Source organism: Triticum urartu, chromosome 4A, assembly GCF_056163025.1.
Source record: "Triticum urartu cultivar PI428250 chromosome 4A, HENAU_Tu73, whole genome shotgun sequence".
NCBI classification, from domain to species: Eukaryota; Viridiplantae; Streptophyta; class Magnoliopsida; order Poales; family Poaceae; genus Triticum; species Triticum urartu.
The window spans coordinates 555,792,532-555,864,620 of record NC_141876.1 but is presented as its reverse complement, the minus strand read 5'-3'; the positions used below and the strand labels follow the sequence as shown (position 1 = coordinate 555,864,620).

General features: G+C 44.4%; 2 protein-coding genes and 1 long non-coding RNA gene across 4 annotated transcripts; all 3 read right to left on the bottom strand.

Annotated features, from left to right (window-relative positions):
* Window positions 1-4,921: 4,921 nt before the first annotated feature.
* On the bottom strand, window positions 4,922-9,086 carry LOC125552727 (exocyst complex component SEC15A). 2 transcript variants are annotated; one of them, XM_087518880.1, is made up of 2 exons: window positions 8,006-8,212; window positions 4,922-7,641 (listed from the first exon to the last, which is right to left on the bottom strand). In XM_087518880.1, the coding sequence occupies exon 2, from the start codon at window positions 7,629-7,631 to the stop codon at window positions 5,259-5,261; it is 2,373 nt and encodes a 790-aa protein (XP_087375006.1). In that variant the 5' UTR covers window positions 7,632-7,641; window positions 8,006-8,212; the 3' UTR covers window positions 4,922-5,258. The 2 variants fall into 2 exon arrangements, with proteins under 2 accessions (XP_087375006.1, XP_048572359.2); XM_048716402.2 differs by lacking the exon at window positions 8,006-8,212 and adding an exon at window positions 8,238-9,086 and having other exon boundaries at window positions 4,923-7,641.
* A 133-nt stretch (window positions 9,087-9,219) lies between these two features.
* Window positions 9,220-13,854, bottom strand: GR (glutathione reductase). The gene is made up of 11 exons (XM_048716403.2): window positions 13,383-13,854; window positions 12,194-12,419; window positions 11,804-12,082; window positions 11,536-11,712; window positions 11,375-11,428; window positions 11,136-11,284; window positions 10,549-10,612; window positions 10,308-10,478; window positions 10,089-10,226; window positions 9,860-9,924; window positions 9,220-9,559 (listed from the first exon to the last, which is right to left on the bottom strand). The coding sequence occupies exons 1-10, from the start codon at window positions 13,739-13,741 to the stop codon at window positions 9,889-9,891; spliced, it is 1,653 nt and encodes a 550-aa protein (XP_048572360.2). The 5' UTR covers window positions 13,742-13,854; the 3' UTR covers window positions 9,220-9,559; window positions 9,860-9,888.
* Window positions 13,855-41,072: 27,218 nt separating this feature from the next.
* Window positions 41,073-44,271, bottom strand: LOC125554175 (uncharacterized). The gene is made up of 2 exons (XR_007304337.2): window positions 43,669-44,271; window positions 41,073-41,601 (listed from the first exon to the last, which is right to left on the bottom strand). It is a non-coding gene; the product is annotated as an uncharacterized LOC125554175 (long non-coding RNA).
* Between the last annotated feature and the right edge of the window lie 27,818 nt (window positions 44,272-72,089).

Here is a 72,089-nt window from a genome sequence, read left to right as displayed (position 1 = left end):
TGAAGTACCGAAAGTTCTCAGACATATCCCTCTCGTCTTCAATGATCATGTTTTGCAATATGATGCAACAAGTCATGATCCGCCATATAATCTTAGAGCTTCAATACTCGGCTGGGCCACGAACAATTGCAAAGCGCTTATGAAGAACACCGAAGTCTCTCTCAACATCTTTCCTAGCAGCCTCTTGACATTGGGAAAAGTATATGTTTTTTGTTACTTTTGGATGCCGAATTTTTTGACAAAGGTGGCCAATGGTGGATAGATGCCATCTGCAAGGTAGTAATCCATAGAGTAGTTGTGCCCATTGACCGAGTAGTTGCAAGCAGGAGCTTCACCTGTAATAAGCCTAGAAAACAATGGTGATCTCGGTAGCACATTCAAGTCATTGTGGGAGCCAGACAATCCAAAAAATGAATGCCATATCCAAAGATCCTTCGATGCAACTGCCTCAAGAATGATCGTTGGATTGTTGCAGTGGCCTTTGTACTGACCCTTCCAACCTGCAGGACAACTCTTCCATGTCCAATGCATACAGTCAAGTGATCCAAGTATCCCTGGCCATCCTCTTGATTCACTCTCTGTCATCAGCCTCTGGGTGTCTTTCTCGTTTGGTGCTCTCAAGTACTCTGGGCAAAAGACGGCGATCACCATTTTAGTGAACCTCCGAACAGCCTTCAAGATTGTGTTTTCACCAACGCGGATAGAGTCATCAATTGCATTGGCGGAGCACCCATATGCCAAGACTCGAACACTACTAAGGTGGAGACTTCCCATCCGTCATCAATCCGTGCGCATGTCCAAGGGTACACGCTGGCTCTAGGAGGGAGCAGTGGCGGCGGCGACAGCGGCGCGCCCTCATCTCGCGATGGTCTGTGTGGTGAATCGATCACCAGATACCTATTTGTAATTTCCTATCTTTCTGGGGGTGTGTTGTGCCACTGCTTAAATTCAATATAGGTCTGAGGTCCTTTCCGCAAAAAAAGCACCGGCAGAAGTACTTCTCCGGATAGGTTGGCTTTGGGTCAAAATAGTCTCTCATGATCTTGGCATGACCCTCAGATCTATCACGGTTGATGAGTATGTGGCCAAACCGTGATCCTCTCCTAGGCCGCCGAACATCATCATTGAAAATCATGCCTAAAACGGTGTCAAAGTCATCATCGTCTTCTTCCTCTTCAGATGACCAGGAGTCCTCCAAGACCATCTCCTCAACCTCTTCATCTACAACTCAAACGGCTCGGTTCAAAAAGAAACAAACACAAAATCTCACCTAGGTAATTCGTCGAACACTTGCAGTGCGGTGCTGGTGCACCGACCAGCCAGTGTATTTAGACCAGGCAAGGGGGCGGCGACACGAGCGAATGACCTGCAGCGGTGTGCAAGCAAGGCGAGATGCGGCGGATGACAGAAAGAGGAGAAGCTACGAATCAATCCGATGAATCAACCATAGCGACGACGACGGCGTTTCACCTTGATTCTGGCGAGGACGACATGGGCCGAATGAGCTAGACGTCAGACAGAAGGGCGGTGTGGGGAAAGGGAGGCAACGACGTAGCGGCGGGGCCGGCGGGCGGTCACCGGGAGGCACGCCGGCGAAGATGCACGGGCGGGGGGCGACGCGAGGGAAAGGCGAGCTTTTAGTCAGCCGTCGAGCGGTGGAGTATTTTTTTGGGAGAAGTTTTGGGCCAAAGTATAATTTTTACTCTCTTACAGCGGATCGGGGATCGGTTATGTGCGCGTTAAAGGAGTAAAACAGACTTTTTACTCCTCTAGTGCCGAATAGGGAATCGGTTAGAAATGTCCTAAGTGCTTCCTCGTTTTTAGCCAAACGTTGCTGGAATGAACTAGTACGTAAAAGTTTTTGTAGACCCGTTCGTATGAATGGCATCGCTCACCGTGGCGGAGCGCTTCACTAGGGCAATGGGGGCGGGGGGGGGGGGGGGGGGGGGGGCATAGCCCCTCTACCTAGAGAAACAATGTGAAATACCAAGCCAAAATTTTGAAGATGATCAAATTTCAAGCAGAATTTGTCCTTTGGCCCCCTCAACTTGCTTTGCCCCTCAACAATCTCTATCAAGCCCCGGCATTTCGCTCAATTTTGAATTATTCATCTTTGTTCAACCTTAAGTAGGAGATGGACTGGGTTGAGAGGCGCGTAACGTGGCGCGCGCGTCCATTCTACAGGCTGGCTCAGGCTCGACGAGAGCAGATCGTACGATCAAGTCCGTAGGATAGACCAGGTCCATCATTTCCCATTCGTTATATAGGAAAACTCTTTTTCCTCGGACGACCGTTTACTCGTTGGGCGCATGCAGCAACCTATAAAAGGCATCAACCATCGATCTCTCCTCCAACAACAACTTCAAGCAAGGTCATTCATCCATCGTACGTGCGTACGTAGCTCGGCTAGCCTTCTATCTGCGACATTTGCTCCATACCATACGTACCGCAGGTGTACTCAGGGACTCGAAAAGTTACACCAGGAAGATTTCTATGGGGTCGTCGGCGACGATGGCGAGGGTGGTGGTGGTAGCCGTGCTGCTGGTCCAGTGCTGCAACGTGGTCCTCGCGGCGAGGCTGCTCGAGGGAGACCGCGGTTGGCTGCACGGCGGCGTTGGCACCGCCGGGGCGCTTATCATGCAGGTCCTGCCCGGCGGCTCTCCGGGTGCGGGAACACCCAACGGCTGCACCAACAACCCCAACCATCCCCCCGGAGGGCCATGCAACGGCGGCCGCTAAGACGCCCGCGGAGCACGCACGTACATGCGTAGATAGAGGTCGTCTCGTGTTCGTCTGGTTTGATTGATTTTTTGTTCATTGGTTCTTTCATCCTTTTAAATGTAGTAATTTTTGGGGGGCTTCCGTGAAATGATGGAGCCCTCGAAGCTGTTCAAATTTAGTTAGTTTTAGTACATGAATTTGCAATAAGGTTGTCTCTCACGTAGGTCTCCGTGATCACTAACCAATGTATATAAAGATCTTTCTGTTTCTTTTCATAACCATGAGTGGAAGATTGTTGGATTTCATGTGATTTGTATTTTGGAAGGAGCGAAACAGACTCATTTTCGCCGGGAAATGGCTTACCTACCAGCTAGGTCAAGGGACCAAACCAGGATAATCCACATTTATTAGTAATCTTTAGTAGTCATGCAAATATGTAATTATTTCATTTCCACTTTATAAAATTAACGAGAAGACAATGTTCGGGCTGGTTTCTTCGTAAAATGTTTCTATGCATTGTTTTGTTCGTTGTTTTTGATATAGCTCATCATTCATTACCAATGGTAAAAATGTTTCTACTCAGGGCGACTTGAAATGAATGTCTAAGTATATGCGAGGAAGCGTGTTCAGTCGAATTCAAATTGTAGTGTTTGTTACATGTCCCCATAATATTCCATATTTCCATTACCCCTGTTTTGTCATAGTTGAAGTCTTGAAGTACTCCTATTCAAAATAGTTCAAAAGTGCATGCTAGAAAACATTTAATCAAGCGCGCACTAATATCAATCATTATAATCGCATCATGCATGCGGCACTAAGCAGGTGCGTATTTGGAATCCTAGTCCTAGGAATAAACAAAGGTCAAACACCTATCATCTGCCAAATAAAGAGCTTCAAACTCGGACGGGTCTAACAAGCATGCCAGCTTGACCTTTCCATAGTTGGACCAGACCAATAACAGAATGGTCAAGCTACGACAGCCGTGGGTTTTTTTCATTTAATTATCTATATTCATTCAATTTGATTATTTTTTGAATTGTTTGAATTGCTTACCACATATGTCAGGTGGTATATTCATTCGGTTCATTCACGAGCTCCCTATGACTAGGAGCTTCAAACCGCTCGAATTTGCGGTAGATTTCCAAAATCTTATGACAGGTTAACTAATCTCTGAAACCCGTTACTAGGATATCCTGCTGCGGATTAGTTAGAAATGCACCTCGTACCAACGTCATGGATAACGTGTCTGGCATAAGCGATTTTAAAAAAAAATTGTAACTCAAACTAAGTAAACAAAGGTTTCAGGTCTCTGCATGGTAAGCCTGGGTGTAGGTAGAGTGCTTATTCAGGCCGAAAGAAGTTGACTGCGTACATGTTTTGAATAAAAGGAAGAGCGTAAAAGTTGAATTGAAAAGTTCATGTCGCCCCCGTTGAACTGGAAATACTGTTGGCGCTGGCTGTCCGAGGAATTCAGACATCATGCACGCATGCTTTCTCAGCGACTGAAATTCTACTACGGTACTGATGTCATCTGAGGCGCAACAATTGATGGACCTGATCAACCGCACGCCTAACTGAGAAATGGAAGCAAAGTCCTCCACATGCCGTGGAATTCTTTCTGAACTGGTTGACCTGCTAATCAATTACTCCCTTCGTCTTAAAATAAGTGTCTCAACTTTATACTAACTTTACACTCAGAATCAGACAGTCATTTGATTACTCCAAGTAACTTTTGGTTTCCGATCTACAGTACTAGTACTCAGCTAGCATTGGACAAAAGGAATCGTGCTTACAGAATTGACTTGGTGCTGCTCGCCAGCCTATACAGACAGAGCTGTATATTACGCTACATGCATGAGATTCAGTCTTCCAGGTTGACCTCTCAAATCTTTTAGGTTGACAGCTGACCATGTCTCAGATTATACTTTTACATGTATGCAGGAACCAAACACACACGTATTCAGACTGAAAAAGCCGTACATGTTCCATGTCTTTATCTCCAGAAAGACGGGGCCCCACGAATGGTATAAGCACAGGAATTTTTACCGTTGTTGCCAATTGCCATTTTAAGATTTGAATTAAGAGTTCCATGTGCTTGTCTCTGCAAGTCGATCCAGATCGATGAATCGCGAGTCGCAGGTTGAACCACTACCGTATGCTAGTAGTATATACCATCAGTTTTAACAAACAAAACAATATTTTCTTTTGTTTGTGGAACAGGGCGCATTTAACAGGCTTCAAACTATGTCCTCTGAGAGATATACTAAAAGACAGAGAATCTCAAAACTCTGCTTCATTTATCAACATATCAATGGCCATAAGAGATCTTAACATTGTGTGCCTATATCACAGGATTTGGACCAGAGAAAATTGAAAATTATTTGAGGGGACTACTGTACTGTAACTGATAGACAGTCGCCTAGACGGACAAATAGACGCGTCTTGTAACCACCAGAACGCGAGGGGGGGAGAAACAGAAATAAAATTCAGAAGGTGGACACTGAGCAGGATTGTTGGAGAAGAATACCAGCAAATTTTCAATGGCCAAAATCCTTGAGCCTCCTCTTCAAAACATCCAAGGACCTCGTGCGAGCATTCTGCTTCGTGTTGCGGTTGGAAAGGCTTCCAAACAGCCCGTCTGCCGAGTCCTTGAACTTGTCGACAATGATGGAAACCTTCTTGTAGTCCAGCGATCCGTAGTTCTTCCCCCGTATCACCGGATTCATGAAGTTCTCAGGCTGGCTGCTCGACAGAAGGTTGACGAGCTGCCTTATCTCAACCAAGCAATCCCTGAACGTCGTTTCCTTCCCCATATCTGCCAGCCCGGTGATGTGGAATTTCTCGTCAGCAAATGCCTCCAGCATCTTCAGGTCCATGTCGAGGCCTAAAACGGCACTCATCGTTAACCTTTTCACGCCGTCGCTCAGAAGCGTTGTCATTATCGAGTCCGAGATGTGGCCCACTGCACCAGAGACAACCTTGTACAGAGCTTCAAGTGGTAAAATCTCCGAAGCCGTTGATACTAGTGTTTCAAGATAAATAAGAACCTCGTTCATGTAGTCATTGGCATTGTCCGGTGTTTCTTCCACTATCCAGTTGACGTCGTCCAAGAGCACCATAAAATCATCGATCTTGGAATTGGCCATGTTTATTAAGGCATTATATGCTGCGTTCTGCGAGGCTTTTAGCACGGCTCGAGCAGTCAAAGTAGCGCGAGACCTCTCCGCGACGCGCTTGGGGATGCCGCACTGCTGGGCACAGTGCAAGAGGTACAGATCACAAGCATGCTCCAGAACAGAGATATTTCCTGCTAGTTGCATCATCTGTGACATGGCCAATGAGCGAGCATACATCCTGTTGAGAAGGCAGTCGTTCAATACCTCAATCAATAGCCTGTCTAGGTAAGCTTTCACCACTTCATAAAGGTTCATGTCACCACCATAAGACAAATAGCTCACAGAATCCTCAACGAAGGACCGGACAACGCGACAAACTTCTGGAACAGAAGAGGAGAATGGCGCCACATATGGAAACTCCGGGATCACCTCACTTGGCTCCAGATGAAATGCTGTGACATTCATGTTGTACTCGTATTCCTTCTTTATAACCATCTGCTCGTACGAGTCATTAGCAAGGATATCATCTACCTGCCTCCGGCACTCGGAAAGAAGCAGTTGGTGGTACTTGTCCCGGCTTCTCGAAAGAATATTGATCAATGGTGTGGTTTGGTAACCATACTTCCTTAGAACTGCAGCCATAAGAGTGATATAATCTTTTATGAGGAGGAGGTGGCTGGCCGTGCCGATGCGAGAAAACTGGCTCTCCAGTAGAGATGTCATCTTGGCAACGGCTGTTTCCCATGTTGCTTCGACTTGGCTCTCGGTCAGCAATCTCTCTGCAGTTCGAAGGACGCGTTGTTCAACAATAAAAAACCCAGCTACCTGTGCAAGGAAGGGCTGATGGGACTCGAGGAACGGTTGCGAAGTGGAAATTTGCATATCCAGGCTGAGTTGCATCTGCCTGTTCTTGTAGTAATAATCTCTGAACTTCTCTCCAATACCGAGGCGCACATGGATGTGATGCGTTCGATAAACAGGTGTGAGATCAAAATCTAGTGCTGTTTCCTCATCTGTATTCTCTGCATCCAAGGTATACATGTGCTGATCTGGTCCAGCATGGCCATGCTCTTCAGCCTCTCTCTGCCGCGCACGCATTTCCTCCTCTTTTTGGCGAGCCAAAGAGGCGTGACTTATCGACACCTGCCCGATCTGCTTGGACATCCTTCTGATATGAACAAGCCAATCATTGAACTCGCCACAGGCTTTCTTCTCGATGTGCAGCTTTATCAACGGTATCTGTCTCCCAACCACCTTTTTAATGATCTTCACAGGAATGTTTTGCAGGTATCCATGCTCAATCAAATCCAGAGTCTTGAGCGCAGGATGGAACTTAGCTTCGGCAATGTAATTGTTGCACGCCATGCACAGGGTAATGACTTTGACGCAGATCTTCAATATCGTCATGGCCTCTCCCACGTTTTTCTTGACTGAATACAACTCAAGAAGTTTGTCAAGCTTCAGCAGCAGGGCACTCGACGCCTCCTGCAGGTGCGAGTTCTCACCGGACAACATGCTCTTGAGCTCCTCGGCGTCGACCATCACACCGCGCAACTCGTCGACGGCGAGGATGAAATCCTCATAGTGAAGCCTGCATAGCTCTTCGATCTCAACCTCTTTCTTCTTCACGATGCTCCTGAGGCTATGCGTGAGGGCTTCTGGCTTGCCGGAATCAAACCCGTGCCGGATCATGGGGCCCAGATCCTCGCCGTTTGCAATGAACGCGGCAAGGCCCATGCCGAGGCCTCCATCGCCGCTGTCCACGATAGCTCTCTTCTTTGGCTGGTCAGCCATGATTTAATAACTGTAAAAAGAGCAGATGTGCAATTTCAGCGCAGTTATGGGAGATGCATCTCTAGAAGTTTAGGAATTAAAATAGAAGCAACAAAGAAATAAAGCAAATTGACGCGGGGATTCACGAGCTTATTTGTAATGATCCTTTGCCTGATACAAATGCAGTAGCGAAAATAAAAAACATCAAGGATCATTCCATGATTTGCATACCCAAAAGACAACCGATAGGAAACCAAGAAAGAATCACTCGACCAAATCGCTAGACGATCACCAGAACGACGAAACCAGTCCGATCTTTGGGAATTCAAATCGTTGCGGCAGGGAAATCGCAAATGGTAATTTCCATCGGAGAAGGAAACCAGCGGTGGATTTACATGGATCGATCGCAGGTGGCCGCTCCCTTGTCTAACGTCTCTCCTCCCTTCCCCGTTCAAATAATAGCGGGCCCTTCCCCGGCGGCGAGCTCCGTCCCCTCCCTTGTCAGTGGCAGGCGGAGAAGACGATGGCGGGATCACAAGGAGAGGGGCGTGCATTATCGAGTTGGTCCACGGTGGAGGGGCGTGCGTACGTACAAGAGAAGGGAAGGAGTCGGGGCGGAATACTCACTCGCTCGGGCGGATGCGATGGCGCCGCCGTGCGGAGGAGATCGGCGGCGGCCTGCGGTTGATCCCTGAAATGGAACCTCTGGCGAGTGGCGCGGCGCGAGAAGTGCGTGCGGGGAGTGGAACGGGCCGGACAGCCTCGGGAAAGAAAGTGTGCGTGGCCGGAGAATAGGGCCATCCGTCTACAGCTCCGTTTGGTTCGGTTCGGTTGGGTTGGATCCGGTGTTGAAGGACAGAAGAGAGAAGTGAGAACCATGCTGGCTGGCTGGCTGGCTGGGGAGTACGATGTGCGTGAGTGAGTGACTGACTAGTGACTCCCATGCCGGCTAGCTACTGAAGCGGTTGGTGCCTTTGGGTGCGATCAGGGTCTGTCTGGACTCTGGAGACGCGCCGTCAGCTTCTACTTCCTCCGGTCTTTTTTACTCTGCATATTATAATTCTCTGAAGTCAAACTTCACAAAGTTTGATCGTATTTATATAAAAAAATATCAACATTTGCCATTGCTAAAGTTATACAATATGAAACTTTAAGTCATGACACATCTATTGATATTGATTTCAGATTGTGAATGTTGATACTTTTTTCTATAAAGATGGTCAAACTTTACGAGCCTTGACTTCAGTCAAATCTTATATGCAAACTAAAAAGGACCGGATGGAGTAATAATGCATGCGCTGAGCTCCATGGTGATGATTCAAACCTGGCTGCAGCGATGGAGGATCTCGAGTTCCATCTCCGCACTAATTTCTCCAAAATGGAATGGATGGAAGTTCTTGAATGCACTAGGGAGCTAAATAAACCTGCTCATCAACGTGCCAGAATGGAGAGGCTATTTCATGTTCTGCAAGTAGCCTTGCTCTGGGAGCATGATGTGCCTGCACGTACTGCTAGCTTTGTAGCAGCCAATTTGCCCTTCCTCGTTGTGTAATAATAATAAAGCTATTGCTTTTCCCTCAGAAAAAGGAACATACAAGACATAAACACGGGCACTTAACTGGTCACAGATCGATTTGCGGGTAGTTAAACTCTATACTGGTATTCGGGAGCGATGTTTCCAGGTTGAGATACCCACCCACGCAGCCACATTGTACCATTTATTACACATGAATAGCAGATGGGGGAAAGAAACTCAACGACCAGCGTGCTCAAGCCTCAAGCAGCAAGGAAAGAAGTGTGCAAATGGGATGGCAAAAAAACAGAGGTAGCAACTCATCGTTATCGTACACCTTCAGAGGGTTCGTCGTGACAGATTTCTCAGGCAACGGTGCACTGTTTCAGCTGTGTATTTCCAGTCAGGTTTCGGCCGGTGGCATCCTCAAGAATGACTGCAGCAACAAACTAAATAAGAACCAGAGGAATGATGACAGACATGCCTGGCCAAGCTATTTCCTTGCTAACAACCAGTAAGTGCTAATTAGAATACGAAAGTGTCATAGTAGTTTAGAAAAGATAAACACCTTATAAGAAAACTCGACTAGTCAAAGACAGGGTTTGCAACTATTGTTGATGATTTGGTGAATCAAGATCAATACAATGATGCCGGGCACCATTGCTCAATGATAAACGTACGTGCTAAGAAGAAAGGATGGCATAGAGTGACAGGTCAAAAGAATGCACATGCTTACCTTCTATGTACAACGGTCAACGGCATTATCTACTTCTGAGTGACGACCTCATCCTTAGACTCTGCCTGAAAGGAAATAACCAGCACAAAGTGTAAATTTTCCACATCGTATATATAGATAATGCAGCTACTTCTAGCTGAAAAGAGCTGATTGATAGAACACATATAGTCTCACTAATAAATAGGCTAAATGCAGGAATCCGTTTAAAAAAAGGTAGCATATCATGTACCTCAGCTGCAGTTTTTCTTCGAACTTTTCTAGTTGGACTCCTCATAGTGACAAATTCCTCTGCAGATGTTGGGTGAACGCCAACAGTGACATCAAAATCTTGCTTCGTTAACCCGGCTTTAACACCAATTGCAATTCCCTGTCACATAGTTGTAGAAACATGACAAACAAGCCTTGAAAGAAGCAACAATGGTGAAGAATAATACAAAATCATGCAGACCTGGATTATCTCAGGTGCATCATCACCGCACATATGCACTCCTACAACTTTGTTCGTAGTAGCACACACAATGAGCTTCATTAGTACACGATCAGGTAATCCAGAAAGAGTGGCTCTAAGAGGTCTGAAGTTTGACAAGTAGACATCAACATCTCCATACTCTTCAATAGCCTGCACAAATATGCATATGAGCAACCTCCTTTTTGTGCAACAAACTTTGATGCAAGCCATATATTATCACCTGCTCCTCGGTAAGGCCAACTTGCCCAATGGGTGGTTGGGAGAAAACAGCAGCTGGTACAGCTCTGTCAAAAAAAAATCACAATGAAAAAGCATTCAATAGAGCAATGATATCCAGTCTCAAATAACAAAAAAAAACTAAAAAGCAATGAAATTAAATTATGCATTTCAGTACAAATTCAGTTTCAGGAGATTGTCAGGCTGGGTGAAGCAGAAAAATATTTATCCAAACAAATTGACCAAATGAACTCAACTTTCAAAAGTCACATCACTTCAAATTTTAGTTCATTTGGCTGACGAGGGTTAGAGGGCACCCTAAGGGTCACAAACTTGCGTCCATAGAACTGGGGGATGGAGGACTAACTTGAAAGGCTACCATAATTTTAAAAATCCACAATACTTTCTGAAAGTGAAAAACAAGGAAATAAAAACTAAATCAAATCTGGTCCTGTAAACTATCATCAGGAGAGGTAACCACTCATGGTCAACTAACAAGGTATACATCATTTCTAGAACAACCATTGCCTCAACGGCTCAACCATATGGTTTTTAAGATTCCAGGTTGTGAGTTGATAAATGATTAAATACCTGTACTCTGGTTTGGTAGGTTCATCACCGAATAAAGTTTTCGCAAATGCTCCACCTTCCATCAGTGCAACCGGAGTCAAGTTGATCCTATCAGTAACATCTCCAACAGCCCAAATTGAATCCACCGAGGTTCGAGAATACTCATCGACCTAGCAAGGACAAATATATAACAAGAATCCAAATGTCATGGTGACAATAAAAGCCAGAAGAACTTGAAGGCCACGTATTATTTTACCTACCACTATAGCCCCCTTCTTGTCCATTTTAACCCCAACCTCCTCCAGTCCGAGGTTCTACAAGAACAACAACTATGTTAGGACTCTAGGATGAACGAATTCATAAAACTGTGATATACGATATAACTAAGCAAAAACAAAATGTCTCAGATGGTACTACTAACCTTCGTATTCGGTTTACGACCTGTTGCGAACATTACATGTGAAAACCCACCAATAGTTTCTTTGTTTGTCTTCAGAGATAGTAAACCATCATTTGATTTGGTTATAGCTTGAGGACTATGTTCAGTATGAAATGTGATACCCCTTAAAGACATCTGTTCAGCAACGAAATCTCTGACCTGAAGTTCAAAACTGAAAAAATAAGTCAGAAGCACAAGGCACCTCATCTATCGTTGACACTATTATATGTTATTCTTAATACTTTCTCACCTCCTCATCAAACCCTCTTAAAACTTTCGGCTGCCGAATAAACACATGAACATCACTTTTTAAGCCATTAAAAATGCCGGCAAACTCCAAGGCAATATATCCACCTCCCACTATTGCAATTTTCTCAGGTTTTGAAGGCAGATCTAGTGCAGCATCGGAATCTATAACATGCTCTATTCCTGGGATATCGGGCATCGATGGTCGACCACCAACAGCTATAAGTATGTTCTTAGCGGTGTAGAGCTTGCCATCCACACTAACAGTATGTGGATCAACCACCTGTATCAAGTGAACAAAAATTATATCAGTAACTGCACCTTCCAACAGAATTCATTTCAGAAAGCAGTCTATCTATCCCAACTTTAACCGGATTTACAAACATTGCCCAACCTTTCCACGGCCTTCAATTAGATCGACGTTTGCGTTCTTTAAAATATTTTTGTAAATGCCAACTAGGCGTTGCAGCTCTGTATTTTTGTTGGCTATCAGAGTGCTCCAGTCATGCTTTGGATCAGTATCATATGTCCATCCAAAGCCATGAGACTCTTCAAACTCATGAGAGAACTTGGATGCATACACTAACAGTTTCTTGGGAACGCACCCACGAAGCACACATCTGTGATGAAAACAAATAAAGTTCTTATAGATGCATTCTGGCATAAAAGTGAGTTAGGAATTCAATATGCATAACAAAACTAACAAGGATATGCAAATTATGAAGGCCAAAACTGTACTAACAGCCAAGTGCTAAAGAGTCCTCAATCGATACTGATGTGAACTGTGGAACACAGAAAGATTGGACATATAAACATGATAATTGACAAACCAAGATATTGTGAGGAAAATGCAAGAAGATAAACGCAGAACTGCTTGTCTCTCGAAACTTGCTACATACTGCAACTGCACCTCTTGATTCCAGTGGAGCCATTTTTTTTATGCAATCATATTAATAACATGACATTTACTCCATAGTAAAGTTAAGAATTATCAAGCGCATGGGTTCAATTCTACACAACGAAACAGCAAATGATGCCACAATACTGAAATAGGCTACAGTATGATGGTGCAGCATGAAACAGTGTGCAACTTGCCTACAGTCAAATTCCTCTACTAATACCAATTAACTAGAAACCGAAAAACTTCGGACAGCTGTCTGAACCACATATGAACATTATCTTTACTAGTGTAAAAAATTCCAAAGCAAGGATAACTGGATGTGCTGAAACCATATAATAAGACCACTCATGCAACAATAGCATCACCAGAAACAAACATCCCCACCATCATGTAGCCTCTAACCCTTAAATGGCATGCGAATGTGATGAGAACTGAATGGCATAATAGGAATCTTCACTCTAAGAATCCAGTTCAGCAAGCTAAGGCGTGCGGTGAGGTGGCGGTAGCAATCTAGCTAACCAGTGCAGAAGTGGCCCAATCGCGCGACACATTCAACACTAGGCGCTTGTCATTCCAGAAGAAACTTGGCGAAGCACACATACTACGCTGCAACGCACGGCCTGGCCAAACCTTCCCTGCCGACAAACGAACCACGGAAGCAGGAGAAGCGGCGTCCACTTACGTGCCCCCGAGGCCGCCGAGGTCGTCCGCGGAGATGGTGGAGAAGGGCATCTCGCAGATGGCGGCGCGGGCGCCGTAGAGGGTGGAGGCGAAGCGCGAGGCCCGCACGCCGCCGCTCCCGGCGCCGATGGTGAAGAGGTCGTAGTCGTACTCCCCCGCGGAGGAGGACCCGTTGGGCGCGGCGGAGGCCGAGACGGGGCGGCGGAGGCGGGGGCGGGCGCGGTCCGGGAGCCGCGGGGAGGCGGCGAGGGAGCGGAGGCGGTGGCGGTGGATGAGGAGGGAGCGGCGCGGGGAGAGGGTCCGGGTCAGGGTCTGGAGGGTGGTGGCGCAGGAGAAGGGGAGGGCCGCGGTGGTCGCCATGGCTCTCTCTCTCTTCCTCCGAGGTCCGAGCTCTCGCCGCGCTGCCGCCGGCTCCTTTCTGGAAGTGTGGGGAGGGGAGAGGAAGGGGAGAGGCGAGACGATTGGCGATGAGTGGAGTAGTACGAATTTGTTTAGATTCCTCTTTCTTTATTCCGAAAGCGTACTTCCGAATAACATCACTTCCTGCCGAAAGCGTACTCTATGCTTTTACGTAAAGGGGTAGCTAAATTGAACGGTCAAGCCTCCCGCGCGCAATGTTCTAAGGCGGGTTCTAGGACGCCTTCATGTGACAGCAAACAACGGCATAGAAGGCCATTTCCCCTCTCGTGTTTGCGGCGGCTATGGCACTCATCACCTCTAAGCTACCTCGGCGAGTCTATGAATTCGTCTTCTATTTGACTGACACTTGGTCGCCGATGTCGGGGAAGGGGATCTCAATGCCTCGGCTTTGGTTAGTACCCCCTCCGTTCCTAAATACTAGATCGGCAACGCGCCTTGGCGCGAGGGTGCCAGTCCAACCGATATGCCAAGCGATGAAAGATCAAACCGCATGATGCATCAGTAGGAAGCAAGTTTAGCACATCTAAAACGTCAACAACTGATTTTCTGGTTCATGGGAAAGAATAAACATTTCAGAAGAGTAACATCATTGAGTTCAACAAAATCATGAGATTGTAAAAATTAATCCACCCCAGAAGTAGCGCAACATCAAGTTCAATGCAGTCATGAGATTACAAAAACAAATTAGCTCACATTAAGTTCAGTTATACGAGTAGGAATATAAGAGAGCAAAAGCTACCACAACGGCAATGGAGGCGATAAAACTATGAAGTCATAGTTAGGCATAGATAGCTTGGTTCAACTGCCTTCATGAGTGCTATTCCATTATGATGACCACATAATGGTTTTGTATAGAAAATGCACTTGTGATTTCCCTCTAAAACGTATGTACAGTGAGCGATGATTTCCCCTTCTAATCTTGAAGGCGATCGCCTTCGCCAACGGATGGATCAAGGCGCCCCTCATCTGCTGAGCTCCGGTCGAGCTCTCCTCCTTCCCCTTCCAGCGAGAGACATGACTTGCTTCCATTCTATAGAGATTGCTGTAAAGCTGTATGTAATTCATTTCTTCAAAGATCTTTATATAGTGGAGTCACCAGCTGCTCTGCATTCATGACTGCATCTGGTTCTGTATTAAACTAAAGGCCCTGGCATTTGTTAAGCTTGTGAGCAGCTCCCACAGTTCAAGATCAATCAATCAAGAATTTGGGGGAAAGCTAAATGGCATCGGTACCAGCAACTACAAATTTCAACCAAGTAGGCAAGAATCTACACATAAGATGTCACAGATATAGCAATTTTCCTCAATTACTTCATTTATAATAGAACACAAGAGGTTTACAGTTATATAACTCTGGCCAGTTATGATGAATAGATGTACATTAGATGCTTTAAGGTCCATGTTTTTCTGGTTGGAGCATCGAATGCTCACAGAATGACAGAAAGAAGAGAAAATGCATGGTGTCTTTATTTCTTATCTTCTAGGTCTAATTGACAGTTCAGTGATTGTTGCCAAACCGTACCAGTAACTATTCTACTTACCAAGTACATAACCTTCCAGTATCTCTCTAATGTTGTACTTTGCTACTCGAAAGGTCAAAAGAACAAGGGAATCAAACTACAAGTAAACATACCTCTCCTAGCGATAGAAATATACTATCAAATCTAAGGGTGTACTACATTTGAAAGCATAGTTTCATGATAAGAGAAGTGAAAAAAATGAAAGAAATATATGTAAAGAAAATTGAGTATACCTTCCCCTAAAGGTATCCATCTCCCTGAAATTAGTCCCAAAGAGTTGGTTCAATAAGGTACTCTTTCCTGCTCAAAATAGGAATATGATTAATCTTATGTCAACTAAATTCTGAAGTACGTACTATCGATTTGTGATAAAGGGCATGAAGTCCAGAACTCACACTTATCATCCAAGAATACATGTTTAAGTTTAGTATTATACTATCAGTGAAATGACGAAAATACGCATTTTCCAGTTAAATGTCAGAGAAGACTAACAAATAACCCCCAGGAGAAAGGATATACAGTGCAATTATAATTAATTGTTCATCAGTGGACTCTGATTCTTAGATGTCACTCGTGTTAGCAAGTGAAGGGCTTCAAAATAGATATGCACGGACACACTACTTTTACAATAAACACATGCCACCAAGTTGGGGTTGCAAGGATCAATGTAAATGTAGCATTAATCACCAAAAACAAATTTAGCACCAACAATGTATGAAGCCTGTCCAAAACCATGATATACTTGTAGGCAAAAATAGTGAGGCTGCGGTCGATCCACATGCAGCTGCAAATATAACCAGTGTGCCTCACTATAGAAACGGTGAGTGTAGAATTTTGTCATTGACATTAGAAGTTAAAAGAAAAGGACCGCATCCAGAAACAAAATCACCATAATTGTTGAATAAAGAGTTGAGGAAACCTGCAAAAACATGATTCTCACTTGATTATAAACCTACTTCTAATAATGTGATTCCAGTCTGTAAATACTATGGATTTACTGAAAGTTCTAAGCCTCTAATTATTATTTACAAAGTTACCACCTGATTATCAGTTTGGACAAAGTTGCATGATGAATGCATATCAAACAAATACTCCTACTCCTAGATTGTCACATGACCTGTTATTAAAGATGAAGTGTGTATACCAGAGAAAAATCATGTAAAAAACATTTAACCCATACAAGAAGCAACATAAACTTACATTGTTTTGTGTTTTAACCTGATTGAGTGAAATTAAAAAAACACTGTATGCCTCTGTCTTTTAGCAGCCTCTGCAATTCATCAAAATTGCACCAATATAAAAAGTAAGAATAGCAATGTAACATGGTTCTATATTCCAAAGAAGTATGCATCACGATCACCATACAATTGTGTATAAACAAACACTATGCAACGACAAAAATAGTAAGCATTTGGAATAAGATACATGGCACACACATGCATAATTACTGCGTCTAAATTATCAAGAAATACTATGCAACTACACACATAGTAAACATTTGGAAATTAGAAATACAACAAACCCATGCATAAATGATGTATATGAATTCTCGACCTTACAGTAGTTGGTATGCCCTCTATACATTTGCTTTCTACTCATCAGCAATTCACATATAATTAGCCTCTAGTATCAACCTACAAAATCAGTCTACGTGGTTGACGGTGCTGATCATCTGGTTTTACTTTTAAAATAGAACTGGAGATTTTTTTTCGTCCTTGCAATTTGTAAAAACTACAGTATTGCGATCACTTTCTAAAAAATAGCGTATGCAGAAGTGAAAATGAATCATGACTAACTATTGGCATATAGCGAGACACTAGCACATGAATGAATCATCCGACTCTGTTCAGCGATTATTTGCCACACTTTCTCATTAGTCATTACTAACACAACCTAAACAGCACATGCAGAGATGATGTTGCCAGTGCAAGAAAAAAGCGAATCAAATTTGCATTTATCCTGCAACAGTGCTATAAACTACACATATTTGTCCTGCCAACAACAATAAGCAATAACAGCAAAAATGCAATTCGTTTAGGGGAACAATGCAATGCAAATTTAATGGCCTGATTAACATCTATAATATGATAAATCATGCAACAATAGTTATGGGATGACACTCAGCTCCATAAGATGATGAGACTAATGGTTTTCTTATGTTTCTCTCCATGATGGTGATGATGATGATGAAGAAGAAGAAGAAGAAGAAGACACCTCTTACTCTCTTGCATATGACCTCCTTGCAAGAATCATTGAAGAGCCCGAGAAGCTCGTCGACGGCGGGGAAAACGGGTGGCGCGGCATCGAGCAGGGGCGGCGATGACAGCCAGACCACCTCGAGCACCACGGTCCAGAAGCCAAGAGCATGAGCAGACCAAAATCAGAATGGATTAACCAGGAAACCCTAGACAGATCCCTAAAAAACAACAAAGCCCTTGATGAGCACATACACATCACAAAGAGAAAGACAAACAAGGGAGCAAATAATCACCTCAGCCATCTCAGAAGCCCACTCGGTGTGCTCCCTCTCCGGTCGACCCGCAAGACAGCCCCAACGCCACACCACCGTCCCAACCATGAAACAGACAGAGAAGGAAGATGGTAAAAAACAAGCGAAATAAAATATAGGAACGATGAGCGAAATGAAAGCCACCTGAAGAACGGTTCCTGCTCGGAGTTTCCTTTTGTTAACATGGTTCTTGACAATGGTGGGAGGCACAAATGACATAATGATTTGGATAGATTGGTCAACGGTAGTGAGGGGCAATGAAAGAGTGTTATTACAATACTTAGTTTACAATTCAATTGCAAGTTGCAACTGGAAATGTGCAATCCTATGTCTTACACTATAAAACATTCCACTTTGCTTCTCATTTAGTTTTGTATTTACAGTGATACTAATTGTGCTCCCTGCTCGCACCAGATGAATATATGCAAAATAGTTGTCTGTGGCGGTTTTTGTTTTGGTTTACACAAGCAATAAAGAGCAATTAGACATGGCACTTCTTTCCCAGCCTTGATTATTTGCTTCCTGTGCATGCCTTATAGTATTAAATATTAAATACATGGTTCATCAGGGGCATATAGATAAATGTGTTCATCAGGCATGTCCTAAATGAAACGGAGCAATATTGGATATAAACAGCAAATATAAAAAAAAATACTCAACTCCAATACAAACATTAACCAGCCTAAAGACGATGTTATTAGAAACAGGACACTGTGGTTTCTGCTGGTTTATCAACAAATTAAAACAAGCCATTCAACAGACAACTTGCTGGGAGCGAGTCTTTCTAGCATAACAATGTGCAACTTACTCTTAACCAGATGAAATCAAGGTCCAACAACAAACAATAAAAGATCAAGAACAACTTTTATGCAATAAAGATATGAGAGAGAAGAAATATTTACATAAGACAACTATAAACACTCGAGCACAAATAAGCAACACCTTTAAATACAAATAAAAGGGGTTAAGGGTTCATTGCATAGTGGGCTCAGATTCACCTTTCCTCGATCATATAACCTATCCCCGTCATCTCTTATCACCAGATAAATCTGTTTATACAATGGAGCTGCCCTGGTTATTACTCAACAAGAATGACCATCCAAGGACAGATCAATAGGTATCACAGGATCAAGAAGGATTCTAGAGACAAGAGGGAGGATCCAACTTGATACCCACAGGTGCCTCGATTGCTCAAAAGCATACTTATTTCAGCCATGGTTAATCATCATTGCCCTAGCACAAACACCATTGATCAATTTAGCAAATCCAGGAGCATAGCTACAGGACCAGGGCACCCACATGTAACCCAGAGCATCGCACGAGCTCCTATGATAGCAACTGAACATGAACAGCAGCCTGCAAACCCTAGAATAGCATGGATCCACTACTACAGATCTCAAGTAGGAACCGATGCATGAGTAGGGCATAGAGCAACAACCATAGGAGCACCACATGAACATAGCCACGACCTTGTCCCATACAGTAGCCGAAGCAGAGGAGCAGGAGGAAGACGGAGCTCACCAAGGGTGGTTGTTGTTGGGTTTCGTAGTAATTTCAAAAAATTTCCTACGCACACGCAAGATCATGTGATGCATAGCAACGAGGGGGAGAGTGTTGTCTACGTACCCAACGCAGACCGACTGCGGAAGCGATGACACGACGTAGAGGAAGTAGTCGTACGTCTTCATGATCCAACCGATCAAGCACCGAAACTACGGCACCTCCGAGTTCGAGCACACGTTCAGCTCGATGACGATCCCCGGACTCCGATCCAGCAAAGTGTCGGGGAAGAGTTCTGTCAGCACGACGGCATGGTGACGATCTTGATGTACTACAGCAGCAGGGCTTCGCCTAAACTCCTCTACAGTATTATCGAGGTATATGGTGGCAGGGGGCACCGCACACGGCTAAGGAATAGATCACGTGGATCAACTTGTGTGTTTCTGGGGTGCCTCTGCCTCAGTATATAAAGGAGCCAAGGGGGGAGGGGGCGCCGGCCAAGGAGGAGGGCGCAGGAGGAGTCCTACTCCTTCCGGGAGTAGGACTCCCCTCCAATCCTATTCCAACTAGGATTCCCCAAAGGGGGAAAGAGGGAGAGGGGGGCCGGCCACCTTCTCCTAGTCCTAATAGGACTAGGGGAGGGGGAAGTGGCGCAGCCACCTTGGGCTGCCCCTTTCTCCTTTCCACTAAGGCCCATGAAGGCCCATATGGCTCCCGGGGGGTTCCGGTAACCTCCCGGTAACCCGGTAAAATCCCGATTTCACCCGGAACACTTCCGATGTCCAAACATAGGCTTCCAATATATCAATCTTTACGTCTCGACCATTTCGAGACTCCTCGTCATGTCCGTGATCACATCCGGGACTCCGAACAACCTTCGGTACATCAAAATGCATAAACTCATAATATAACTGTCATCGTAACCTTAAGCGTGCGGACCCTACGGGTTCGAGAACAATGTAGACATGACCGAGACACGTCTCCAGTCAATAACCAATAGCGGGACCTGGATGCCCATATTGGCTCCTACATATTCTACGAAGATCTTTATCGGTCAGACCGCATAACAACATACGTTGTTCCCTTTGTCATCGGTATGTTACTTGCCCGAGATTCGATCGTCGGTATCCAATACATAGTTCAATCTCGTTACCGGCAAGTCTCTTTACTCGTTCCGTAATACATCATCTCACAACTAACATATTAGTTGTAATGCTTGCAAGGCTTATGTGATGTGTATTACCGAGAGGGCCCAGAGATACCTCTCCGACAATCGGAGTGACAAATCCTAATCTCGAAATACGCCAACCCAACATCTACCTTTGGAGACACCTGTAATGCTCCTTTATAATCACCCAGTTACGTTGTGACGTTTGGTAGCACCCAAAGTGTTCCTCCGGCAAACGGGAGTTGCATAATCTCATAGTCATAGGAACATGTATAAGTCATGAAGAAAAGCAATAGCAACATACTAAACGATCGGGTGCTAAGCTAATGGAATGGGTCATGTCAATCAGATCATTCAACTAATGATGTGACCTCGTTAATCAAATAACAACTTATTGTTCATGGTTAGGAAATATAACCATCTTTGATTAACGAGCTAGTCAAGTAGAGGCATACTAGTGACACTTTGTTTGTCTATGTATTCACACATGTATTATGTTTCCGGTTAATACAATTCTAGCATGAATAATAAACATTTATCATGATTATAAGAAAATAAATAATAACTTTATTATTGCCTCTAGGGCATATTTCCTTCAGTCTCCCACTTGCACTAGAGTCAATAATCTAGATTACATTGTAATGATTCTAACACCCATGGAGCCTTGGTGCTGATCATGTTTTGCTCGTGGAAGAGGCTTAGTCAACGGGTCTGCAACATTCAGATCCGTATGTATCTTGCAAATCTCTATGTCTCCCACCTGGACTAGATCCCGGATGGAATTGAAGCGTCTCTTGATGTGTTTGGTCCTTTTGTGAAATCTGGATTCCTTTGCCAAGGCAATTGCACCAGTATTATCACAAAAGATTTTCATTGGACCCGATGCACTAGGTATGACACCTAGATCGGATATGAACTCCTTCATCCAGACTCCTTCGTTCGCTGCTTCCGAAGCAGCTATGTACTCCGCTTCACATGTAGATCCCGCTACGACGCTTTGTTTAGAACTGCACCAACTGACAGCTCCACCGTTTAATGTAAACACGTATCCGGTTTGCGATTTAGAATCGTCCGGATCAGTGTCAAAGCTTGCATCAACGTAACCTTTTACGGTGAGTTCTTTGTCACCTCCATATACGAGAAACATATCCTTAGTCCTTTTCAGGTATTTCAGGATGTTCTTGACCGCTGTCCAGTGATCCACTCCTGGATTACTTTGGTACCTCCCTGCTAAACTTATAGCAAGGCACACATCAGGTCTGGTACACAGCATTGCATACATGATAGAGCCTATGGCTGATGCATAGGGAACATCTTTTATATTCTCTCTATCTTCTGCAGTGGTCGGGCATTGAGTCTTACTCAACTTCACACCTTGTAACACAGGCAAGAATCCTTTCTTTGCTTGATCCATTTTGAATTTCTTCAAAATCTTGTCAAGGTATGTGCTTTGTGAAAGTCCAATTAAGCGTCTTGATCTATCTCTATAGATCTTAATGCCTAATATGTAAGCAGCTTCACCGAGGTCTTTCATTGAAAAACTTTTATTCAAGTATCCCTTTATGCTATCCAGAAATTCTATATCATTTCCAATCAGCAATATGTCATCCACATATAATATTAGAAATGCTACAGAGCTCCCACTCACTTTCTTGTAAATACAGGCTTCTCCGAAAGTCTGTATAAAACCAAATGCTTTGATCACACTATCAAAGCGTTTATTCCAACTCCGAGAGGCTTGCACCAGTCCATAAATGGATCGCTGGAGCTTGCACACTTTGTTAGCTCCCTTTGGATCGACAAAACCTTCCGGTTGCATCATATACAACTCTTCTTCCAGAAATCCATTCAGGAATGCAGTTTTGACATCCATCTGCCAAATTTCATAATCATAAAATGCGGCAATCGCTAACATGATTCGGACGGACTTAAGCATCGCTACGGGTGAGAAGGTCTCATCGTAGTCAATCCCTTGAACTTGTCGAAAACCTTTTGCGACAAGTCGAGCTTTGTAGACAGTAACATTACCATCAGCGTCAGTCTTCTTCTTAAAGATCCATTTATTCTCAATTGCTTGCCGATCATCGGGCAAGTCAACCAAAGTCCATGCTTTGTTCTCATACATGGATCCCATCTCAGATTTCATGGCTTCAAGCCACTTTGCGGAATCTGGGCTCACCATCGCTTCTTCATAGTTCGTAGGTTCATCATGATCTAGTAGCATGACTTCCAGAACTGGATTACCATACCACTCTGGTGCGGATCTTACTCTGGTTGATCTACGAGGTTCAGTAGTATCTTGTTCTGAAGTTTCATGATCATTATCATTAGCTTCCTCACTTATTGGTGTAGGTGTCACAGAAACAGTTTTCTGTGATGTACTACTTTCCAACAAGGGAGCAGGTACAGTTACCTCGTCAAGTTCTACTTTTCTCCCACTCACTTCTTTCGAGAGAAACTCCTTCTCAAGAAAGTTTCCGAATTTAGCAACAAAAGTCTTGCCTTCGGATCTGTGATAGAAGGTGTATCCAATAGTTTCCTTTGGATATCCTATGAAGACACATTTCTCCGATTTGGGTTCGAGCTTATCAGGTTGAAGATTTTTCACATAAGCATCGCAGCCCCAAACTTTCAGAAACGACAACTTTGGTTTCTTGCCAAACCATAGTTCATAAGGCGTCGTCTCAACGGATTTTGATGGTGCCCTGTTTAACGTGAATTCGGCCGTCTCTAGAGCGTATCCCCAAAATGATAGCGGTAAATCAGTAAGAGACATCATAGATCGCACCATATCTAGTAAAGTACAATTACGACGTTCGGACACACCATTACGCTGTGGTGTTCCGGGTGGCGTGAGTTGCGAAACTATTCCACAGTTTTTCAAATGTACACCAAACTCATAACTCAAATATTCTCCTCCACGATCAGATCGTAGAAACTTTATTTTCTTGTTACGATGATTTTCAACTTCACTCTGAAATTCTTTGAACTTTTCAAATGTTTCAGACTTATGTTTCATTAAGTAGATATATCCATATCTGCTTAAATCATCTGTGAAGGTGAGAAAATAACGATATCCGCCACGAGCCTCAATATTCATCGGACCACATACATCGGTATGTATGATTTCCAACAAATCTGTTGCTCTCTCCATAGTACCGGAGAACGGTGTTTTAGTCATCTTGCCCATGAGGCACGGTTCGCAAGTACCAAGTGATTCATAATCAAGTGGTTCCAAAAGTCCATCAGTATGGAGTTTCTTCATGCATTTTACACCGATATGACCTAAACGACAGTGCCACAAATAAGTTGCACTTTCATTATCAACTCTGCATCTTTTGGCTTCAACATTATGAATATGTGTATTACTACTATCGAGATTCAATAAAAATAGACCACTCTTTAAGGGTGCATGACCATAAAAGATATTACTCATATAAATAGAACAACCATTATTCTCTGATTTAAATGAATAACCGTCTCGCATTAAACAAGATCCAGATATAATGTTCATGCTCAACGCTGGCACCAAATAACAATTATTTAGGTCTAATATTAATCCCGAAGGTAGATGTAGAGGTAGCGTGCCGACCGCGATCACATCGACTTTGGAACCGTTTCCCACGTGCATCGTCACCTCGTCCTTAGCCAATCTTCGCTTAATCCGTAGCCCCTGTTTCGAGTTGCAAATATTAGCAACAGAACCAGTATCAAATACCCAGGTGCTACTGCGAGCATTAGTAAGGTACACATCAATAACATGTATATCACATATACCTTTGTTCACCTTGTCATCCTTCTTATCCGCCAAATACTTGGGGCAGTTCCGCTTCCAGTGACCAGTCTGCTTGCAGTAGAAGCACTCAGTTTCAGGCTTAGGTCCAGACTTGGGTTTCTTCTCTTGAGCAGCAACTTGCTTGCCATTCTTCTTGAAGTTCCCCTTCTTCTTCCCTTTGCCCTTTTTCTTGAAACTAGTGGTTTTGTTAACCATCAACACTTGATGCTCCTTTTTGATTTCTACCTCCGCAGCTTTCAGCATTGCGAAGAGCTCGGGAATAGTCTTGTTCATCCCTTGCATATTATAGTTCATCACGAAGCTCTTGTAGCTTGGTGGCAGTGATTGGAGAATTCTGTCAATGACGCAATCATCTGGAAGATTAACTCCCAATTGAATCAAGTGATTATTATACCCAGACATTTTGAGTATATGCTCACTGACAGAATTGTTCTCCTCCATCTTGCAGCTATAGAACTTATTGGAGACTTCATATCTCTCAATCCGGGCATTTGCTTGAAATATCAACTTCAACTCCTGGAACATCTCATATGCTCCATGACGTTCAAAACGTCGTTGAAGTCCCGATTCTAAGCCGTAAAGCATGGCACACTGAACTATCGAGTAGTCATCAGCTTTGCTCTGCCAGACGTTCATAACATCTGGTGTTGCTCCAGCAGCAGGCCTGGCACCCAGCGGTGCTTCCAGGACGTAATTCTTCTGTGCAGCAATGAGGATAATCCTCAAGTTACGGACCCAGTCCGTGTAATTGCTACCATCATCTTTCAACTTTGCTTTCTCAAGGAACGCATTAAAATTCAACGGAACAACAACACGAGCCATCTATCTACAATCAACATAAACAAGCAAGATACTATCAGGTACTAAGTTCATGATAAATTTTAAGTTCAATTAATCATATTACTGAAGAACTCCCACTTAGATAGACATCCCTCTAATCCTCTAAGTGATCACGTGATCCAAATCAACTAAACCATGTCCGATCATCACGTGAGATGGAGTAGTTTCATCGGTGAACATCATTATGTTGATCATATCTACTATATGATTCACGCTCGACCGTTCGGTCTCCGTGTTCCGAGGCCATATCTGTATATGCTTGGCTCGTCAAGTATAACCTAAGTATTCCGCGTGTGCAACTGTTTTGCACCCGTTGTATTTGAACGTAGAGCCTATCACACTCGATCATCACGTGGTGTCTCAGCACGAAGAACTTTCGCAACGGTGCATACTCAGGGAGAACACTTCTTGATAATTTAGTGAGAGATCATCTTATAATGCTACCGTCAATCAAAGCAAGATAAGATGCATAAAAAGATAAACATCACATGCAATCAATATAAGTGATATGATATGGCCATCATCATCTTGTGCTTGTGATCTCCATCTCCGAAGCACCGTCATGATCACCAACGTCACCGGCGCGACACCTTGATCTCCATCGTAGCATCATTGTCGTCTCGCCAAACTTATGCTTCCACGACTATCACTACCGTTTAGTAATAAAGTAAAGCATTACATCGCGATTGCATTGCATACAATAAAGCGACAACCATATGGCTCCTGCCAGTTGCCGATAACTTGGTTACAAAACATGATCATCTCATACAATAAAATTCAGCATCATGCCTTGACCATATCACATCACAACATGCCCTGCAAAAACAAGTTAGACGTCCTCTACTTTGTTGTTGCAAGTTTTACGTGGCTGCTATGGGCTTAAGTAAGAACCAATCTCACCTACGCATCAAAACCACAACGATAGTTTGTCAAATAGACTCCGTTTTAACCTTCGCAAGGACCGGGCGTAGCCATACTTGGTTCAACTAAAGTTGGAGAGACAGTCGACCGCAAGCCACCTGTGTGCAAAGCACGTCGGGAGAACCGGTCTCGCGTAAGCGTACGCGTAATGTTGGTCCGGGTCGTCTCGTCCAACAATACCGCCGAACCAAAGTATGACATGCTGGTAGGCAGTATGACTTGTATCGTCCACAACTCACTTGTGTTCTACTCGTGCATATAACATCAACATAAATAACCTGGCTCGGATGCCACTGTTGGGTTTCGTAGTAATTTCAAAAAATTTCCTACGCACACGCAAGATCATGTGATGCATAGCAACGAGGGGGAGAGTGTTGTCTATGTACCCAACGCAGACCGACTGCGGAAGCGATGACACGACGTAGAGGAAGTAGTCGTACGTCTTCACGATCCAACCGATCAAGCACCGAAACTACGGCACCTCCGAGTTCGAGCACACGTTCAGCTCGATGACGATCCCCGGACTCCGATCCAGCAAAGTGTCGGGGAAGAGTTCCGTCAGCACGATGGCGTGGTGACGATCTTGATGTACTACAGCAGCAGGGCTTCGCCTAAACTCCGCTACAGTATTATCGAGGTATATGGTGGCAGGGGGCACCACACACGGCTAAGGAATAGATCACGTGGATCAACTTGTGTGTTTCTGGGGTGCCTCTGCCTCAGTATATAAAGGAGCCAAGGGGGGAGGGGGCGCCGGCCAAGGAGGAGGGCGCAGGAGGAGTCCTACTCCTTCCGGGAGTAGGACTCCCCTCCAATCCTATTCCAACTAGGATTCCCCAAAGGGGGAAAGAGGGAGAGGGGGGCCGGCCACCTTCTCCTAGTCCTAATAGGACTAGGGGAGGGGGAAGTGGCGCAGCCACCTTGGGCTGCCCCTTTCTCCTTTCCACTAAGGCCCATGAAGGCCCATATGGCTCCCGGGGGTTCCGGTAACCTCCCAGTAACCCGGTAAAATCCCGATTTCACCCGGAACACTTCCGATGTCCAAACATAGGCTTCCAATATATCAATCTTTACGTCTTGACCATTTCGAGACTCCTCGTCATGTCCGTGATCACATCCGGGACTCCGAACAACCTTCGGTACATCAAAATGCATAAACTCATAATATAACTGTCATCGTAACCTTAAGCGTGCGGACCCTACGGGTTCGAGAACAATGTAGACATGACCGAGACACGTCTCCAGTCAATAACCAATAGTGGGACCTGGATGCCCATATTGGCTCCTACATATTCTACGAAGATCTTTATCGGTCAGACCGCATAACAACATACGTTGTTCCCTTTGTCATCGGTATGTTACTTGCCCAAGATTCGATCGTCGGTATCCAATACCTAGTTCAATATCGTTACCGGCAAGTCTCTTTACTCGTTCCGTAATACATCATCTCACAACTAACATATTAGTTGTAATGCTTGCAAGGCTTATGTGATGTGTATTACCGAGAGGGCCCAGAGATACCTCTCCGACAATCGGAGTGACAAATCCTAATCTCGAAATACGCCAACCCAACATCTACCTTTGGAGACACCTGTAATGCTCCTTTATAATCACCCAGTTACGTTGTGACGTTTGGTAGCACCCAAAGTGTTCCTCCGGCAAACGGGAGTTGCATAATCTCATAGTCATAGGAACATGTATAAGTCATGAAGAAAAGCAATAGCAACATACTAAACGATCGGGTGCTAAGCTAATGGAATGGGTCATGTCAATCAGATCATTCAACTAATGATGTGACCTCGTTAATCAAATAACAACTTATTGTTCATGGTTAGGAAACATAACCATCTTTGATTAACAAGCTAGTCAAGTAGAGGCATACTAGTGACACTTTGTTTGTCTATGTATTCACACATGTATTATGTTTCCGGTTAATACAATTCTAGCATGAATAATAAACATTTATCATGATTATAAGGAAATAAATAATAACTTTATTATTGCCTCTAGGGTATATTTCCTTCAGTTGTAGCCGAGGAGAGAGGCGGCTAGGTCATCTCCACGAGAGCGGGGACGCAATTTATACGCGCAAGCGTGAAATGACGAAAATGCCCCCGGCGGGGCAGGCTATTTACATGCGGTGGCACGGTCGAGGTGAAACTATTCATTCCTACAGTACAGGATCTGATCCAACGAGCGAGGTCGTTCCAGGGGTTGATCTGACGGCCCAGATCGCATCAAGCAGCCAGATCCAACGGCCAGGAATCCAAATCGCTGAGGAGGCTTGTAGGAACATCCTTCTTTACTTTCTGGATGGATTCTCGATAAATAAGCAACACCTTTAAATACAAATAAAGAGGGTTCAGGGTTCATTGCATAGTGGGCTCAGGTTCGCCTTTCCTCAATCATATAGCCTACCCCGTCATCTCTTATCACCAGATCAATTTTTTTATACAAGGTAGCTACCCTGGTTATCACTCAACAAGAATGACCATCCAAGGGCAGAACAACAAGTATCACATGATCAAAAAGGATTCTAGAGACAAGAGGGAGGATCCAACTTGATACCCACCGATGCCTCGATTGCTCAAAGGCACACTTATTTCAGCCAATGTTAATCATCATCGCACTAGCACTAACACCACTGGTCAACTTAGCAAATCCAGGAGCATAGCTATACGACATCCACATGTAAACCAAATCATCACAGGAGCTCCTATGATAGCAACCAAACATGAACAACATCCTGCAAACCCTAGAGTAGCATGCATCCACAACTACAGAGCTCAGGTAGGGACCGATGCATGAGTAGGGCATAGAGCATCAACCAGACAAGCACCACATCAATATAGCCACGACCATGTCTAATATAGTAGCCGAAGCAGATGAGCAGGAGGAAGATGGAGCTCACCGAGGGAGGTTGTAGCTGAGGCAGTACTCAGTGGGCACCGGGGTTGCGCATGAACGCCGTCCAACCGGCAAGGAACCGCTTCCTACACCGCACATCCACCACGCGACCACGTCGGAGTTGCGCCTTGCACCGTCCCGCCGACGAGCACGAACGCCACGGTCACATAATTCTCCTTGAAAACCACATACATATGCACACATGCTCTCATCTATTAGTATAGTTATACGTAGAAATTGCTGGTTGCTTCAAACCAAAAAAACTTAATTCATGCATTCATTGCCCTTTTTCACACAGAATAATGCATCAAATCCTATGACTCAGAAGTTGTTGATCATAGCAGGCCATGTCACTCATCTTGACACCAACGTGTGTTGTTAATGAGACCAAAAACTATATTAAACGACAATGGCCAAAATCAGGTACATGTTGGTAACAGCAAATAACATGATTGGTAAGCTACATCAGTAAAATAACCACAGAATATTCTGTTGCACGCTACCATGTATTTCTGAATCACAATGAGTTCACAAATTTTGTGCACAGGAGATGGCAAAGGAGCATCCACTTGTTTTCAGTTACTTATGAGTGGAACCACCGGCTTCTTCAACGACCGGGAATCATAATGGTAGCAAATCAGCAGCAAACCAAGCACCTGCACTACAACTACACCTGCTTATACATCATTAAAACCTGACAACCAGGTGTTGTATATCTGACTACACCCCACTTAAAACCTGACAACTACGCTTTATTAAACACAACAACCATGTATTTATAAAAAAAATGGCAACCACCCCCTTGTCGCGGATAGCAAAGTATATTCACGGCAACTACGGGTTTATAAACATGGCAAGGTCATATGAAAAAACATATGACAACAAGGTATGATTAATCTGACAACCACTCAATGGTTAATATGGTCAAAACAGTAAAAAAATTGGCAACTGCTGACATGGACTATCAAATTAAATTCCCCCTTGTACTGAAATACACTCCTAAGAAATAAAAATGTTAGTTATATTCGAAACAATTATGGTTTGTGTCTAGAGGAAACATCACAAAAAAATATATCACTAAAACAGAAAATGTTGGCAGTTGTGTAGTCGGCACACACCTTATTGTCTGTCCGCCTGCCCCTTGCATCCGGATCCAGCTTTCTTCCTGCTTGGCATATCGACACCCCCTCCCCCTGTTTAAGAAAACACACAGAGGAGGAAGAAACACACCATGAGAGAGGGAGAGAGGGCACTTCTCACATAACCAATATGCAATTCAGGTTAGCTTTTACCCAAGGATCAAATGCATGCATTTTGTTTAGGAAAAAGCTACTGATGTTGCCTGGAAAAAACAAGGTAACTATTGACAGGAATAAGATAAGCTTGACACTACAGATAAACTACAAGACCGAGGATTCTCATGATGATAAAAATATGTTGAGATGCAGAGAAAAGGAGATAGGAAGCAGCAATGATGACACAAATAAACATATGCCATTCACAGGACTGTAAACACCAAACCGGTGACTACATCTAGTTCATCAATCAACTAGAAAAAATAAAAGTAGCAGCATCATCTCTAATCAGCAAAAAAAACTCCTAGTTCACCGTCAGACAACTGGAAAATAAAAGGCATCAACATAGACTTGTATAGATAAACATCAACAACGACATAGAAGGCGAGGACAAACATGCATAGATAGACAGTAGCAGCAGCCTAAAACTTGCTCATAGCCTCTGAACTGAATAAATCAGGCGGCAACATAAAGCCTGAAATCTGCATATGGAAGAAAACAACAAGCCTAAGCCACCGTCGCCACCTCCCCTAAGGTACGACCCCTCCCACGAGCCCATCAACAGAAACAAACTCCAGCTCGCCCCCATGCACCTAGGCACGCCCCGCTATGGTCACCACGCTGTACGGAAGCATCACCATGCTCTCCTACGTCCTGTACATCAACGCCCCTCCCTTCGCCACAGGCCGGCCGTGAACCATCCGCCCCATCAAAAGCGCCTGCACCTCTCTAGTCGGCACAGTCCGCCTCACCCGCCATGGCATGGTTGTTGGGGAACGTAGCATAAATTCAAAATTTTCCTACGTGTCACCAAGATCTATCTATGGAGAGACCAGCAACGAGGGGAAGGAGAGTGCATCTACATACCCTTGTAGATCGCTAAGCGGAAGCGTTCAAGAGAACGGGGTTGGTGGAGTCGTACTTGTCGTGATCCAAATCACCGATGATCCTAATGCCGAACGGACGGCACCTCCGCGTTCAACACACGTACAGCCCGGTGACGTCTCCCATGCCTTGATCCAGCAAGGAGAGAGGGAGAGGTTGAGGAAGACTCCATCCAGCAGCAGCACAACGGCGTGGTGGTGGTGGAGGAGCGTGGAAATCCCGCAGGGCTTCGCCAAGCACCGCGAGATATGAGGAGAAAGAGAGGGAGGGCTGCACCTAGAGGCAGAGATCAGATCGCGTGTATTGGGCAGCCCCTAGGCCTCATATATATAGGGGAGAGGAAGGAGGGTGCGCCCCCTCTAGGGTTCCCACCCCTAGAGGGGCGGCAGCCCTAGATGGGTCTTGGGGTGGCGGCCAAGGGAGGATTCCCTCCCCCCCAAGGCACCCAGGAGGTGCCTTCCCCTCCTAGGACTCTTCCTTTAGGGTTTCCCCCACCCTAGGCGCATGGGCCCTAGGGGGAAGTGGTGCCCCAGCCCACTTTGGGCTGGATCCCTTCCCACTTCAGCCCATGGGGCCCTCCGGGATAGGTGGCCCCACCCGGTGGACCCCCGGGACCCTTCCGGTGGTCCCGGTACAATACTGATGACCCCGAAACTTGTCCCGATGGCCGAAATAGCACTTTCTATATATAATTCTTTACCTCCGGACCATTCCGGAACTCCTCGTGACGTCCGGGATCTCATCCGGGACTCCGAACAACATTCGGTAACCACATACAAATATCTCTATAACCCTAGCGTCACCGAACCTTAAGTGTGTAGACCCTACGGGTTCGGGAGACATGCAGACATGACCGAGATGACTCTCCGGTCAATAACCAACAGCGGGATCTGGATACCCATGTTGGCTCCCACATGTTCCACGATGATCTCATCGGATGAACCACGATGTCAAGGACTTAATCAATCCCGTATACAATTCCCTTTGTCTAGCGGTACGATACTTGCCCGAGATTCGATCGTCGGTATCCCCATACCTTATTCAATCTCGTTACCGGCAAGTCTCTTTTACTCGTTCCGTAACACATCATCCTGTGATCAACTCCTTGATCACATTGTGCACATTATGATGATGTCCTACCGAGTGGGCCCAGAGATACCTCTCCGTTTACACGGAGTGACAAATCCCAGTCTCGATTCGTGCCAACCCAACAGACACTTTCGGAGATACCCGTAGTGCACCTTTATAGTCACCCAGTTACGTTGTGACGTTTGGTACACCCAAAGCACTCCTACGGTATCCGGGAGTTGCACAATCTCATGGTCTAAGGAAATGATACTTGACATTAGAAAAGCTTTAGCATATGAACTACATGATCTTTGTGCTAGGCTTAGGATTGGATCTTGTCCATCACATCATTCTCCTAATGATGTGATCCCGTTATCAATGACATCCAATGTCCATGGTCAGGAAACCGTAACCATCTATTGATCAACGAGCTAGTCAACTAGAGGCTTACTAGGGACATGGTGTTGTCTATGTATCCACACATGTATCTGAGTTTCCTATCAATACAATTATAGCATGGATAATAAATGATTATCATGAACAAGGAAATATAATAATAATCAATTTATTATTGCCTCTAGGGCATATTTCCAACAGTCTCCCACTTGCACTAGAGTCAATAATCTAGTTCACATCGCCATGTGATTAACACTCACAGGTCACATCGCCATGTGACCAACATCCAAAGAGTTTACTAGAGTCAATAATCTAGTTCACATCACTATGTGATTAACACTCAATGAGTTCTGGGTTTGATCATGTTGCTTGTGAGAGAGGTTTTAGTCAACGGGTCTGCAACATTCAGATCCGTATGTATTTCGCAAATCTCTATGTCATCTCCTAGATGCAGCTACCACATTCTATTTGGAGCTATTCCAAATAACTTTTCTACTATACGAATCCAGTTTAATACTCAGAATAATCTGGATTAGTGTCAAAGTTTGCATCGGCGTAACCCTTTACGACGAACTCTTTTACCACCTCCATGATTGAGAAAATTCCTTAGTCCACTAGTTACTAAGGATAACTTTGACTGCTGTCTTGTGATCCATTCTTGGATCACTCTTGTACCCCTTGACTGACTCATGGCAAGGCACACTTCAGGTGCGGTACACGGCATAGCATACTGTAGAGCCTATGTCTTAAGCATAGGGGACGACCTTCGTCCTTTCTCTCTATTCTGCCGTGGTCGATCTTTAACTTCATACCTTACAACTCAGGCAAGAACTCCTTCTTTGACTGATCCATCTTGAACACCTTCAAGATCATGTCAAGGTATGTGCTCATTTGAAAGTACCATTAAGCGTTTTGATCTATCCTTATAGATCTTGATGCTCAATGCTCAAGTAGCTTAATCCAGGCTTTCCATTGAAAAACACTTTCCAAATAACCCTATATGCTTTCCAGAAATTCTACGTCATTTCTGATCAACAATATGTCAACAACATATATTTATGAGAAATTCTATAGTGCTCCCACTCACTTCTTTGGAAATACAAGTTTCTCATAAACTTCGTATACACCCAAAATCTTTGATCATCATCAAAGCATACATTCCAACTCCGAGATGCTTACTCCAGTCCTTAGAAGGATTGCTGGAGCTTTGCATACTTATTAGCATCTTTCAGGATTGACAAAACCTTCCGGTTGTATCACATACAACCTTTCCTCAAGAAAATCGTCGAGGAAACAATGGTTTTTTGACATCCTATCTGCAAGATTTTATAAATAATGCAGTAATTGCTAATATAATTCCAACAGACTCTTAGCATCGCTACGAGTGAGAAAGTCTCATCGTAGTCAACTCCTTGAACTTGTCGGAAAACATCTTAACGACAAGTCAAGCTTTCTTAATGGTGACATTTACCATCATTGTCCGTCTTCCTTTTAAAATCCATCTGCACTCAACAGCCTTACGACCATCGAGCTGTTCTGCCAAAGTCTACACTTTGTTTTCATACATGGATCCTCTCTCGGATTTTATGGCCTCGAGCCATTTTGGAATCCAGGCCCACCATCGCTTCTCCATTGCTCGTAGGTTCATTGTTGTCTAGCAACATGACTTCCAAGACAGGATTACGTACCACTCTGAAGTAGTACGCATCCTTGTCATCCCACGAGGTTTGGTAGTGACTTGATCTGAAGTTTCATGATCACTATCATAAGCTTCCACTTCAATTGGTGTAGGTGCCACAGGAATAACTTCCTGTGCCCTGCCACACACTAGTTGAAGAGATGGTTCAATAACCTCATCAAGTCTCCACCATCCTCCCACTCAATTCTTTCGAGAGAAACTTTTCCTCGAGAAAGGACCCGATTTAGAAACAATCCCTTATTGCCTTCGGATCAAAGACAGGAGGTATACCCAACTGTTTTGGGTGTCCTATGAAGATGCATTTATCCGCTTTGGGTTCGAGCTTATCAGCCTGAAACTTTTTTCACATAAGCGTCGCAGCCCCAAACTTTTAAGAAATGACAGCTTAGGTTTCTCTAAACCATAGTTCATACGGTGTCATCTCATCGGAATTACGTGGTGCCCTATTTAAAGTGAATGTGGTTGTCTCTAATGCCTAACCCATAAACTATTGTGGTAATTTGATAAGAGACATCATGGTATGCATCATATCCAATAGGGTGCAGTTATGATGTTCGGACACACCATCACACTATGGTGTTCCAGGCTGTATTAGTTGTGAAACAATTTCCACAATGTCTTAATTCTGTGCCAAACTCGTAATTCAGATATTCATCTCTATGATCATATCATAGATATTTTATCCTCTTGTCACGACGATCTTTCAACTTCACCCTGAAATTACTTGAACCTTTCAATAATTCAGACTCGTGATTCATCAAGTAAATATACTCAACATCTACTCAAATCATCTGTGAAGTCAGAACATAACGATATCCACTACATGCCTCAACACTCATTGGACTGCACACATCAAAATGTATTACTTCCAACAAGTTGCTTTCTAGTTCCATTTTACTGAAAGCGAGGCTTTCAGTCATCTTGCCCATGTGGTATGATTTGCATGTCTCAAGTGATTCAAAATCAAGTGAGTCCAAACAGTCCATTTGCATGGAGTTTCTTCATGCATATACACCAATAGACATGGTTCGCATGCCTCAAACTTTTCAAAAACGACTGAGCCCAAAGATCCATCAACATGGAGCTTCTTCATGCGTTTTATACCGATATGACTTACGTGGCAGTGCCACAAGTAGGTGGTACTATCATTACTATCTTTTGGCATGAACATGTGTATCACTACGATCGAGATTCAATGAACCATTCATTTTAGGTGCAAGACCATTGAAGGTATTATTCAAATAAACAGAGTAACCATTATTCTCCTTAAATGAATAACCGTATTGCGATAGACATAATCCAATCATGTCTATGCTCAACGCAAACACCAATCTCGATGGTAGAGGGAGCGTGCGATGCTTGATCATATCAACATTGGAAACACTTCCAACACATATCGTCAGCTCACCTTTAGCTAGTCTCCGTTTATTCCGTAGCTTTTATTTCGAGTTACTAACACTTAGCAACCGAACCGGTATCTAATACCCTGGTGCTACTAGGAGTACTAGTAAAGTACACATCAACACAATGTATATCCAATATACTTCTATCGACCTTGCCAGCCTTCTCATCTACCAAGTATCTAGGGTAATCCCGCTCCAGTGGCTGTTCCCTTTATTACAGAAGCACTTAGTCTCGGGTTTGGGTTCAACCTTGGGTTTCTTCACTAGAGCAGCAGCTGAATTGCCGTTTCATGAAGTATCCCTTCTTGCCCTTGCCCTTATTGAAACTAGTGGTTTCACCAACCATCAACAATTGATGCTCCTTCTTGATCTCTACTTTTTTTGGTGTCAAACATCGCGAATATCTCAAGGATCATCATATATGTCCCTGATATATTATAGTTCATCACGAAGCTCAAGCAGCTTGGTGGTAATGACTTCGGAGAACCATCACTATTTCATCTGGAAGATCAACTCCCACTCGATTCAAGCGATTGTTGTACTCAGGCAATCTGAGCACAAGTTCAACAATTGAGCTTTTCTCCCTTAGTTTGCAGGCTAAGAAAATCGTCGGAGGTCTTATACCTCTTGACGTGGGCACGAGCCTGAAATCCCAATTTCAGCCCTCGAAACATCTCATATGTTTTGCGACGTTTCAAAAACGTCTCCGGTGCCTCAATTCTAAACCATTTAACTGAACTATCACGTAGTTATCAAAATGTGTATGTCAGATGTTCGCAACATCCACAGATGACGTTCGAGGTTCAGCACATTGAGCGGTGCATTAAGGACATAAGCCTTCTATGAAGCAATGAGGACAATCCTCAGTTTACGGACCTAGTCCGCATAATTGCTACTATCAACTTTCAACTAAATTTTCTCTAGGAACATAACTAAACAGTAGAACTGAAGCGCGAGCTATGCCATAATTTGCGAAGACCTTTTGACTATGTTCAGGATAATTAAGTTCATCTTATGAACTCCCACTCAGATAGACATCCCTCCAGTCATCTAAGTGATTACATGATCCGAGTCAACTAGGCCGTGTCCGATCATCACGTGAGACGGACTAGTCAACATCGGTGAACATCTTCATGTTGATCGTATCTACCATACGACTCATGCTCGACCTTTCGGTCTTCTGTGTTCCGAGGCCATGTCTGTACACATGCTAGGCTCGTCAAGTCAACCTAAGTGTTTTACGTGTGTAAATCTGTCTTACACCCGTTGTATGTGAACGTTAGAATCTAACACCCGATCATCACGTGGTGCTTCGAAACAACGAACTGTCGCAACGGTGCACAGTTAGGGGGAACACTTTCTTGAAATTATTATGAGGGATCATCTTATTTACTACCGTCGTTCTAAGTAAACAAGATGCATAAACATGATAAACATCACATGCAATCAAATAGTGACATGATATGGCCATCATCACTTTGCTCCTCTTGATCTCCATCTTCGGGGCTCCATGGTCATCATCGTCACCGGCATGACACCATGATCTCCATCATCATGATCTCTATCATCGTGTCTTTATGAAGTTGTCTCGTCAACTATTACTTCTACTACTACAGCTAACGGTTAGCAATAAAGTAAAGTAATTACATGACGTTTATGTTGACACGCGGGTCATAAATAAATTAAGACAACTCCTATGGCTCCTGCCGGTTGTCATACTCATCGACATGCAAGTCGTGATTCCTATTACAAGAACATGATCAATCTCATACATCACATATATCATTCATCACATCCTTTTGGCCATATCACATCACATAGCATACCCTGCAAAAACAAGTTAGACGTCCTCTAATTGTTGTTTGCATGTTTTACGTGGCTGCTATGGGTTTCTAGCAAGAACCTTTCTTACCTACGCTAAAACCACAACGTGATATGCCAATTGCTATTTACCCTTCATAAGGACCCTTTTCATCGAATCCGATCCGAGTAAAGTGGGAGAGACAGACACCCGCTAGCCACCTTATGCAACTAGTGCATGTCAGTCGGTGGAACCAGTCTCACGTAAGAGTACGTGTAAGGTCGGTCCGGGCTGCTTCATCCCACGATGCCGCCGAATCAAGATAAGACTAGTAACAGCAAGCATATTGAACAAAATCAACGCCCACAACTACTTTGTGTTCTACTCGTGCATAGAAACTACGCATAGACCTAGCTCATGATGCCACTGTTGGGGAACGTAGCATAAATTCAAAATTTTCCTACGTGTCACCAAGATCTATCTATGGAGAGACCAGCAACGAGGGGAAGGAGAGTGCATCTACATACCCTTGTAGATCGCTAAGCGGAAGCGTTCAAGAGAACGGGGTTGATGGAGTCGTACTTGTCGTGATCCAAATCACCGATGATCCTAGTGCCGAACGGACGGCACCTCCGCGTTCAACACACGTACAGCCCGGTGACGTCTCCCATGCCTTGATCCAGCAAGGAGAGAGGGAGAGGTTGAGGAAGACTCCATCCAGCAGCAGCACAACGGCGTGGTGGTGGTGGAGGAGCGTGGCAATCCCGCAGGGCTTCGCCAAGCACCGCGAGATATGAGGAGAAAGAGAGGGAGGGCTGCACCAAGAGGCAGAGATCAGATCGCGTGTATTGGGCAGCCCCTAGGCCTCATATATATAGGGGAGAGGGAGGAGGGTGCGCCCCCTCTAGGGTTCCCACCCCTAGAGGGGCGGCAGCCCTAGATGGGTCTTGGGGTGGCGGCCAAGGGAGGATTCCCTCCCCCCCAAGGCACCTAGGAGGTGCCTTCCCCTCCTAGGACTCTTCCTTTAGGGTTTCCCCCACCCTAGGCGCATGGGCCCTAGGGGGAAGTGGCGCCCCAGCCCACTTTGGGCTGGATCCCTTCCCACTTCAGCCCATGGGGCCCTCCGGGATAGGTGGCCCCACCCGGTGGACCCCCGGGACCCTTCCGGTGGTCCCGGTACAATACTGATGACCCCGAAACTTGTCCCGATGGCCGAAATAGCACTTCCTATATATAATTCTTTACCTCCGGACCATTCCGGAACTCCTCGTGACGTCCGGGATCTCATCCGGGACTCCGAACAACATTCGGTAACCACATACAAATATCTCTATAACCCTAGCGTCACCGAACCTTAAGTGTGTAGACCCTACGGGTTCGGGAGACATGCAGACATGACCGAGATGACTCTCCGGTCAATAACCAACAGCGGGATCTGGATACCCATGTTGGCTCCCACATGTTCCACGATGATCTCATCGGATGAACCACGATGTCAAGGACTTAATCAATCCCGTATACAATTCCCTTTGTCTAGCGGTACGATACTTGCCCGAGATTCGATCGTCGGTATCCCGATACCTTATTCAATCTCGTTACCGGCAAGTCTCTTTTACTCGTTCCGTAACACATCATCCCGTGATCAACTCCTTGATCACATTGTGGACATTATGATGATGTCCTACCGAGTGGGCCCAGAGATACCTCTCCGTTTACACGGAGTGACAAATCCCAGTCTCGATTCGTGCCAACCCAACAGACACTTTCGGAGATACCCGTAGTGCACCTTTATAGTCACCCAGTTACGTTGTGACGTTTGGTACACCCAAAGCACTCCTACGGTATCCGGGAGTTGCACAATCTCATGGTCTAAGGAAATGATACTTGACATTAGAAAAGCTTTAGCATATGAACTACATGATCTTTGTGCTAGGCTTAGGATTGGGTCTTGTCCATCACATCATTCTCCTAATGATGTGATCCCGTTATCAATGACATCCAATGTCCATGGTCAGGAAACCGTAACCATCTATTGATCAACGAGCTAGTCAACTAGAGGCTTACTAGGGACATGGTGTTGTCTATGTATCCACACATGTATCTGAGTTTCCTATCAATACAATTATAGCATGGATAATAAACGATTATCATGAACAAGGAAATATAATAATAATCAATTTATTATTGCCTCTAGGGCATATTTCCAATAGTGGTTCCCCCTACAAACCCCCCACCGCTCCACCACATGGCATCGATCTGCAACCGCCGCTCGCTCCCCGCCGAACCACGAGAGAGGGAAAAAGTGCGCGAGGTACAAATAATGCATCAGGGTGGACTCACCGGAGTTGCCTGCACGCCTGCAACGGATGGATCCAGGAGGGAGTTGCCGCCCGTGCCCTTTCTTGAATCCGGTGAACCCAAGGCAGATTGATGATGATGAACAACACCTCTTTCGTGTTGATGTCCGCGGTCCAATCGCGCCGGGCAACGAGCAGGCGGCTGCCGGAGGCGAGGTCGACCTCCACAACCGAAACCCTCGCAGGGGGAAATTGATGGGGGCGACCACAGGAGTCGAGGAAAAGTGGATCGACGAGGTGAAGCTAGTAGAGCTGCAGCCGCGTGTGTGCCGGGCGGCGACGGGGCGGCCGGAATCGGCCGGCGTCCGGGGCGGCGAGCAGTGGGGATCGAGCGAGTGGGCAGGAGGGGGGACGGGAGGAAGAGGAGAGGGGCTGCGTGAGTGCGGGGGAGAGCGGCTAGGTCATCTCCACAGGAGCGGGGACACAATTTATACGCGCAAGCGTGAAATGACGAAAATGCCCCCGGTGGGGTAGGCTATTTACGTGCGGTGGCACGGTCGAGGTGAAACTATTCATTCCAGCAGTAACTTCTTTTATCCGACGGACGAGGTCGTTCTAGGGGTTGATTTGACGGCCCAGATCGCATCAAGCAGCCAGATCCAACGACCAGGAATCCAAATCGCTGAGGAGGCTTGTAGGAACATCCTTCTCTTATCTCTTGATAAGTCTTTGTAGAGATTTCACTAGGTGGACTACATACGGAGCAAAATGAATAAATCTACACTTAAAATGCATCTATTTACATCCGTATGTGGTTTATAGCAAAAGCTCTACAAAGACTTATATTTACGAACAGAGGGAGTAGTTAGGTCATAATTATTATTTTTCTCGCCAAGGTGGCATTTTAGCGGATGGCGATGCTTCATCTTCAAGATAGTCTTTCAGGCTTTAATCCGAGTTCGTCCATTAGAACGGAGTCGGCGGATGGTTGTCATCGACAAAATCAAAACCAGCTCCGACAAAGAAGTTGGTTGTCAGTGACAAAATCAAAGCCAGCTCCAACAAAGAAGCAGAGATGATGGCTGTGGTCGTCCGATGGTGCAAGGTTGAACCTTTATAATAAATCCACATACTTTTCCAAAAACAAAACAGTACACAAGGCTTTTTCATGCAGCTACAACACAACTCAACTCTCATCAACATAACCTTCCATTAGTTCAAGGTATCATCAGCAAGATTCCAGTACACAAGCAAATCACCAACGTTCAGAAATGCGGCGTCATATAACTGGTCGTTCATTCATTCGTGCACCAGAAGTCAGTACAGACATCTAGAATCCAACACTATGAAATGGTACTACCACGATGATCCACCAATTTCCAAATTGGTTCACAGCAAACCAAAATAAACCTTACATAATATTAGTGGTAATAACCGCAGTGAAGACGGAGGGAAACTAAGGAAGAAAGATTAGTGATGGCTATAATAGTACTTCGGTAGGTAGGTATCACCATAGCTCATCCAGGACAGGTTAGTGCCTGGACGAGGTCATCGGTGTTAGTGGAGAATAGTTGCAGGAGTTGTTGATGGGCACGTGCAGACGAATGCCTCCTCTTACAAGGAGTCGCTGCGCTGGGTCTTGGCCTGAGGAGACTCAGGTTAGGTTTGCCAAGCCCCAAAGAAGAGCAGTATGCACAACTGCCGGGCTTGTGGCGGCAAGACATTGATCCATGAGCTTGAGTTGCCCTTCCCTAACATCATCAGCAGCCTTGGCTCCATTCCCCATTGCTCTACACTGCAAAAGAGCAGATGTCTTAATGAAGTGATGTTGGTAAAAGGCTGCAGCAAGCAATTTTTGTACAAAAACATAACCGGCAATAACATTTGCAATAGGCAGCTCCAGGAATAATGTGGATAAACAAGTAAGCTTAAGCAGGTACTCCCTCCGTTCCGAATTACTTGTCATAGGTACGGATGTATCTAGATGTATTTTAGTTCTAGATACATCCATTTCTGCGACGAGTAATTTGGGACGGAGGGAGTACATAATAATTCACAAAAGTAATTATGCTGGACTTGATGCCGCTTTTGCTGAAAGTCAAAGTACTCATGTTTTTATTTGTTCTACTGAAAGGCATCATGTTAGCTTGGACTGTGGTACAAGGGCAGCGAGCAGACAAGGTTTTTACCAAGCTTACCGAAGAAACATGCTGTTGGAAAATATTACGTACAAACCATCAGTGTAACAACTATCGATTTCAAATTTAGGCAATGTCCAGGAGAAAAGCACGGCCTGAGAACTTTACTGGTTAAGTTCGGCTTGATCATTTGACCACTAGGCTTGAAGGGTCCAATTCCATTACAACCAATACATAACAACTTCAACAATACAATAAGGGCAATTATTATAATTTTCACATGCCACAACCAGTCCTTCATGAATTCTGGAATATATTTTTACCACATTTCTTACTCTAATTTGAAATAGCCAAGTGAACTGATGCATGTAGAATGACTCGATTGGGTGCAAGATTGATGTTCCAATGGTTGCTTTACTCTTCTTGTCATAAAATTTTGACATGTATGCTGCTTGTATTTATGACTACAAAAGTAAAAGTAACTAGTAAACCAATAGCCCCATCGTCTTTTTTTCTCTTCAAGTTGCATATTATCAAGTGTCATTATCTGCTTTTATAGTCGTTACCATTAACAAAGGCCATTCGCAGTTGCATCTTCAATCACATCCCAAGCTATTGCTCACTCAAATTGTGAGACTGCATAGAACTATCAAAGGCAAGCGTACCAAAGGCCATATGATGTCATCTTATCTCATATAGGACAACAGGCAATATTTGGCATTCATGGTAGCATGTACAACCCCACCACCAAGAAACAATGTGCAAAACACCTTGTTATATACTCCCTAGATACATCCGTATCTAGACACATCAAAGACAAGAATTTTGGGATGGAGGTAATAGTTAACTACACATGTCAGATGTGAAGCTGAGGTGAGATGATGCTGTAATGTGAAGTGCTCCAGGTTCCAACAAAGCTCGTGGATCGTAATAGTTAACTAGTCACTTTTGTTAACTACACATTTTCAGAAGTTCAGAGTAGGCTCGTGGAACCAGCAATAGATTTATGCATCAGTACTTTTGTAATCAGATGTACATCCTACAGTATTCCAACAAAGCAGAGAAAGGTCACCACTGGAGAATGTGCGTCCTGCTCCCAAGACATTACTCACTAAACTGCCAGGATTTTACATCCACATTTTCCATGCTTGGTTTTACCGGATTAACTAGTCACTTTCCAGCTTTGTTCCGCAGGACGAACATACCCAGACCACACTGAATATGTGCAAGCTGAACTAAAGAAAATCAATTGCTAACTGTACCAATCAACTAGTACAGCAACTGGCATTTGACTTTGTGATCCGCAGCTAGATAGATCACGGATCACCACAGAGTACTAGATGCATTCATACAGCAACACTGCAAGGATCCTACAAGTCTACAACGAGAAGCATGTGCACAACAGAGTACTAGTCGCAGCAACTCCTTCAGGAGTCGCTGCAGAGACAAGGATGTCCACCAATGCACCTACAAACGATCTCGAGCAGCTTACTACCGCTAAAGCATCGTCGGGGCACCAACATTCTCCCAGAGTGATGCGGCGGCGCTCCCCTTCTCAGGAACGGAACCATCGAGGACACAAACAAAAATCCCCAGCGCCACCGCACATTCCGCTAGAGAGATCATCGCAAGCTACGCCCCCCGAAACAACCCACCAATAAGCGCACGGGCACGGAAGAAGAAAAGGCAGTGTCGCACAGCGGCGCGAGAGGGCGTTCCTGTACCTCGGAACCGGCCGCATCCGGCGAGCGCGAGCCGGCCGGAGCCCTCCGCGGCGAGGAGGCCCCGGCGCCGGTCCGATCGGGGGCCCCTGGCCGGCGACGGCGAGGGGCGAGGCGGGGAGAGCGCGATGGAAACCCTAGCCCCCCACGCGGAATGGGGGAAGAGCCGCTGCTGGTGCGATGATGGATGGCAATAGTCTCGGCCTCTCGGGGGTGGTTGTATTGAAAGGTTCTGAGATGGCAAGGACGGACGGACGGGCGACACCCTGGGCCGCAGTACCACGCCACTCCGCTTCCGGATTTCCCGCGCGAGCGCGGCGCCGTGATTTTACGCTCCTGCCCCCTCGACGTGACGACGGGACGTCGGGACGCCCCACCGCACTGCGCCAGCGCGTGGGCGAGGGCAGCGGGGTAATTTCCAGGCGCCGCCTGGCCTCGCCGGCGACAGAGGCCGCACGCACGCCTCGGTTTTACTCGCTCGCTTGTCGCGGAAACCGGAGCGGGATGGTGGGGGAGTGAATTCCAGCTGGGATGGTGGCGCGGAGAAGCAACGCGGGTCAGCTTGACGTGGGAGAGGAGGAGGGTGGCAGGGCAGAGCATTCATCAGTTTTCGTTCCCAAATGGTTCGGCGCGCATCATTGATGGTTGATGTGAGCGCGAGCGCCAGGCCCAGTAATGATGCCCTGCCCCTCTCTCCTCTCCTTCCCTGCTGCAAATGCAGTGCATCGTATCATCTCCACTGGAGTCGATTGTTTTTACTTGAAATGATAAAATCTGAGCATGGTAATCGAACGTATTTTTATGATATCTTATGTTGTGGGATGGACGGCGATTTTCTTTAGCAAGCATGCCAATTCTCGTTAAAAAAAATAAACACCGCAAAAATTTGTCATGCTTGTTAAAAAAAATTATCATCCTCGCGGAGCTTAGTTCGCCGTGCTCAAAAATATGACATTTGATTTGTAGCGAGATATTTTTTATTGGTATACTCGGGATTTTTTTCTTTTTGAAATACTTTCTCGTGCCCTAACTAGGGCAACTCCAACCTCGTGCAGCAAAACGCTCATAAATATCCAAACGTCTACAGCGTGATACGGTGTCTGAAATCCCGTAAACCAAATACAAACTCATGGGAGGCTTGGAGGGGTCTAGGCGGAGATGATTCTCGTAGATCTCCTGATACGGTATCTTGTTGAGGTAATTAGGTTGGAGGGGAAACGGGATAAAAGATTTACCCAGGTCTAGGACCTCCGTACGAGGTAAAGTCCTTTTTTGAGAACACAGTACAGACACATACGCTCATATATACGAGTATATATTCTTCCTATGAACACATATAGATCCTATTCATATGAGTATCTTCGAGGCATGGAGCCGGGATATTATCTTGAGATTGACGAAGTTATCACAGGCACCTTGTAGTCGACGGCAACTCTCCCACTAAACATGCATTGCCGGAAATTCTGAAATAAATCCAGAAATAATGCGAGCGCCGGGATTTGAACCCTAGTGGGCTGGTAATACCACTGTCCTCCTAACCATCCAACCACAGATTGATTCGCGTACGAGGTAAAATCCTATTCATACTCGCGTATATTGCAAATTGGGATGTACAAAGTACACGTATAACCGAGAGATTGTAATTGTGTATCGATTATCTCGACATCGGGTTATATAACATACCGGGACCCCTACGGTTACACGCCTAGTCGGCAATGTCGGTGGAGGGGAGTCCTCCACGGCTTTGGCTTCCTTTTCTTAGACAGTAATGATTGGATTTTTGCATCACTTTTATGGCCTATCCTAGTGACAAAAATCCCTCATATCATATACATCTTACATTTTTCATGTACATAGTGCATAGTTTTAGATATTTACCCGTTTCACCAAGCTCACTGCACAACTTCTAGATTTTATTTCTTTTTATTAGTAACTTCTAGATTTTATTTCTTTTTATTAGGTTTCCTTGAAGTGACAGTGATTCCCTAGGTTGATAGTTGTCGCACGCATTGTTTTGTGGATCCCAAAGATTATGAAGGGGGCGGGTTACGACTCAACTCCGTATAAATCTATGAAAATCACATTAGCAAATGGCCCTAAGATGTATTGTGAGCACAAAATGTGATGGCATGCTATGGGTAATGCAAGGGAAGGAGTTTCAGTTTGACATGAAAGTCATGGAGGTAGATTCGTATGAGGGGGAGACTTGTCACATAAAAAAGGACAAAGCTTGGGCTAAAATCGTAGAAGTTCAGACATCAGATTTTGGTCCTGTGGAGAGTTTGATATTAAGACATTTTACGAACTGTCAAACCGAAGAACCCATACCATGGGTCTATCGGGCTTTCCGAGACGAATCCAAGAACACACAAAATTGAAGTTCATATGGAGAAATGATGACCAAAATATGAAACACCACCGCAAACTCCAGAGAAGAAGACGGTGTGTGGTACGACCGTGGATGGTCGTATCATTGCTCGTATCACAGCTTCCCGAGGCTGCAAAATCAGCCATAGCTTGCATAATGTTTCACCGATTTCGTCTCTGTTTGTTCATATGTGATCCTTGGCAACCAAGGGAGCTATTATGAGAGGATAAGGCCTCCCCTGGATCCCATGGATGCAAGGTGAGGTGAAGGGTCTATGAAGGAGGGGCCTCCTATATGTTCACCTCCAACCCTAAGCCGCCGTGATTTGTCCCGAACAACTCCATACAACCACCGGATGGCTCTCCCTCTCATCTAGAGGGGAGGTCTCTCCCTCCATAGCTTCCTCTCCATTGGCACCACCATGAAGGCCGTGCAAGAGGAGGAGAAGGAGGCACAACCTCCACCATCCTTACTGGGTGTCAGCCTAGGCCGTGCTCGCCGGCCGCCATCTCCATCTCACTCCTTGCTACTATAATCTGTATGATTGAACATGTTCATGACATCAATGAAGCATTCATCACCAGTGCACGAACACCTTATATGATTTTGCTAGTAGCAACGTTCGGCTGGAAAGAGACACCGTCGCTAACTTGGCCAACTACTAGCAGTGTCAAAAAAATTATGGACCCTTCTACTATTACAGAACTAGCAGCGTTCCGTGGATGTAAACGTGTAGCGACCCGACGTCAGATGGTCAAGTCTCTGTGCTTCAGTGTCATCCCTGGATCGGTAATGCTGACACACACAGTACTCGAAGGATTTATAACAGAGTAGCAATCACACACTCATTACATCGAAAAGTCTCAAGAGAGAACTTATTACAATAATATGGCTTAAGGCCATCCAATGCGATAACAACGGAAGGCTTGGAAGATAAAGTGAGTCCATCAACTCTAACGGCATAGCTGAGCTGCACGGCAACGACCTAACGAACCTTACTCCTCGTCTGAAAAGTCTGCAACATAATACGTTGCAGCCTAAAAACGGGTCAGCACATGGAATATACTGGCAAAGTAACATAGTAGAGCAAGAACAGAATAATGCTATCACTACATGCATATTTGGCTGGTGGAAAGCTCTATGTTTATAGTTTTGCGTAAAGCCAATTTTTTCCTACAACAAAGGAATAGATTTTTAATTTAACTATCATGGTGGTTGAACAATATTGAGAAGGTAACCCCAACTCAATCCCAAATTAAAGTAGTTAACAACCCAACAATATTAATTAAAACTGATGAGATACATGTGATAACCCAAGTACTAGATACTCAAATTTGTCCATAACCGGGGACACGACTAACCATGGTTAGATTGTACACTCTGCAGAGGTTTGCCCATTTTTCCCCACAAGACCCGATCGCCTCAGTTGGATTTCTCGCACTACATGGTGTTTGAGAAACGGATGACCGAGACACAGTCTTTCAGAAACATTAACTCTTTACTCCGGGTAGACCATACCAAACCTACAAAACCCACTACCTGCTGATCTACCTCTTCAAGAGCTTCACGTAACTTACTCAACTATGCTAGAGCCCATAATAGCTTGTGGCTGCACACGGAAGTTTCTAGCATGAATCATCCTAGTTCCCTTTGAGCCTGGGTGGCGGTCCATAGGAAGATCACACGGGTACCCCGGGATTTCCAAAAAAACAGACAACACTGGGTTCCCCAGGTGCCTCAATCCACCCAGATGTTAATTTAAGTTGCCACCTTAAGTTGAACCATTAATTAACAATCTCACATCTGTCATGGATTTCACTCAAACCCAAAGCACATCTACGAGCATAGCATAGCATAGTGTAGCAATATAAACAACGCGTAGAAGTAACTCCCAAGGGTTTGATAGTAACAGGGCAATGGGTTCTACCTCAACAACTACTTCCCAACCCACAAGTTAATGACATCCTAGTCATGCAATGTTTGAGGATTGAAACTAATGCATAAAAACTGGGTATGAAAAGAGTATGATCAATGTGTTACTTGCCTTGCTGACGATCCGTGAAACCTAGAGACTCGTAGTAACACGCTTCGCACTCCGGGTGTTCTATCGCAAACAAACAATAACATACATAAGCGACAAGCCAAAATGCACAAGCAAAACTCAAATAAGAGAGGTTGACCAGAAAGTTCAACTTAAGAACTCCGGTACGCAAAAAGAATCAAATCGAACGGAGCAACGAAACTCAAACGGCGAAAGAAACAAGATTCGTTTACTAATCTAGACTTAGGTCAAATTTTACAGTAGCAAAAACTTGTGCAAGTTGGTTAAACAGAAAGAGGGTCTCGAGACGAAGAACTAGGCGCTTGAATCTCCTGATTCCGACTAACGAGCGAAAAGATAAACATAAACTAAGATCGGATCAGAAATCGCGTTCGAAAATAATCACAGATTAATCCGATAAAAAGAAAGCTGACGAACAGACTAACGAACGAGCATTCGTTAACTGTAACTAACGGGCGAAAACCGTTTGTTAAAGCGAACGTACGGACGAACGCCCGCTAATTAGAAGAACCGAGAAAACCCGGCGAACCGATCTAAAAAAACGAACTAGGGTTTTCTAGAAAAACCAAACGGTTTTTTTTTTAAAAACCGGTGGCTCGGAATCCGGCGCGGTACCTCCGGCGAGGGGCTCCGGTGAGGCGGGGTTGGGCGGCGGGGCTCGGCGGGCGGCGCGGGCGGCGGCTCGGGCGGCGGCGGTGGTGTGGTGGTGGTGGGGGGGCTTGGTGGCGGCTTTAAAGGGGGGGCGGTGACTTGGAGTAGGGGGCAAGGCGCGGCGGCGGCGGCGGCGGCGCACGCGCGCAAGGAAGGCGGCGGCGGCGACTTGGCCGGCGGCCCGGCTGGGTTTCGGCCCAGTCGGCTAGAGAGATGTTTTTTAAACAATTTCGCCGACAGAAATAAAATCCTAGAAAATAAAATAAAAATCTAAATGCCAAAACAAATTTTCACCGTCTAAATAAAATATTTAGAACAAGATGAACATTTTCTTGGCCCTAAAATGCAATTTTGAAAAAACATGCAATTTTTCTAATTGCAAATAAAATCAAATAAATGATTTTAATATTTTTCCTCCAATATTTCAATTATTTTGGAGAAGTCATATTATCTCCTCTCATTTATTTTAAAATGAAATATTTTTCGGAGAGCAAAATTATTAAAATCAAAAATCATCGTTTCATTATTTGATAAAAATCAAATATGAAAACTGGGAAATCCCCAACTCTCTCCGAGGGTCCTTGAGTTGCTTAGGATTTCAAGGATTGCGGAACGAAGATGCAATAAAATATGATATGCATGAATGACCTATGTATAACATTCCAAATTGAAATTTTGGGATGTTACAAACCTACCCCCCTTAAGATGAATCTCGCCCTCGAGATTTGGGTTGGCTCGAAAATAGGTGTGGGTGGTCTTTGCGGAGATCATCCTCTCGTTCCCAGGTGGCTTCATCCTCGGTATGGTGGCTCCACTGAACTTTGCAAAACTTGATAACCTTGCTACGGGTGACTCGGCTGGCAAACTCAAGAATCTTAACTGGCTTCTCCTCATAAGTCAAATCACCGTCTGACTGAATCACCTCCAAGGGTACTGTATCTCTTAACGGTATATCGGCCATCTCAGCATGACACTTCTTCAACTGTGAAACGTGAAACACATTGTGAACTCCTGACAATCCCTCAGGTAACTCCAACTTGTAGGCAACTTCTCCCATCCGTTCCAAAACATGATACGGTCCTACAAATCTTGGGGCTAACTTTCCCTTAACTCCAAAACGTTTTACTCCTCGTAAAGGTGATACTCGCAAATATGCTCTGTCTCCAATTTCATATGTTACCTCCTTGCGTTTCGAATCTGCATAACTCTTCTGCCTGGACTGAGCAATCTTCAATCTATCACGAATCGGTTTAACCTTCTCCTCAGACTCCTTGATCAAGTCTGGTCCAAACAACCGCCGGTCTCCTACCTCATCCCACATCAACGGCGTTCTGCACCTGCGTCCATACAGGGCTTCAAACGGTGCCATCTTCAAACTGGCTTGGTAGCTATTGTTGTATGAGAACTCTGCGTAAGGCAAATTGTCATCCCAGCTAGATCCATAATCTAGCGCACAGGCTCTCAACATGTCTTCTAGTATCTGGTTGACTCTCTTGGTCTGTCCATCCGTCTGCGGGTGAAACATTGTACTGAACTCCAATCTCGTTCCCAAAGTCTGATGTAACTGATGCCAAAACTTTGAGGTAAACTGTGTTCCTCTATCTGATACGATGGTCCTCGGAACTCCATGCAGACATACGATCCTGGACATATATATCTTGGCCAACTTCGCACTTGTATATGTGGTTTTCACTGGGATAAAGTGAGCCACTTTGGTCAAGCGATCGACTACTACCCATATAAAATCATATCTTGCTTTGGTTCTGGGCAATCCGGTGATAAAATCCATGCCAAGTTTATCCCACTTCCATTCGGGTATCGGCATAGGCTGTAACAATCCTGCTGGTTTCTGATGCTCTGCCTTCACTCTTTGACAAACATCACATACGGCTACATACTCGGCGATATCCTTCTTCATACCAGTCCACCAGAAACGTTCCTTCAAATCCAAATACATCTTGGTGTTTCCGGGGTGTATCGAGTATGGTGAGTCATGAGCCTCCTGAAGTATTAACTTCCTGATCTCTGGGTTGTTGGGCACATAAACTCGATCCTCAAACCACAAAGTATCGTGCTCATCCTCACAAAAACCTTTGGCCTCTCCTTTGCTCATCTTCTCCTTTATCTCAGCAATCTCTTTGTCATCCTTCCGAGCTTCTCGAATCTTGCCTAATAATGTAGACTGAACCTCCATTGTTGCAACGAAACCTCTTGGAACAATCTCCAATCGAAGTTCCATGATATCCTTTGCTAACTCATTCGGCAATCCCTTACTTTCATGGATATTGGCATAACTCTTTCGGCTCAAAGCGTCTCCTACGACATTGGCCTTTCTTGGATGATAGTGTAGCTTCATGTCGTAATCCTTTATAAGCTCCAACCATCTGCTCTGCCTAAGGTTCAGCTCCTTCTGTGTGAAGATGTACTTCAAACTCTTATGATCCGTGTACACATCACAACGGTTTCCAATAAGGTAATGTCTCCAAGTCTTCAACGTATGCACTACGGCTGCTAGCTCCAAATCATGCGTGGCATAGTTCAACTCATGAGGTTTTAGTTGTCGTGAGGCATACGAAACAACTCTTCCGTCCTGCATAAGCACACATCCAAGTCCTAAGTGAGAGGCGTCGCAATACACTTGGAAATCCTTATGTATATCTGGCAGTGTTAGCACTGGGGCTGTAGTCAAACGTTTCTTCAACTCCTGGAAACTTGCCTCGCAATCTTCCGTCCATTTAAACTTAGTGTCCTTCTTCAATAGTTCAGTAATTGGCTTCACAATCTTGGAAAAATTCTCAATGAATCTTCAGTAGTATCCTGCGAGTCCAAGGAAACTGCGGATCTCGCTAACTGAAGTGGGTGCCAACCATTCAGTGACTGACTGAACCTTGTTGGGGTCTACTGCTATACCTTCTCCTGATATAACATGTCCAAGGAATCCGACTTCCTTCAACCAAAATTCGCATTTGCTAAACTTAGCATACAACTGATGTTCCCTGAGTTTCTCGAGAACTAACCGCAAATGCTCTTTGTGCTCCTCTTCACTCTTCGAGTATACCATAATATCATCAATGAACACCACAACAAACTTGTCCAAATATTCCATGAACACCTTGTTCATCATGCTCATAAAATAGGCAGGGGCGTTAGTCAGTCCAAACGACATGACTATATACTCGTATAATCCATACCGCGTGGTGAACGCTGTCTTTGGTATATCCTTCTCTCGAATTTTCAACTGATGATATCCCGATCGTAGATCGATCTTCGAAAACTCCTTGCAGCTGATCAAACAGATCATTGATCATCGGCAGTGGGTACTTGTTCTTAATCGTCACTTCATTCAAAGCTCGATAATCAACAACCATCCTTAGGGATTTATCCTTCTCAACCAAAAGTACTGGGGCTCCCCAAGGTGACGAGCTTCTTCGAATGTAACCTTTCTCCAATAGCTCCTTGATCTATTTCTTAATTTCCTCCAGATCATTTGCTTCTGGAAAAACATCCGGGTAGTCCTTTACTATAGGAACTTCCTCCTGAACAACTCCCGTGAGGGCATTCACTTGGCTCCTCCTAGGCACATGCCTAGATACATACTTAATCTTTTTTCCCTCCGGGGTGGTGAGATAAATCGACTTACTAGCACAGTCAATACTTCCTCCATACCTTGACATCCAGTCCATACCTAATATCACATCCAATCCTTGTGACTCCAAGATAATTAGGTCGGACGGAAAAACATGTGTGCCAATGGTTAGGGGTATCTGGTCGCACCATCGGCTAGCCATGTACTCTGCTCTGGGTGAACTCACTAGGAGAGGGGTCCTAAGGGTTTGGGTTGGTAGTTTAAACTTTTCCACGAATCCCATTGATATGTATGAATGCGATGCACCAGTGTCGAAAATAACAAGAGTGGTAAATGACTTAACCAAAAACTTACCTATTACCGCGTCCGGCTGCTCTTCAACCTCCTCCACGTTAACGTGGTTAACTTGTCCTTTGTTGAATGGATTAGGCTTCTTCCCAGCGCTCCCATTTCCGTTTCCATTCCTTCCTTCGGGACAATCATTGGCATAGTGCCCTGTCTTCCCGCACTTAAAGCAAGTAACTTGACTTAGGTCTCTTTTAGCGGGTGTGGCTAGGTTGGAGCAGTTCTAATTGTTGTTAGCTCCGTTCCCATTTCCATTCTTATCACCATTGTGATTATGCGATCCTCCTCCAGTGTGGTTGTGACCTCCATGGTTATGAACAAGTCCTCCCGAATTCGGGGTTAGGCGAGGCTTTTGCTGAGCTCTTGAGTTATACTTCCCTTGTCCGTACTTCCTCTTACGGCTCTCAATCTGCTGCTGCTTCCCTTTAATCATAAGAGCCTTATCTACCAACTCCTGGTAGTTGTTGAAGGTTGCTACCATCAACTGCATGCTCATCTCATCATTTAGCCCTTCCATAAACTTCTCCTGCTTAGAGGCATCTGTGGCCACATCATCAGGGGCATAACGAGATAACTTGCTAAACTCATTCACGTACTGAGCCACAGTACGGTTCCCCTGGCGTAAGTTGCGGAACTCCCGCTTCTTCATGTGCATAGCTCCAGTTGAGACATGGGCTGTGCGGAAAGCTTGCTGAAACTGGTCCCAAGTGACATTGGCTACAGGAAAAGTGGTCGTGTAATTCTCCCACCATGAGGCTGCTGGTCCATCCAACTGGTGTGCGGCAAAGCGCACCTTCTCAGCATCTGTGCAACCTGCGGTGGTCAACTCCCTTCCAATACGGTGTAGCCAATCATCAGCAATTATAGGCTCGGTGCTACTGGAAAACACCGGTGGCTGTAACCTCAGAAAACGGGCTAGGTTGTCAACCAGTGGTGGTGGTGGTGGATTGTTGTTGTTGTTGTTATTGTTGCCTTGGTTCTGAACTAACAACTGCATCAGGGTATTCTGCTGCTGGATCAACCGAGTGAGCTCCGGTGGGAAAGCAAAACCGGTGTCACATCTCGGAGGCATCTGATGGGTTTAGAGGGGAGAGATCAGAATAGAATGAGGTCTAATGAGAAAGCACTACCCATATGCACATGAAACAAACACAATCATTTCACTCAATCAAGCAAGCAAGGGCATACAAGCGGTCTAGAACTATCGTAAAAGTGCTCAACTACTACTGATTACATGGGGAATACTAATAATATATGGTGGTCATCTTAGAAATTTTGATCGGTGGAAGACTCCATGATGTCTGCTCCAGCTTCGTCTTCAAAGTCATCCTCACTAGGATCTGAATCGGTGTCGTCGATGATGAGGAAGTCCTCGGGGCGAATCTCATTGGGTTCTTCATCTTCTTCTACTCATGTGGGGTCTCCCATGAATACTCCGATCTTCTTAACTAGGTCGTCATTCTTCTCCAGTAGTGTCTTGATTTCCTCCTCATATCCATCGCGTGTAAACTTGAGTTCTTCCTCCAGCTCGATGATCCTAGTCTTCGCCTTCTTCAAGTCCATCATGTCCGCGCACATCTGGTTCTCCTGACGTCGAATGTGCTGGTTTAACTCCTGGATGAAAGCTGCAATGGATCTATCCTTCTTAGTGCTAATCACTTCCCATTGCTCATTGCGGCGCCCACATATTTGGTAGATAGTGTCCTTGAGATCCCTGTGATACACTTCTCCAATGCGTCCCATGGTAATGTGAGCTGCCATACTCTTTCCTAAACTCCAGGTTGGTGCGTCGAAGGAAAATTCTATGTGTTTAGAGGTTGGCGAGAACGTCCTTCCTGGAACTTGTACTTGAATCATCCAGCGCTCCTCTTCTGGTAGGGTGGCGTTGTACGTCCCGGTGAAGCTTGGTATTCCAATGTTCAAGTACCTAGTGACTTCCTTCAAGTGACGTCCAAAAGGTGTGTCTTCATCCGGTTGTGCAAACTTGTTCTTCATCTCCGTCATCCTAAAGAGTAGAAAATGGAGAGGAGTTAGAAATGAGTAGAGAAGAGTGACCTACGGTTTATCTTAGTGGTCATGTCCTACACTCAACGTGTGCTCTGATACCATCTTGTAGCGACCGGACCTCAGATGGTCAAGTCTCTGTGCTTCAGTGTCATCCCTGGATCGGTAATGCTGATACACACAGTACTCGAAGGATTTATAACAGAGTAGCAATCACACACTCATTACATCGAAAAGTCTCAAGAGAGAACTTATTACAATAATATGGCTTAAGGCCATCTAATGCGATAACAACGGAAGGCTTGGAAGATAAAGTGAGTCCATCAACTCCAACGACATAGCTGAGCTGCACGGCAACGACATAACGAACCTCACTCCTCGTCTGAAAAGTCTGCAACATAATATGTTGCAACCTGAAAACGGGTCAGCACATGGAATATGCTGGCAAAGTAACATAGTAGAGCAAGAACAGAATAATGCTATCACTACATGTATATTTGGCTGGTGGAAAGCTCTATGTTTATAGTTTTGCGTAAAGCCAATTTTTCCCTACAACAAAGGAATAGATTTTTAATTTAACTATCATGGTGGTTGAACAATATTGAGAAGGTAACCCCAACTCAATCCCAAATTAAAGTAGTTAACAACCCAACAATATTAATTAAAAGTGATGAGATACATGTGATAACCCAAGTACTAGATACTCAAATTTGTCCATAACCGGGGACACGGCTAACCATGATTAGATTCTACACTCTACAGAGGTTTGCGCACTTTTCCCCACAAGACCCGATCGCCTCCGTTGGATTTCTCACACTACATGGTGTTTGAGAAATGGATGGCCGAGACACAGTCTTTCAGAAACATTAACTCTTTACTCCGGGTAGACCATACCAAACCTACAAAACCCACTACCTGCTGATCTACCTCTTCAAGAGCTTCGTGTAACTTACTCAACTATGCTAGAGCCCATAATAGCTTGTGGCCGCACACGGAAGTTTCTAGCATGAATCATCCCAGTTCCCTTTGAGCCTGGGTGGCGGTCCATAGGAAGATCACACGGGTACCCCGGGATTTCCAAAAAAACAGACAACACTGGGTTCCCCAGGTGCCTCAATCCACCCAGATGTTAATTTAAGTTGCCACCTTAAGTTGAACCACTAATTAACAATCTCACATCTGTCATGGATTTCACTCAAACCCAAAGCACGTCTACGAGCATAGCATAGCAATATAAACAACGCGTAGAAGTAACTCCCAAGGGTTTGATAGTAACAGGGCAATGGGTTCTACCTCAACAACTACTTCCCAACCCACAAGTTAATGACATCCTAATCATGCAATGTTTGAGGATTGGAACTAATGCATAAAAACTGGGTATGAAAAGAGTATGATCAATGTGTTACTTGCCTTGCTGACGATCCGCGAAACCTAGAGAATCGTAGTAACACGCTTCGCACTCCGGGTGTTCTATCTCAAACAAACAATAACATACATAAGCGACAAGCAAAAATGCACAAGAAAAACTCAAATAAGAGAGGTTGACCAGAAAGTTCAACTTATGAACTCTGGTACGCAAAAAGAATCAAATCGAACGGAGCAACGAAACTCAAACGGCGAAAGAAACAAGATCCGTTTACTAATCTGGACTTAGGTCAAATTTTACAGTAGCAAAAACTTGTGCAAGTTGGTTAAACATAAAGAGGGTCTTGAGACGAAGAACTAGGCGCTTGAATTGCCTGATTCCGACTAACGAGCGAAAAGATAAACATAAACTAAGATCGGATCAGAAATCACGTTCGAAAATAATCGCAGATTAATCCGATAAAAAGAAAACTGACGAATAGACTAAAGAACGAGCGTTCGTTAACTGTAGCTAACGGGCGAAAACCATTCGTTAAAACGAACGTACGGACGAACGTCCACTAATTAGAAGAACCGAGAAAACCCAGCGAACTGATATAAAAAACGAACTAGGGTTTTGTAAAAAAACCGAACGATTTTTTTTTAAAACCGGCAGCTCGGAATCCGGCGCGATACCTCTAGCGAGGGGCTCCGGCGAGGCGGGGTTGGGCGGCGGGGCGGCGGGGCTCGGCGGCGGCTGCGGGCGGCGGGGCTGCGGTGGCGGCGGCGGTGGTGTGGTGGTGGGAGGGGGGGCTTCGCGGCGGCTTTAAAGGGGGGGTGACTTGGAGTAGGGGGCAAGGCGCGGCGGCGGAGGAGTCCGGCTCGGACTCCTCGTCCGAGTCGGCGGCGGCGGCGCACGCGCGCGAGGAAGGCGGCGGCCCGGCTGGGTTTCGGCCCAGTCGGTTGGAGAGTTTTTTTTAAACAAATTTGCCGACAGAAATAAAATCCTAGAAAATAAATAAAAATCTAAAAATGCCAAAACAAATTTTCACCGTCTAAATAAAATATTTAGAACAAGATGAACATTTTCTTGGCCCTAAAATGCAATTTTGAAAAAACATGCAATTTTTCTAATTGCAAATAAAATCCAAATAAAATCAAATAAATGATTTTAATATTTTTCCTCCAATATTTCAATTATTTTGGAGAAGTCATATTATCTCCTCTCATTTATTTTAAAATGAAATATTTTTCGGAGAGAAAAATTATTAAAATCTAAAATCCTCGTTTCATTATTTGATAAAAATCAAATATGAAAACCGGGAACTCACCAACTCTTTCTGATGGTCCTTGAGTTGCTTAGGATTTCAAGGATTGCGGAACGAAGATGCAATAAAATATGATATGCATGAATGACCTATGTATAGCATTCCAAATTGAAAATTTGGGATGTTACAAAACGATGCTAGTAGTGTACACAAAGGGAGCTACCATGCCATGAAACACCAGTGGTGTTTGACAAAGGGGTATCCGCAAGATGGCAGTAAACTAGCAGCGTTTGGCATGTAGGGGACGCCACAAAACTAAGTTGCATCACCATATTGGCCCACAGCATGTTTGGGTTTAAACAATCAACAACAGTTAAGCAGATATAATGATGCTAATAACGTACACATAGGGGTGTATCAATTTGTTGCATGCTGCTAACGTGTTCTCAAATATGAAAAAAGTGATGCTTGGCGAACAGACGCCGATGAGCCATGAACATATCTCATAATTTTTGTGTAACGCACTGAGGGCTTGTTTGGGTTAAAGGAAAGGAAAACATAGGATTGGAGAAGAACGTTGGAAATGAAGAGGAATGCAGTTGTAGAACATAGGAAAGAAAATGGCTACACCTCCATGTAGAGTTGGTGTTCGGGACAGAGAAAAGGTGACCATAGGAAATCAACCGATGTGGGTCCCGAGCGGTATATTTTAAATATTGAAAAAGATCCTAGCTTCAATTCCCATATGATTACTTCCTTTGGTGATCCGGAAATGGAATAGAAAGGATTCTCACATTTTCCCCCAGAGGTGACCCTGAGTTGTCGAACCCACGGGAGGACGGTGCCCCTTTAAGCTAGGGTCTCAAACAAACTTTTGCTAAAGAGTTTATTCCAGCATTTGACTGGATCATAATTCAAACTGGCTCATGAAGAACACTTAGAGCATCTCCAGCTGCACCCCCAATAGGCCCCCATGCCCCCTTTTTGTCGCCGGCGCCAAAAATTCGGCCCAGCCGCGCCCCTAGAAGCCCAATTTTCGCCGGCTCGGGCCGATTTTGGCGCCGAAAGACCCAGGCGAACCCGGCGCGTTGGGGGGCATCGGGGAAACAGATTTTGGTGAAAACGGGAATGGGCCCGCCGAGTCAGCGACTCGCCACCTTCGTCGTCCTCATCGCCTTGGTTCTCGCAGGAATCAATGCCAAGGCTGTTGCGCTGGTCGGCCTTCCATTGATGCCTCACGGGCAGCGCAGTGAAGGCGCCATGACGCGCGTCCCGCCACGCGGCACCCGACGGAGTAGGTCGCCGCCACCAACGGCGTCGAGCCCTGCGGTCGGCTCAACTCCGATGTGAAGGAAATATGCCCTAGAGGCAATAATAAAGTTGTTATTTATATTTCCTTATATCATGATAAATGTTTATTATTCATGCTAGAATTGTATTAACCGGAAACTTAGTACAAGTGTGAATACATAGACGAACAAAGTGTCACTAGTATGCCTCTACTTGACTAGCGCGTTAATCAAAGATGGTTATGTTTCCTAACCATATACATGAGTTGTCATTTGATTAACGGGATCACATCATTAGAGAATGATATGATTGACTTGACCCATCCGTTAGCTTAGCACGATGATCGTTTAGTTTACTGCTATTGCTTTCTCCATAACTTATACATGTTCCTATGACTATGAGATTATGCAACTCCCAAATACCGGAGGAACACTTAGTGTGCTATCAAACGTCACAACGCAACTGGATGACTATAAAGATGCTCTATAGGTGTCTTCGTTGGTGTTTGTTGAGTTGGCATAGATCGATATTAGGATTTGTCACTCCGTGTTTCGGAGAGGTATCTCTGGGCCCTCTCGGTAATGCACATCACTATTAGCCTTGCAAGCAATGTAACTAATGTGTTAGTTACGGGATGTAGCATTACGGAATGAGTAAAGAGACTTGCCGATAACGAGATTGAACTAGGTATTGAGTTACCGACGATCGAATCTCGTGCAAGTAACATACCGATGACAAAGGGAACAACGTATATTGTTATGCGGTTTGACCGATAAAGATCTTCGTAGAATATGTAGGAACCAATATGAGCATCCAGGTTCTGCTATTGGTTATTGATCGGAGATGAGTCTCGGTCATGTCTACATAGTTCTCGAACCCGTAGGGCCCGCATGCTTAACGTTCGGTGACAATCGGTATTATGAGTTTATGTGTTTTGATGTGCCGAAGGTAGTTCGGAGTCTCGGATATGTTCACGTACATGACGAGGAGTCTCGGAATGGTCAAGACATAAAGATCGATATATTGGAAGGCTATGTTTGGACGTCGGAATGGTTCCAGGTGAGTTCGGGCATATACCGGAGTACCGGGAGGTTACCGGAACCCCCCAGGAAGTATATCGGCCTTATTGGGCCATAGTGGGAGAGAGGAGAAGGAAGCCTAGGAGGGGGCGCATCCCGAAGCCCAATCCGAATTGGGTGGGGGGCCGGCCCCCCTTTCCTTCCCCCTCTCTCCCCCTTCCTTCCTCTCCTAATCCAACTAGGGAAGGGGGGGGGATCCTACTCCCGGTGGGAGTAAGACTCCCCTTGGGCGCGCCATAGAGGGGCCGGCCCTCCCCCTCCTCCACTCCTTTATATATGGGGAGGCACCCCATAGACACACAAGTTGATCTCTTAGTAGCGTGCGGTGCCCCCTTCATAGATTTCCACCTCGGTCATATTGTTGTAGTGCTTAGGCGAAGCCCTGCATCGGTAACTTCATCATCACCATCATCACGCCATCATGCTGACGAAGCTCTCCCCCGACACTCAGCTAGATCTAGAGTTCGTGGGACGTCATCGAGCTGAACGTGTGCAGATCGCGGAGGTGTCGTACCTTCGGTGCTAGGATCGGTCGGATCATGAAGACGTACGACTACATCAACCGCGTTGTCATAACGCTTCCGCTTACGGTCTACGAGGGTACGTAGACATACTCTCCCCTCTCATTGCTATGCATCACCTAGATGGATCTTGAGTGTGCATAGGATTTTTTTTTGAAATTACTGCGTTCCCCAATAGTGGCATCCGAGCCTGGTCTATGCATAGATGTTATATGCATGAGTAGAACACAAAGGAGTTGTGGGCGTGGGTATATACATATTGCTTGTCGTCACTAGTTGATTCTTGATTCAGCGGTATTGTTGGATGAAGCGGCTCAGACCGACATACGCGTACACTTACGCGAGACTGGTTCTACCGACGTGCTTCGCACAGAGGTGGCTGGTGGGTGTCAGTTTCTCCAACTTTAGTTGAATCGGATTCAATGAACAGGGTTCTTTCTGAAGATAAAAAGCAATCACTATACCGTGTTGTGGTTTTTGATGCGTAGGTAAGAACGGTTCTTGCTCAGCCCGTAGCACCCACGTAAAACTTCCAACAACAAAGTAGAGGACGTCTAACTTGTTTTTGCAGGGCATGTTGTGATGTGATATGGTCAAGAAATGATGCTAAATTTTATTGTATGAGATGATCTTGTTTTGTAACGGAGTTATCGGCAACTGGCAGGAGCCATATGGTTGTCACTTTATTGTATGAAATGCAATCGCCATGTAATTGCTTTACTTTATATCTAAGCGGCAGTGATAGTCGTAGAAGCAATGGTTGGTGAGACGACAACGATGCTTCGATGGAGATCAAGGTGTCAAGCCGGTGATGATGGTGATCATGACGGTGCTTTGGAGATGGAGATCAAAGGTACAAGATGGTGATGGTCATATCATATCACTTATATTGATTGCATGTGATGTTTATCCTTTATGCATCTTATTTTGCTTAGTTCGGCGGTAGCATTATAAGATGATCTCTCACTAAATTTCAAGGTATAAGTGTTCTCCCTCAGTATGCACCGTTGCTACAGTTCATCGTGTCGAGACACCACGTGATGATCGAGTGTGATAAGCTCTACGTTCACATACAACGGGTGCAAGCCAGTTTTTGCACACGCAAAAAACTCGGGTTAAACTTGACGAGCCTAGCATATGCAGATATGGCCTCGGAACACTGAGACCGAAAGGTCGAGCATGAATCATATAGTAGATATGATCAACATAGTGATGTTCACCATTGAAAGCTACTCCATCTCACGTGATGTCCGGACATGGTTTAGTTGATTTGGATCACGTGATCACTTAGATGATTAGGAGGTATGTCTATCTAAGTGGGAGTTCTTTAGTAATTTGATTAATTAAACTTTAATTTATCATGAACTTAGTACCTGATAGTGTTTTGCATGTCTATGTTGTTGTAGATAGATGGCCCGTGTTGTTGTTCCGTTGAATTTTAATGCGTTCTTAAAGAAAGCTAAGTTGAAATATGGTGATAGCAATTACACGGACTAGATCTGTAACTTGAGGATTATCCTCATTGCTGCACAGAATAATTACGTCCTGGAAGCACCCCTAGGTGACAAACCCGCTGCAGGAGCAACGCCAGATGTTATGAACACCTGGTAGAGCAAAGCTGATGACTACCCGATAGTTCAGTGTGCCATGCTTTATGGCTTAGAACCGGGACTTCAACGACGTTTTGAATTTCATGGAGCATATGAGATGTTCCAGGAGTTGAAGTTAATATTTCAAGCAAATGCTCGGATTGAGAGATATGAATTCTCCAATAAGTTCTACAGCTGCAAAATGGAGGTGAATAGTTCTGTCAGTGAACATATACTCAGAATGTCTGGGTACCACAACCACTTGACTTAGCTGGGAGTTAATCTTCCTGATGATAGTGTCATTGACAGAGTTCTTCAATCACTGCCACCAAGCTACAAGAGCTTCATGATGAACTATAATATGCAAGGGATGGATAAGACGATTCCCGAGCTCTTCGCAATGCTAAAGGCTGCGGAGGTAGAAATAAAGAAGGAGCATCAAGTGTTGATGGTCTACAAGACCACCCGTTTCAAGAAAAAGGGTAAAGGGAAGAAGGGGAACTTCAAGAAGAACGGCAAGCAAGTTGCTGCTCAAATGAAGAAGCCCAAGTCTGGACCTAAGCCTGAGACTGAGTGCTTCTACTGCAAAGGGACTGGTCACTGGAAGCGGAACTGCCTCAAGTATTTGGCGGAGAAGAAGGATGGCAAAGTGAAAGGTATATTTGATATACATGTTATTGATGTGTACCTTACTAATGCTCGTAGTAGCGCCTGGGTATTTGATACTGGTTCTGTTGGTAATATTTGCAACTCGAAACAGGGGCTACAGATTAAGCGAAGATTGGCTAAGGACGAGGTGACGATGCGCGTGGGAAATGGTTCCAAAGTCGATGTGATCGCCGTCGGTACGCTACCTCTACATCTACCTTCGGGATTAGTTTTAGACCTAAATAATTGATATTTGGTGCCAGCGTTGAGCATGAACATTATATCTGGATCTTGTTTGATGCGAGACGGTTATTCATTTAAATCAGAGAATAATTGTTGTTCTTTTTATATGAGTAATATCTTTTATGGTCATGCACCCTTGATGAATGGTCTATTTTTACTAAACCTTGTAGTGATACACATGTTCATAGTATTGAAGCCAAGAGATATAAGTTTAATAATGATAGTGCAACTTATTTGTGGCACTGCCGTTTAGGTCATACTGGTATAAAGTGCATGAAGACACTCCATGCTGATGGACTTTTGGAATCACTTGATGCTTGCGAACCATGCCTCATGGGCAATATGACTAAGACTCCGTTCTTCGGAACAATGGAGCGAGCAACAGACTTGTTGGAAATAATACATACTGATGTATGCGGTCCGATGAGTATTGATGCTCGCGGAGGGTATCTTTATTTTCTTACCTTCACAGATGATTTGAGCAGATATGGGTATATCTACTTGATGAAACATAAGTTTGAAACATTTGAAAAGTTCAAAGAATTTCAGAGTGAAGTGGAAAATCATCATAACAAGAAAATTAAGTTTCTACGATCTGATCATGGAGGAGAATATTTGAGTAACGAGTTTGGTCTTCATTTGAAACAATGTGAAATAGTTTCGCAACTCACGCCACCTGGAACACCATAGCGTAATGGTGTGTCCGAATGTTGTAACCGCACTTTATTAGATATGGTGTGATCTATGATGTCTCTCACTAATTTACCACTATCATTTTGGAGTTGTGCTTTAGAGACGACTGCATTCATGTTAAATAGTGCACCATCAAAATCTGTTGAGACGACACCTTATGAACCGTGGTTTGGCAAGAAACCAAAGTTGTCGTTTCTTAAAGTTTGGGGCCACGATGCTTATGTGAAAAAGCTTCAACCTGATAAGCTCGAACCCAAATCGGAGAAATGTGTCTTCATAGGATACCCAGAGGAGACTGTTGGGTACACCTTCTATCACAGATCCGAAGGCAAGATTTTTGTTACTAAAATGGATCCTTTCTAGAGAAGGAGTTTCTCGCGAAAGAAGGAGTGGGAGAAAAGTAGAACATGACGAGGTAATTGTACCTGCTCCCTTTTTGGAAAGTAGTTCATCACAGAAATCAGTTCCAATGATTCCTACACCAGTAAGTGATGAAGGTAATGATGATGATCATGAAACTTTTGATCAAGTTACTACCGAACCTCGTAGGTCAACCAGAGTAAGATCCACACCAGAGTGGTACGGAAATCTTGTTCTGGAGGTCATGTTACTCGAACCTACGAACTATGAGGAAGGGATGATGAGCCCAGATTCCGCAAAATGGCTTGAGGCCATGAAATATGAGATGGGATCCATGTATGAGAACAAAGTGTGGACTTTGGTTGACTTGCCGATGATCGGCAAGCAATAGAGAATAAATGGATCTTCAAGAAGAAGACTGACGCTGACGGTAATGTTACTGTCTACGAAGCTCGACTTGTTGCAAAAGGTTTTCGAGAAGTTCAAGGAGTTGACTACGATGAGACCTTCTCACCCGTAGCGATGCTTAAGTCCGTCCGAATCATGTTAGCAATTGCCGCATTTTATGATTATGAAATTTGGCAAATGGATGTCAAAACTGCATTCCTTAATGGATATCTTAAAGAAGAGTTGTATATGATGCAACCAGAAGGTTTTGTCGATCCAAAAGGTGCTAACAAAGTGTGCAAGCTCCAACGATCCATTTATGGACTCGTGCAAGCCTCTTGGAGTTGGAATATACATTTTGATAGTGTGATCAAAGCATATGGTTTTATACAGAATTTTGGAGAAGCCTGTATTTACAAGAAAGTGAGTGGGAGCTCTATAGCATTTCTGATATTATATGTGGATGACATATTGCTGATCGGAAATGATACTGAATTTCTGAATAGCATAAAAGGATACTTGAATAAGAATTTTTCAATGAAAGACCTCGGTGAAGCTGCTTATATATTGGGCATTAAAATCTATAGAGATAGATCAAGACACTTAATTGGACTTTCACAAAGTACATACCTTGATAAAGTTTTGAAGAAGTTCAAAATGGATCAAGCAAAGAAAGGGTTCTTGCCTGTGTTACAAGGTGTGAAATTGAGTCAGACTCAATGCCTGACCACCACAGAAGATAGAGAGAAAATGAAAGTCATTCCCTATGCTTCAGCCATAGGTTCTATCATGTATGCAATTTGTGTACCAGACCTGATGTGTGCCTTGCTATAAGTCTAGCAGGGAGGTACCAAAGTAATCCAGGAGTGGATCACTGGACAGCGGTCAAGAACATCCTCAAATACCTGAAAAGGACTAAGGATATGTTTCTCGTTTATGGAGGTGACAAAGAGCTCGTCGTAAACGGTTACGTCGATGCAAGCTTTGACACTGATCCGGATGACTCTAAGTCACAAACCGGATAGGTATTTTTTATTAAATGGTGGAGCTGTCAGTTGGTGCACTTCCAAGCAGAGCGTCGTGGCGGGATCTACATGTGAAACGGAGTACATAGCTGCTTCGGAAGCAGCAAATGAAGGAGTCTAGATGAAGGAGTTCATATACGATCTAGGTGTCATACCTAGTGCATCGGGTCCAATGAAAATCTTTTGTGACAATACTGGTGCAATTGCCTTGGCAAAGGAATCCTGATTTCATAAGAGAACCAAGCACATCAAGAGACGCTTCAATTCCATCCGCGATAAAGTCAAGGAGGGAGACATAGAGATTTGCAAGATACATACGGATCTGAATGTTGCAGACCTGTTGACTAAGCCTCTCTCACAAGCAAAACATGATCCGCACCAAGACTCCATGGGTGTTAGAATCGTTACAATGTAATCTAGATTATTGACTCTAGTGCAAGTGGGAGACTGAAGGAAATATGCCCTAGAGGCAATAATAAAGTTGTTATTTATATTTCCTTATATCATGATAAATGTTTATTATTCATGCTAGAATTGTATTAACCGGAAACTTAGTACATGTGTGAATACATAGACAAATAAAGTGTCACTAGTATGCCTCTACTTGACGAGCTCGTTAATCAAAGATGGTTATGTTTCCTAACCATAGACATGAGTTGTCATTTTATTAACAGGATCACATCATTAGAGAATGATATGATTGACTTGACCCATCCGTTAGCTTAGCATGATGATCGTTTAGTTTACTGCTATTGCTTTCTCCATAACTTATACATGTTCCTATGACTATGAGATTATGTAACTCCCGAATACCGGAGGAACACTTAGTGTGCTATCAAACGTCACAACATAACTGGGTGACTATAAAGATGCTCTACAGGTGTCTCCGATGGTGTTTGTTGAGTTGGCATAGATCGAGATTACGATTTGTCACTCCGTGTTTTGGAGAGGTATCTCTGGGCCCTCTCGGTAATGCACATCAATATAAGCCTTGCAAGCAATGTAACTAATGTGTTAGTTACGGGACGTAGCATTACGGAACAAGTAACGAGACTTGCCGGTAACGAGATTGAACTAGATATTGAGATACCGACGATCGAATCTCGGGCAAGTAACATACCGATGACAAAGGGAACAACGTATGTTGTTATGCAGTTTGACTGATAAAGATCTTCGTAGAATATGTAGGAACCAATATGAGCATCCAGGTTCCGCTATTGGTTATTGACCGGAGATGAGTCTCGGTCATGTCTACATAGTTCTCGAACCCGTAGGGTCCGCACGCTTAACGTTCAGTGACAATCGGTATTATGAGTTTATGTGTTTTGATGTACCGAAGGTAGTTCGGAGTTCCGGATATGATCACGGACATGACGAGGAGTCTCGGAATGGTTGAGACATAAAGATCAATATATTGGAAGCCTATGTTTGGATGTCAGAATGGTTTTGGGTGAGTTCGGGCATATACCGGGGTACCAGGAGGTTACCGGAACCCCTCGAGAAGTATATGGGCCTTATTGGGCCATAGTGGGAGAGAGGAGAAGGAAGCCTAGGAGGGGGCGCCCCCCAAGCCCAATCTGAATTAGGTGGACCCCCCTTTCATTCCCCCTCTCTCTCCTTCCTTCCTCTCCTAATCCAACTAGGGAAGGGGGTGGGAATCCTACTCCCGGTGGGAGTAGGACTCCCCTTGGGCGCGCCATAGGGGGGCCGGCCCTCCCCCTCCCCCACTCCTATATATACGGGGGAGGGGCACCCCATAGACACACAAGTTGATCTCTTAGCCGTGTGCGGTGCCCCCCTCCACAGATTTCCACCTCGGTCATATCGTTGTAGTGCTTAGGCGAAGCCCTGCATCGGTAACTTCATCATCACCATCATCACGCCGTTGTGCTGACGAAACTCTCCCCCGACACTCAGCTGGATCTAGAGTTCTTGTAACATCACCGAGTTGAACGTGTGCAGATCGCGGAGGTGATGTACCTTTGGTGCTAGGATCGGTTGGATCGTGAAGACGTACGACTACATCAACCGCATTGTCATAACGCTTCCGATTACGATCTACGAGGGTACGTAGACATACTCTCCCCTCTCGTTGTTATGCATCACTGATACGTCCATTTTGCATCATGCTTTTATATCGATATTTATTGCATTATGGGTTGTTATTTCACATTATGTCACAATACTTATGGCTATTCTCTCTTATTTTACAAGGTTTGCATAAGGAGGGAGAATGCCGGCAGCTGGAATTCTGGGCTGGAAAAGGAGCAAATATTAGAGACCTATTCCGCACAACTCCAAAAGTCTTGAAACTCCACGGAATACCTTATAATAAATAATGAAAAATCCTCGCCAAAGATGAAGACCAGGGGGCCCACACCCTTCCCACGAGGGTGGGGGGCGCACCCCCCTAGGGCGCGCCCCCTACCTCGTGGGCCCCCTGGTGGCTTTCCGATGACCATCTTCTCCTATATGAAGTCTTTCGTCGAGAAAAAAATAGGAAGCAACCTTTCGGGACGAAACTCCGCCGCCACGAGGTGGAACCTTGGCGGATCCAATCTAGAGCTCTGGCAGAGCTATTCTGCCGGGGAAACTTCCCTCCCGGAGGGGGAAATAATCGCCATCATCATCGCCAACGCTCCTCTCATCGGGAGAGGGCAATCTCCATCAACATCTTCATCATCAACATCTCACCTCAAAACCCTAGTTCATCTCTTGTATCCAATTCTTGTCTCCAAGTCCGGGATTGGTGCTAGTAGGTTGCTAGTAGTGTTAATTACTCCTTGTAGTTGATGCTAGTTGGTTTAATTGGTGGAAGATCATATGTTTAGATCCTTTATGCGTATTATTACCCCTCTGATTATGAACATGAATATGCTTTGTGAGTAGTTACGTTTGTTCCCGAGGACAAGGGAGAAGTCTTGCTATTAGTAGTCATGTGAATTTGGTATTCGTTCGATATTTCGATGAGATGTATGTTGTCTAGTCTCTAGTGGTGTTATGTGAACGTCGATTACATAACACTTCACCATTATTTTGGCCTAGAGGAAGGCATTGGTAAGTAATAAGTAGATGGTGAGTTGCTAGAGTGAGAGAAGCTTAAACCCTAATTTATGCGTTGCTTCATAAGGGGCTGATTTGGATCCATATGTTTCATGCTATGGTTAGGATTACCTTAATACTTTTGTTGTAGTTGCGGATGCTTGCAATAGAGGTTAATCATAAGTGGGATACTTGTTCAAGTAAGAACAACACCCAAGCACCGGTCCACCCACATGTCAAATTATCAAAGTACCGAACGCGAATCATATGAACGTGATGAAAACTAGCTTGACGATATTCTCATGTGTCCTCGGGAGCGCTTTTCCTTATATAAGAGTTTGTCCAGGCTTGTCCTTTGCTACAAAAAGGATTGGGCCACCTTGCTGCACTTTATTTACTTTTGTTACTTGTTGCTCGTTACAAATTATCTTATCACAAAACTATCTGTTACCACTTATTTCAGTACTTGCAGAGAATACCTTGCTGAAAACCGCTCATCATTTCCTTCTGCTCCTCGTTGGATTCGACACTCTTACTTATCGAAAGGACTACGATAGATCCCCTATACTTGTGGGTCATCAAGACTCTTTTCTGGCTCCGTTACCGGGGAGTGAAGCGCCTTTGGTGGGTGGAATTTGGTAAGGAAAAATTTATAGTGTGCTAAAATTTACTGTCACTTGTTACTATGGAAAGTAATCCTCTGAGGGGCTTGTTCGGGGTATCTTCACCCCGACCAGTAGAGCAAAGAGTTGCTCCTCAACCTACTGAACCTACTGAAAATGAAAATGAAATTCCTTATGAGTATCCTTCGGGTATGATAGAAAACTGCTAGCTAATCCTTTTACAGGAGATGGAACAAAGCATCCTAATGACCACCTAATATATGTGGACGAAGTTTGTGGATTATTTAAGCTTGTAGGTATACCCGATGATGTTGCTAAGAAGAAGGTCTTCCCTTTATCTTTGAAGGGAGACGCATTGGTATGGTATAGGCTATGTGATGATACGAGATCATGGAACTATAGAAGATTGAAATTGGAATTTCATCAAAGTATTACCCTATGCATCTTGTTCATCGTGATCGCAATTATATATATATAATTTTTGGCCTCACGAAGGAGAAAGCATCGCTCAAGCTTGGGGGAGGCTTAAATCAATGTTATATTCATGCCCCAATCATGAGCTTCCAAGAGAAACAATTCTTCAAAAAAATTATGCTCGGCATTCTGAAAATAATCGCACCATGCTCGATACTTCTTGTGCTGGCTCTTTTATGATGAAGACTATTGGATTTAGATGGGATTTATTGGATAGAATTAAACGCAACTCTGGAGATTGGGATCTCGACAAAGGTAAGGAGTCAGGTATGACACCTAAGTTTGATTGTGTTAAATCTTTTATGGATACCGATATTTTCCATAAGTTTAGCACTAAATATGGACTTGATTCTGAGATAGTAGCTTCTTTCTGTGAATCTTTTGCTACTTATGTTGATCTCCCTAAGGAGAAGTGGTTTAAATATCATCCCCCATAGAAGTAAAAGTAGCTGCACCTATTAAAGTTGAAGAAAAGACTGTCACTTATAATGATCCTATTGTTCCTACTTGTTATGTTGAGAAACCACCTTTCCCTGTTAGGATAAAGGATCATGCTAAAGCTTCAACTGTGGTTCATAAAAGCAATATTAAAACATATACACCTCCTGTGCAAGTTAAAGTTGAACCTAATATTGCTATTGTTAAAGATCTCTTGTCTGATAATATTGATGGGCATGTTATTCAGTTCTGCGGTGAAACTGCTAGAATTGCTAAACCTTGTGCTATAGATAAAAATAGACCTGTGGTAGGCGTGCCTGTTATTTCTGTTAAAATAGGAGATCATTGTTATCATGGCTTATGTGATATGGGTGCTAGTTCTAGTGCAATACCTATTGACTTATACAAAGAAATTATGCATGACATTGCACTTGTTGAGTTAGAAGAAATTGATGTTACTATTAAACTTGCTAATAGAGATACTATTTCACCAATAGGAATTGTTAGAGATGTTGAAGTCTTGTGTGGGAAAACTAAATATCATGCTGATTTTCTTGTTCTTGGTTCCCCACAAGATAGCTTTTGTCCCATTATATTTGGTAGACCCTTCTTAAATACCGTTAATGCTACCATAGATTGCACAAGGGATGTTGTTACTGTCGGCTTGGATGATATGACTCATGAATTTAATTTCTCTAAATTTAGTAAACAACACCGTGAGGAAGAATTGCCTAGTAAGGATGAAATTATTGGTCTTGCTTCTATTGTCGTACCTCCTAATGATCCTTTAGAACAATATTTGCTAGACCATGAGAATGATATGTTTATGAATGAAAGAAGGGAAATAGATGAAGTATTCTTTAAACAGGAACCTATTCTGAAACACAATTTTCCTGTTGAAATCTGATACATCTCCAACGTATCTATAATTTTTGATTGCTCCATGCTATATTATCTACTGTTTTGGACTATATTGGGCTTTATTTTCCACCTTTATATTATTTTTGGGACTAACCTATTAACCGGAGGCCCAGCATAGAATTGTTGTTTTTTGCCTATTTCAGTGTTTCGAAGAAACAAAATATCAAACGGAGTCCAAACGGAATGAAACCTTCGGGAACGTGATTTTCTCACCGAATTTGATCCAGGAGACTTGGACCCTACTCCAAGGCATCAGAGAGGCGGTCACGAGGGTGGGGGCGCCCCCCTAGGGCGCGCCCCCTGCCTCGTGGGCCCCTCGGAGCTCCACCGACGTACTCCTTCCTCCTATATATACCTACGTACCCCCAAACGATCAGAACATGAGCCAAAAACCTAATTCCACCGCCGCAACTTTCTGTATCCACGAGATCCCATCTTGGGGCCTGTTCTGGAGCTCCGCCGGAAGAGGGCCGTCATCACGGAGGGCTTCTACATCATCATAGCCTCTCCGATGAAGTGTGAGTAGTTTACCTCAGACCTTTGGGTCCATAGTTAGTAGCTAGATGGCTTCTTCTCTCTTTTTGGATCTCAATACAAAGTTCTCCCCTCTCTTGTGGAGATCTATTCGATGTAATCTTCTTTTTGCGGTGTGTTTGTTGAGACTGATGAATTGTGGGTTTATGATCAAGTCTATCTATGAATAATATTTGAATCTTCTCTGAATTATTTTATGTATGATTGGTTATCTTTGCAAGTCTCTTCGAATTATCCGTTTGGTTTGGCCAACTAGATTGGTAGTTCTTGCCATGGGAGAAGTGCTTAGCTTTGGGTTCGATCTTGCGGTGTCCTTTCCCAGTGACAGAAGGGGCAACAAGGCACATATTTCATCATTGCCATCAAGGATAACAAGATGGGGTTTATTTCATATTGCATGAATTTATCTCTCTACATCATGTCATCTTGCTTAAGGCGTTACTCTGTTTTTAACTTAATACTCTAGATGCATGCTGGATAGCGGTCGATGAGTGAAGTAATAGTAGTAGATGCAAAATCGTTTCGGTCTACTTGTCACGGACGTGATGCCTATATACATGATCATGCCTAGATATTCTCATAACTATGCTCAATTCTGTCAATTGCTCAACAGTAATTTGTTCACCCACCGTAGAATACTTATGCTCTTGAGAGAAGCCACTAGTGAAACCTATGGCCCCCCGGGTCTATTCTCATCATATCAATCTCCATCACTTTAATCTTGTTTTGCTTTTTAATTTGCCTTTACTTTTTTACTTTGCATCTTTATACCAAAAATACCAAAAAAATTATATCTATCAGATCTCACTCTCGTAAGTGACCGTGAAGGGATTGACAACCCCTAATCACGTTGGTTGCGAGTAGCTATCATTTTGTGTCGGTACGAGGGACTTGAGCGTGGCCTCCTACTAGATTGATACCTTGGTTCT

Coding starts and splice junctions, on each gene's coding strand:
- LOC125552727 (XM_048716402.2), bottom strand. CDS start 7,631: ATGGCTGACCAGCCAAAGAAGAGAGCTATCGTGGACAGCGGCGATGGA.
- GR (XM_048716403.2), bottom strand. CDS start 13,741: ATGGCGACCACCGCGGCCCTCCCCTTCTCCTGCGCCACCACCCTCCAG. Junction 12,420..13,382: donor CTCGGCGGCCTCGGGGGCAC/GTAAGTGGACGC, acceptor TTTTCATCACAG/ATGTGTGCTTCGTGGGTGCG. Junction 11,285..11,374: donor ACAAGAAGGGGGCTATAGTG/GTAGGTAAAATA, acceptor TGTCCTTGCTAG/GTCGATGAGTATTCTCGAAC.